This window comes from Bos grunniens, chromosome 18 (assembly GCF_055505025.1).
Source record: "Bos grunniens cultivar Pamir isolate PY7600 chromosome 18, Bosgru_T2T1.0, whole genome shotgun sequence".
Lineage (NCBI taxonomy): Eukaryota > Metazoa > Chordata > Mammalia > Artiodactyla > Bovidae > Bos > Bos grunniens.
In genome coordinates this window covers 53,918,927-53,988,850 of record NC_141182.1, presented here as the reverse complement: position 1 = coordinate 53,988,850, position 69,924 = coordinate 53,918,927, and the positions used below count along the sequence as shown (strand labels likewise).

Below are 69,924 nucleotides of genomic sequence, written 5' to 3'. Positions count from 1 at the left end.
AGGAGACCAGGTTTGATTCCTGGGTCAGGAAGATTCCCTGGAAAAGGGAATGGCAACCCACTTGCCTGGAGAATCCCATGGACAGAGGAGCCTGGCAGGCTACAGTCCGTGGGGTTTCAAAGAGTTGGATGCAACTGAGCCATTAACACACATATATACACAAACCACCCTGAACTCAGTGACATAAAACACAGAATGTTTAATTATGTTCATGGAGTCTGTAGGTCAGCATAATGAAAAAGCACAGTGGGGGTGGATTTTTTTTCAATTTCGCAATGTCTGGTGCCTTAGCTGGGGTGACTCTAATGACTAAGGTCTGGAATCAGCTGGAAGCTTCTTCAGTCATGTTTGGTGCCCCATCTTGGGTGATCTGAAGACTGCACTTAGCTGGAGGTGTTGACTTGAACACATACACTGGTCTCTATGTGGGCTGGGCTTCCTCACAGCATGGCAATTATGTTTCAAGCGGGAATGTCTTGGGAAGGAGGTCTCGAGGGCAAATACTCTAAGAGAACTGGGCAAAAGCCTTATAACTGATCTTGGAAGACACAGCATCACTTCTGCCATACCTGTTGAGGCGGTCACAAGCTTGTCCAGGGTCAGATTCAAGAAAAGGGAATGTGGACAGACCCCACTCCTAGATGAGGATCAAAGAACTTGTCGTCTTGCTTTAAAACTGTCATCAGTGTCTTTTCTTGGAGGAGTGAACAGGAAAAAGGTAAAATGTGATGAATGACCATCTTGCAACCCTGCTCAGCGGGTAGAATTACAGACAAGATATACAACTGGTATTGCTCTAAGACACTTTACCACCAGTTCTAAGAAAGTGGGTAACATTAGGGAGTTTGGGATTGACCTGTAGACACTCTATATTTAAAATGGATAACTGGGACTTCCCTGGCAGCCCAATGGTTAAGACCCAGAGTTTCCATTGCAGGGGGCACAGGTTCAAGTCCTGGTCTGGGAACTAAGATTCCACTTGCCATGCAGCATGGCAAAAATAAAATAAAATAGATAAGCACTACTGCATAACACAGGGAGCTCTGCTCAATATTATGTAACAACCTAAATGGGGAAAGAATTTGAAAAAGAATATATATGAATCACTTTGCTGTATACCTGAAACTGTCACATTGTTAATCAACTATACTCCAAAATAAAATTAAAAGTTTAAAGAAGTGAGAAACGAATGGAGATAGATACCATACAAGGAATTGTGCAAACATAGATAAATGCCCCCAAACAGCAATGCACATTTTGCAAGAACACATGAAAAGAAAAAGACAGACATGAAAACGTGCAAAACGAAAAGAGTTGTCCAGGTTGATGGAGGAATGGGAGAAGGGGGTGAGGATCAGATATCATTTTAAAGACACGGAAGCAGGTGGAGTTGACAGTTCCTTGGATCTACATGTCCTGAAAGGCATGCCACTGGCCACTGAGATCCAGACACAAGGCAGTGAAATGAATTTTGCTTTGAGGATCTGCTGTTGCGGTTTCCCTGGTAACCACTGGAGGGAGAGATTGAAGAAAGAGGAGCAGAAAGACTATGGAGTGGGGACAAAGAAGCAGTGAACTTCATTCCTGTGATTCAATTATAACCTGCAGGAGAAACACCCACAGTCACCTTTTTCTTACCTCAGGGCCCTAGGGCACCTTGTGTTGTACCAACTCAGCGGTGTGTGTTTCCAACTCGGTGGTTCTGGAATTGCTTGGTCTCAAGATGTCTTACATTATTAAAAAACTCATCAAGGACCCCAAAGAGCTTTTGTTTCTGTGGGTTCAATCTGTCTATGTGTACCCTGGAAGAATGTCAACCGAGCAATTAGAAGTATTTACTTATGAACTTGTTTAAAAATAGCACTAGCAAACATATGTGACGTGTTCACCCAAATAACATATGTATAGCTATATTTTCCAAAACAAAAACAAATTGAGAAGAGCGGCATTGTCTTTATCTTTTAGGAAATCTCTTTCCTGTCTGACTCAACAGAAACTGGTTTTTCATACCTGCTTCTGCATTTGTTCAGCTGCAATATCTCATGTCATGTTGCCTCTGAAAAATTCCACTGAACACTCGTGAGAGAATGAGAGTGAAAAAGACAGATAATGTTTGAGCAGTATTATGAAAATGGTGTCAATCTCATGGACCCCCTGAAAGGTCCTTGCAGATTCCCTAGGGGTCCCACGACCACACTTTGAGACCCTCCGCTCCAATAGTGCTGTTGTCGTTCAGTCGCTGACTTGCATCCGACTCTTTGAGACCCCCAGGACTTCAGCACGCCGGCCTTCCCTGTCCTCCCCTGTCTCCCGGAGTTTGCTCAGACTCATGGCCATTGAGTTGATGATGCTGTCTCACAATCTCATCCTCTGCATCCACCAGTTCAGTTCAGTCGCTCAGTCGTGTCCGACTTTTTGAGACCCCATGAATTGCAGCACGCCAGGCCTCCCTGTCCCTCACCAACTCCCGGAGTTCACTCAGACTCACTTCCATCGAGTCAGTGATGCCATCCAGCCATCTCATCCTCTGTCGTCCCCTTCTCCTCCTGCCCCCAATCCCTCCCAGCATCAGAGTCTTTTCCAATGAGTCAACTCTTCGCATGAGGTGGCCAAAGTACTGGAGTTTCAGCTTTAGCGTCATTCCTTCCAAAGAAATCCCAGGGCTGATCTCCTTCAGAATGGACTCGTTGGATCTCCTTGCAGTCCAGGGGACTCTCAAGAGTCTTCTACAACACCACAGTTCAAAAGCATCAATTCTTTGGTGCTCAGCCTTCTTCACAGTCCAACTCTCACATCCATACGTGACCACAGGAAAAACCATAGCCTTGACTAGATGGACCTTTGTTGGCAAAGTAATGTCTCTGCTTTTGAATATGCTATCTAGGTTGGTCATAACTTTCCTTCCAAGGTGTAAGCGTCTTTTAATTTTGTGGCTGCAGTCACCATCTGCAGTCAGTTTGGAGCCCCCCAAAATAAAGTCTGACACTGTTTCCACTGTTTCCCCATCTATTTCCCATGAAGTGATGAGACCAAATGCCATGATCTTCGTTTTCTGAATGTTGAGCTTTAAGACAACTTTTTCACTCTCCACTTCCACTTTCATCAAGAGGCTTTTGAGTTCCTCTTCACTTTCTGCCATAAGGGTGGTGTCATCTGCATATTTGAGGTTATTGATATTTCTCCCGGCAATCTTGATTCCAGCTTGTGCTTCTTCCAGTCCAGCGTTTCTCATGATGTACTCTGCATATACGTTAAATAAGCAGGGTGACAATATACAGCCTTGACGGACTCCTTTTCTTATTTGGAACCAGTCTGTTGTTCCATGTCCAGTTCTAACTGTTGCTTCCTGACCTGCATACAAATTTCTCAAGACGCAGATCAGGTGGTCTGGTATTCCCATCTCTTTCAGAATTTTCCACAGTTTATTGTGATCCACACAGTCAAAGGCTTTGGCATAGTCCATAAAGCAGAAATAGATGTTTTTTTGGAACACTCTTGCTTTTTCCATGATCCAGCGGATGTTGGCAATTTGATCTCTGTTCCTCTGCCTTTTCTAAAACCAGCTTGAACATCAGGAAATTCATGGTTCACATAGTGCTGAAGCCTGGCTTGGAGAATTTTGAGCATTCCTTCTTAACAAGCAGGCACAGCGTTTGTCCTCAAACACAGGGAGTGGGAAGAATTTTGCAGAACATTTAATAAGCTCTCTCTCTCTCTCTCTCTTTTTTTTTCCCCAGCTTGGAGGCAGTGGCTAGGCCAGTCATGGATCCCATCTCTGTCCAACAGAGCATCCTAATTCCAGGACAGATATCCAGAGAGGGGCTAGGCGGGACAGATTGGAGTTCCCAGCGCCCTGCCTAGCTGATCCTTGCTCTCTAATTTTCTACTCGACTTCTGGGACCATGTTCCTGCTCAGCTCTGGCTCACTCTGATCAGGAGAGAAATGAGGGAGAATTCCATCTGCGGCCAGAAAATGGAACAAAGATCCATTGCACCTGTCTTTCGGGAATAAATGTGGGCTTGAGTATGAACAGAAACTGGAATTATGCAAGAAGGATGGCAGGGGCCCTAGAATAGAAACTGCCATAGTCAGCGGTGATGAAAACCAGTTTTAAAACTATGCTGTGTGTTTGTATGTTACATGGAGTTAGGTTTTGAGCTGAGATCACTGTGAACTGATTTTTTTGTGTAGATGTGAATGCCTGGAGGGATCCCCAAAAGTAGGGGAAGATGTGGATCAGTTCAAAGTTCATGACCGTTCCTGGCAGCCTACACACAGGCTTCCCAAATGGGGCGCTAAACGCTTCAGGTGCCCAGATCACGTTTGCAAACTGCCCTCTGGAGGTCAAACTGCTGTTAATAGAAACTCCTGAAGTATACTTCCGGGACTTGCCTCTGAATCTTAATCTCTTTCTATTTCTTCACCCCTACCACCACCACCTGACAACCACTGGTTTCTCTTCTGTATCTGTAACTATGTTTCTGTTTTGTTATGTTTGTTCATTTGTTTGTTTGTTTTTAGATTCCACATATAAGTAGAATAATATAGTATTTGTTTGTCTCTGACTTATTTTGCTCAGCACAATACCATCTAGTACCATCAGTGTTATCCCAAATGGCAAGATTTTTTACTTTTTAAAATGGGTCTTTAAATAATAAATTCCATTGTATTTAGTGGAATATTACTCAATCATATATATATATATAGAAAATTTTCTTTATTTATAAACACACGTGTAAATCCTCTATATATTATAATATACAATAAAGATGAAGGAATCTTGTTTATCCATTTTATCCATTCATCTGTTAACGGGCACTTAAGTTGCTCCATATCTTGGCTATTGTAAATAATGAATAATGTAAATAAATGAAAATCTATTCCTAAAATTCATTTCCCCTGTTTTTTATATATTGAAGGTAGCCGTTAGCAAACTTACATATTACACATGTGGCTTGCCTTGGGGGCTTGCATTATATTTCTTTTAGACCACACTGCTCTAGAGAGAAAAGTGACACCCATTTGGTGGAAAGGAAAGGAAAAGGGAGAAGCAGGGAAAATGAAAGCTGAGGGGCAGGTAGGAGAGTGAGCAAGCAGTTTGGTTGTCCTAGGACCAGTTGCCATGGTAACCTTGCAATAAACTCTCTTCCTACATTAAAAACAAAACAAAAATGAAGTGTTTTGGTTTCTTTTTTTTAAAATCTCCTTCTTTATTTATATATTTATTTGACAATTAAATATATATATTTATATTAAATTATTGTAAAAAGGGTCAAGAAAGAATGAATTCTCATCGCCATCTTTCAGGGAGCACCAGCTCTGGGCCAACCTCTGTTCCAAAGGCTTTCGTGGATCATCCTGTTTAATCCCCTTAAGGATCCTATGAAAGTGAAAAGTGAAAGTGTTAGTCACTCAATCATGTCTGACTCTTTGCCACCCCATGGAGTGTAGCCTGCCAGGTTCCTCTGTCCATGGGATTTCCCAGGCAAGAATACTGGAGTGGATTGCCATTCCCTTCTCCAGGGGGTCTTTCCAACCCAGGGATCAAACCTGGCTCTCCCAAGTTGCAGGCAGATTCTTTAACATCTGGGCCACCAGGGAAGCCCAAGGATCCTATGAGTAGGGTTAATGGTTATGTGCATTACACAGAGAAACCCAGGAAACTTCCCAGAGTCATAGCGGGGGCAGCAGCAGAAACCCAATGGCTGGGCCACAGTGCCTGATTTATGTAGAGCTGGGGTGAGGGTTAGCAAGGATGATGAAGGGGAAGTGTGTTCGTGGTAGCTATGACATTCACCCATCCCAGCCTGTAGACCCAGTCAGGATCAAGGTCTTCTTCCGGAAGTGATGTCTATTCTCACTGCTGATCACACCCACACAGGAACCATATGCAAAAACACAGTTAATAGTAGGTGTCTGGTTATGGCTACAGAAACATCTGTAAGAGCGAGGCCGGACCCTATCAATGAGGGCTGTGGACCCTAAAGGATGCCAGCACTTCGCAGCCGAGGCCTGTGTATCCTTACTGAAGCCGATTCCCACTGAGTGAGGCCCGAAAACTCTGAGCGTGGCTTGCACCCCAAGAGTGAGTCCTGGTTCCACCGTGGGCGGCCAGAGGCTCTTGATCTACGTCTCTGCAGCCTGAACCCCACCTGTACACGGTGGAGGGCTGGAAGCGTCTACCCCTGAAGGAGATCGCGGATGTCCCTAACTGCTGTCTTGCCCCCTGTGAATATGGCCTTTGTGGGGGCTCATCACAGATGGTGATCCCAACCCCCAGAGTCTTCCTTTGCTTGAGCTCGTCTAGAGCTGGATCCCTTCAGACCCCAGCAACTGAGACCCAGGCAGCAGCCCCGGCGTTGCCATGGTGACGCGGCCCAGCTGGGAGCCGGGGCGAGCCTGTGTGCGCAGGCGCAGGGCCGAGCAGCCGCCTCCGCGCAGAACTGCAGAGACTGAGAGAAGGGCGCATGGCCAGACGTGGCCCCGGAGCCGCGAGGGGGACGCGCCTCTCCCCGCTGCTCTAGGTGCCGACCGCGCCCCCCTCCCCACCAACTGGCCCGGGCGCCGCCGTGTCATTCCGCCTCGGTCAGGCACAAAGGGCGGAGCGGAGGGGCCGGTGGCATCCCTGGATTTGCCACGCAAACTCCCTGTGGGTGCTAGGACCCCCATGAGGAGGGGGTCTCGGGAATGGCCGCTGGGTCAGTCGCCCGGGAGCAGCAGGAGCCGGAACCTGGTCACGTTCATCTGAACCTGAACTCCAGGCCCTGCGGCGCTGTTCCAGGGTGGCATTTGCCCAGGGCCCCGCAGCCCACATGCACCTCGGGCTCCCTCCTGCTCCGCGATCAGCGCCAGAGGCGGCACCATGGCCACGGGCCCTCTGGGGGGACTGGTGCAGGGGGCTGGCCCTGGACTTGCACCGGGCCTCCCAGAGGACGTGGAGCCGGCGGCCATCCAAGTGGTCCTGCAGCCGGTCTTCCTGCCCCAGGGCACGTTCGGGCTGAGGAACGCCAGGGCCATGAGGGTCGAGAACGCCAAAGCCACCGTGATGGAGTTTGTGGAGAACATTAATCACAGCGCCATCCCCGGTGAGATCCGGGCAGGGACGGCGTCTAGAGGGTTCTGTGCAAGGAAAGCGCGGAGGACACGACGGTCCTGAGGCAGATGAGACGGTCGCTGCTGGGTGAACTTCCTTCCCCCCGAGGCGGCAGTGGCCAGGGTCTCTGGGGACAGATCCACCCCTCCTGATTCGGAGACTCAGGCTCGGGGATCGGGGCCGACGGTCAGGGAGGCTGACCTCGCTCCTGATGCAGCCCAAAATGCTAGAACATCAGGTCATCGAGATCGCGGAAACAGAACCAGAGGCAGCAGGTGGACCCAGACGGGCAAGAAGAGGGACTATGGAGGGCGGCCATCCACATCGGGGAAGCGAGAGTCGGAGGACTCTTCTGAGGAGAGCCTGGGGCTCGTGATCCAGGAAATGGACCGGGAGGACCTAAGCGGGGATGAGGGTCATAGCATGCTGCAGGCCACCGCGGAGGAGTTCCTTGGGTAGTGGGGCCTCCAGAGCCAAGGAGATGACGGGCAAGGTCCTCAGTGAGTTCTTGGCCCTGGCAACGGTGACGGACAAAGCCAAAAAAAGAAGGAGAAAGATTCCCCCTTCGGGCGGGGGTCGACTTATCAGCCATACTGGCAGTGGGAGACGCGTCTGGTGAGGAGACCGCGGACAGCGACGCCTCCCAAAGCGAGTCCCAGGAAAACGGAGATCAAGAAAAAGAGAGGGTGGACAATCCTGAGTTTGTGGCCCTTGTGGCTCATACAGACCCCTCTGCCCAGGACGAGGTGTTGAAAATGGCTTCTGTGATGGAGTCGCTGGGCTGAAGGACAAGGAAGACAAGAGGTCTTGTCTGTCATGGCCGAGGACACCTCCGGAACCGCGTGAAGGTGCAAGAGGCAGGCTTCCAGGTGGCCGCCGTCGTCCTAAGGAAGGCCAACGACAACACCTGCCGGAATGAATGCGTCTCCCCACCAAGACTGAGCCCCAGACCCCCTTCAAGGGCAAGAAGGCTCCCCGGGGCGCGCTGGGGAGCTGTGGGGGATGAGGAGGAAGATGGGCCGGGGTGGGGGGGGGTGGGGAGCTCCTGGAGCTCGCGGCGCTCCGGGCGACCTAGGACGTGGCTGAGGTGATGGAGGAAGAAAAGGAAAAGGCCTGGGAGGGCGGGAGGTTGAAATTGTCCAAAGGCCACCTGGGGGAGGTCTTGGCACTGCAGGCGGCCCGCGGGAACTGGTAGTCGGAGGAGGCGTCGGAGGATGCGGAGAGCGGAGTCCGAGTCCGAGGACCGGGCATCCAGGAAGCCCCTGGACCAAACGAGCCCGCACGGCCTGCAGGGCCCTGGGTCGAGCAGGCAGCGTCAGCTCCCGCCCCTTCTGGATGTATCGTCACTCAGTCGTTTCCGACTCTTTGTGACCCCATGGACTGTAGCCTACGAGGCTCCTCCATCCATGGGATTTTCCAGGCAAGAATACTGGAGTGGGTTGCCATTTCCTTCTCCAGGGGATCTTCCCGACCCAGGGATTGAACACGGGTCTCCTGAATTGCAGGCGGACGCTTTACCCTCTAAGCCATCGGGGAAGCCCGCCCCTTCTGGGAACCCGCAAAACTCGAGAGGAGGCGAGCGGCGGCCGAGGCTGGAGGGGCGCCCTCCCGAGACGAAAACCCAGGAGGAGACCGCAGGAAGCAAGAGCAGGAAGGGGTGCGCGGGAGCCGGGACGCAGGCCGAGGCCGGCCCAGGGCTCAGCTGCCCGCCGGCTCCAAGTCGGCGCGTGGGAAGAAGACTGGTTGGGACAGGAGGCTGCACCCCATGTGCCGCTAGGGACGCTCCGAGGGGGCGAGGCTGCAGTTGCCCGTGGGGTCCCAGCTCGGCGCTCCCTCCGCCCTCCCCGCCGCGGTGGCGGCTCTGGCCGAACCATGCATTCCCGGCTCAGTTGTGAGCGCCGCCCACCGCTCGCTCTCTGGTCCTTTCAGTCCATCCTTTGCAGGTGGCGCGGGCGATCCTGATGCAAGAAGAATGTAATGTGTAATGAGCGCCCGCGGAGGCAGCAGCCCCAGGTGACGCGACGGTCTCAGGGCCCACCCAGAGGGCTTGGCTTTGCGTCTCCCGGCTTAGCACAGGGGCGAGTGTGTCCGCGGACACCGGGCACCGAGAGAGGCCAGCAGTGCCGGGGCTTGCTTTCTTGTTGTCCGTGGAAACCCCGATCCCTTCCAGACTCATGTTTCTGGCCAGCATCTGTGAGCCTCTGTTCCTCATTCCAATCTGATGGGGGCTGGCCTGTGTGATGGAGGTTCCAGCCGGGCAAGGGGAGTGTCAGGGTGCAGCTGAGCCAGAAGGCTGAACCTCCTGCTGGGGGAGGAGAGGATTCCAGGCAGAGAAGCCTGAGAGGCAGAGGGGTGTGCTCCTGGGGGAGGGGAGAAAAGGTCGGGGAGGGGAAGAGAGGGGTGGGGACCAGGGCACCAGGAGCAGGGGAGGAGGGGAAGGGGGAGAGGGAAAGACACTGCCCATCTGAAGTGCAGCTGGAACAAACGCACCAGCTTCTCAGCGCCAAGGCCTCCTGCTGGTGTCCACAGGCTGAATCTGACACTCGACCTGCAGTGTTTTCAAACAATGGGACTTCTTAGCAACACTTTCAATTTGGGACAATTCACATACGGTGTGTTGGCTTTTCTCTGCAGTACCAAGCAGTGCACCTCCCACAGGTCTGTGGTTCCCCTTAGATGTCCCACCAGCTCTCCCCTACCCACCTCCCGTGGGGTGGCAGTCCCCTGGGCGCTGGAGGGAAGGGGTGAGGCGGGCGGATGCCCGGTGGAAGCGCCCTCAGGAGGCAGAACATCCCGTGCAAAAGCCCCAAGGCACTGTGGAGATTGGGGTTTATTCATGTGTAACCCTTGAGGGCTCGGGTGCCAGGATTTCCTGCTGGGCATAGAGGAGACCATGTCTCCAAACAGGCCACCTCCCTTCACAGGGTTGGCCGTTTAATTACATTCCACGTGACTGGAGTTGTGAACTCTGCTGAGGTCCCTGGGGTCGGAGCGTGCAGACATACCGGGAGCGTGTCCCCTTCCCAGTCCTGGGACCCCTAGGAGGAAGCTGTCCCGCCCCTCGGTCGGCTCAAAAGGAGAGAGGGGCGTCCTGAGATTCTCGGGAATGTCATCTGGTCCTGGAAAGGCCCGGAGGGAGAAGCCAGAAACCGATAAGTCTTTCCCACTGTTAAGTTCTCTAGGGCCTGGAGCCCACGAAGCCCCGCCTTCCTCATTGCAGGCTCCGCCCCGCTGAGAACTAGGCCTGCGGAGAAAACGTCAACCCAGGCGAGCGCTGTCGTGGCTTGTTTATCCACTAGGAGGCGCCCTAAGACCAATAGCTTAAATCACGAGCACAATGACCCTTCTTGGGGTCCACCGCCTTGAAGTTCCGCCTGTTTTCTCAACGTCAGGCAGCCCAAAACCGACTTTCCAGTAAAGCTGCAAAGTAAGGTCCTGAGACCAACTGCATCCACATCTCCTGGGAACGTCTTAGCAATGCATATTCTCAGGCCCACCCCAGACCTACAGAATGATGTCTAAGAAGTCCAGGCCAGGACTGCAGCCTGTCGGGAGGACCCAGCTGGACTTTAGCCCTACCTCCAAGAATTTCCCTTTATCCGGCTTCTATGGAGGCCGGGGCATGGTTATTTGCTGTCTGTTTTACCCCTGGGTTAGGGGGACACAGACAATACAGAGAGAAGTCCCCCAGCTCCCAGGGTGTGTAGCAACCCGATTATAAGCTCACTAATGGGCTGCCGTCTATGGGGTCGCACAGTTGGACACCCCTGAAGCGACTTAGCAGCAGCAGCAGCAACTTGATACACTGCTCACTACCACACCACAATCCAGTTCTTTGGCCTGTTCCTATTGCAATGATTTTTCCCCAATGTATCCAGTGACCAAGCTGCCCCAGATTCTTGGGCCACACTGCCTGCTCTAGCAATTCACAGCTCTGATGTGAAGGGCCCCTGAACCCGCACTTTGGACATTTCCCAAATTATTCTTCTGTACGTGGAAACCAAGAAGGGATGAAGCATGTAAACTGCAGGACCTGGACCCACCAAGCCTGCAGAACCCAGGTGTGGGGGAATGGCAGGAAAAGTGACTTAAACACGGGTAGGCATCACGGACAGTGGGAGTAAAGGGGACACAAGGCTGTGACAAAATCACCCCGGGGCATTTTTCAGTTGCCAAGCCAGAGCCAAGAAGTAAGTTGGTAAATATTTTTATTTGCATGTTGACCTGCGCCCTCTTTTCCAGTTCCAGGAGGCAGTGAGTGAAAGTGTACGGGCAAAAGGGGGAAGAAAAAGGGGAAGAGGAAGGGATTTCTCCTTTGCCTCGCTCCCTTTTCCAGGCTGAGCACCTCGAGTTGCATTTGAGGAGGTTAAAATCATAGGGGATGCAACTCCATTGTATGGGTTTCTTTCATTACATTCCTTGGGTTACTATAAAGAGTCTGTATATATATATATATATATTTTAATCAATGCATAGGGAATTCCCCAGCAGTCCAGTGGTTAGGACTCAGCGCTTTCACCACTGGGGAGACCTGGGTTCAATCCCTGGTCAGGAAACTAAGATCCCACAAGCCATGTGGGAAAAAAGAAAAAGAAAGAAAAAAAAAAATCAATGCATAGAAAATACAATTTTAATAAGAAAGGGGCATTCGGTAGAGATGTGAGAGGCACTGCCAGGCCCTCACTCTACCTCCGTTTTCAAGTGTGGTGAGTTAGAGACATGCCGTGAGTGACCCACACTGTGGAAGGTGCTGAGGTCCTCCGCGGCCCCCCTGCCCTCACCTCACAGCTGGTCCTCTTGCTCTCCATGCTCTGCCTCTGCTCTGGCCTCAGCCCGCAGGACCCTGAGGCTCCTGGCCTCGCCTGCCCTGGGGACTCTCTTGGGTAGTGTGGGCAACCGGGGAGTGTGCCAAAAGGCTCTCCGGCGCTTCCGAAACCATGAAAAGCGTCCGGGGGTCTGGAACCTCACTGTTTTGACCGGTTTCCGGGTCCGAGCTCCTGCAGTGGCCCCTGTGGCCCTTCCGGCAGCTGAGGATTCAGCCTCCTGGACAGCCGGGGTCTCTGCCCTCTGATTACAGACAGCTTCTGCCCTCTGGACCGATCCAGCTTCTTCTCCATCAGGTACGGCCTCTGCTGCCTGGACAACCGGGGCCTCTGGCCTCAGATCCTCTGCAGCTTCTGCCCTCGGGTCAGCCGGGGCCTCTGCCCTCTGATTGTCTGGGGCCTCTGCCCCTTGGACAGGTATGGCCTCTGCTCCCTGGACAGCCAGGGCATCTGCTCTCTGATTATCCACAGCCTCTGCCTCCTGGACAGCTATGGGCCCTGCTCTCTGATTATCTACAGCCTCCCCAATCTGGTTACCTACAGCCTCCACCCTCTGATTATCTATGGCCTCCCCCCTCTGATTATCTATGGCCTCCCTCCTCTGATTATCTATGGCCTCCCTCCTCTGCTCATCTGCAGCCTCTCCCCCCTGAGCTCTTGATGCTGTTTCCTCCCTCCTGCGACGTCTGAAGGAAGCCCAGTTGATCTGGGGCTTCCATCGCCTTGGGGGGGTCTCAGGTACCCGCCCATCTCGTGCATTTCCCACGTTACACCCCAGGCTGGCGCTGCCTGGCACCGATGCACTGTCCCTCTCCACCCTGGTAGAGGCCTGCCTGGCCTCACCCACCCCGGGGCTGGACTTCGGTGCCCAGCCCTTCACCCTCCGCTTCAGCTTCCCCCAGGACACCTGGCTGACACACTCCCGCCACCTGTCTGCTTTGGACTGCTGGGGCCCCGGGCTGTCGTCAAACATGGGCACGGGCAGGTTCACCCGGCGGCGGGGAGGCGGCGCGCTGGGTTTCTTCTCCCCTCGCCGAAGGAAGGCCTCCACCAGTTCCTCATCATCCTCGCTCTCCAGGTCGCTCCCGAGGAACTTGCTACCCAGGTAACTGACGGGCATTTTGCGCACCTTTCTGCCACGGCCGGCGCCTTTGCGGCCCTTGTCAGCCTTGTTCCTGGAGGTCTCGAAATCGCTGAACTCGCTGTCACTGGCGTTACTGCTGTCATAAGTGCCCACGACCAGCCGGGGGGGTGGGGTCACCATCTGCTGGACTCTCCTCCTCACTCGGGGCTCCTTAGACTTTCTGGGGGGCTGGGGTGGATGCGGGGTGCTCTTCTCGATAATGCGGGCCACGTCCTCCAGGGTGCGGCCCTCTTCTTCCAGAAACTGGATCAGCCGTTCCCGAAATTCCGCCTCCTTGGTGGCCGGCTTGGAGATGACCCTCCAGACGCCTCCGGCCAGCCGGACCTCGCGGGGGATGAGCAGATAGTCCACGTCTTCCCCAATCTGTAGCATCCCCACTGTGGAGTCCTCCTCCCGGCGGAACACCTTGCCGATTTTCTTAAAGGTCCCCACGGGCTTCAAAGCTTCGACGAGGACGTCCAGATCCACGTCTTTGCAGACGTCCGGGACGCTCCAAAGGATGAGGCAGTCGGGGGACGGGAGGAAGCCCCAGGGGAACCAGCCCCCCACATGGCTTTTCTCGAGCGTCTTTAAGATCTCCAGGGTGAAATCTGGGCTGGGGGCAATGAGCCCAAACTACTCGTAGCCTCGAGTCTTGGACGGGGAGAGGGGAGTAGGTTGCTCTCCCCGCAGCGCTGCCCAGAGAGTGCCCTCCCACTTTTCTCTGCAACAGTCCGGTCTCGATCCGCTCCCCGCGAAGGATTAGTGGGAATCAATTTCCAGGATGCTTACGTGAGCCGGCGTGAGGTCAGTTCTGAGGCTCCCAGCCCACTGCAAGCTGCAGACGTGGTGTCCCGGCTCCAACTGCGGGCGCACGGGCCGTCCGGTGGTTCTTCCTGTTCCACAGATGCGCCTGGAACTTGAGAGGACTTCGCAGACAAAGGCGGCTGAGCCTTGGCTATTCAATATGGCCGAGGCGCTCGGAGGCCGCGGCGCAGCTCCCCAGGAGGGTCTCCCACTCCTAGGCAGGCTGCCACCTCAGGCCAGGCTGACCTTGCCGCTCCTCCCGCCTCCCAGCCGAGGAACGCGCGCGCGGGCAGGAAGTTCCTCCTCGCCGGTCCCCAGGATGGGGCCCACCTTCCCCCTTCTCATCTTACACTCCGGGACTCGGGAAGACTGACAGGGGGGCTGTCCACTCCCTTCGGGACGCCCTCATTCCCCTCCCCCACAGGGGTGTGGCCGCGCCCCGGGCCTCTCTGAGGCCCCGTCTTCCTAGCCGATCGCCCCGCGCCGAAGCGAAGCCCACGTCAGCAGCTTTCCCCGGGAAAGGCGGCCGTTCCCAAACCTGCCATCCCAAACGTGCGGGTTCCAGCCAAGCCCGGAAGGTGGGCGTGCAAATGGGGCAGTCCCTCTGAAACCCGTTGGTACTGTGTATTACTATTTTAAAATCACGTGCCTTTTGGTATCAGCACTTCCTACCTATAGACCCAGACAGATGGGTAGAGAACTTGGTACCAGCTCCAGGATGGAGCTTGGCACACAGTAGGTGCTCTAGAATACTTCTGAGTGAATAAATGAATGGTTGGATGGGATCACAGGCTTCACTGGACAAGAGACTGAGGAAACTCCCGGAGATAGTGAAGGACAGGGAAGCCTGGCTGTGCTGCAGTCCATGGGGTCGCAAAGAGTTGGACACGACTTAGCCACCAAACAGCAACCTGATCATCAGTAGAAACTCTGTTCTTTCAGTAAAATATTAGGCAGCTATGAAAAAAAAAAAGTAACTGAGGATGCTGCTGCTGCTGCTAAGTTGCTTCAGTCGTGTCCAACCCTGTGCGGCCCATAGACGGCAGCCCACCAGGCTCCCCTGTCCCTGGGATTCTCCAGGCAAGAATACTGGAGTGGGTTGCCATTTCCTTCTCCAATGCATGAAAGTGAAAAGTGAAAGTGAAGTCGCTCAGTCGTGTCCGACTCTTAGCGACCCCAGGGAATGCAGCCTACCAGGCTCCTCCATCCATGGGATTTTCCAGGCAAGAGTACTGGAGTGGGATGCCATTGCCTTATAGTCACCTTTTATTGAGCACTGCTGCTGCTGCTGCTGCAGCTAAGTCGCTTCAGTCGTGTCCAACTCTGTGCAACCCCATAGACGGCAGCCCACTAGGCTCCTCTGTCCCTGGGATTCTCCAGGCAAGAACACTGGAGTGGGTTGCCATTTCCTTCTCCAATGCATGAAAGGGAAAAGTGAAAGTGAAGTCGCTCAGTCGTGTCCGATTCCTAGCGACCCCATGGACTGCAGCCCACCAGGCCCCTGCGTCCATGGGATTTTCCAGGCAAGAGTACTGGAGTGGTAGCTATGTATTAATACTAGACATCACTCTATTAATACAAATTAACTCATGAAATCTTCACCAAAGCATTATGAGACAGTTACTAGGATGCTCATTCCCATTTTATAGCTGAGGAAATAAAATCACTTGCTCAAGGTCACATGAGCAAGAAAGATGGGAACCTGGATTTGAATCTCAAATAGTCTGACGTGTGAGAGAGGGTGTGTGTTTGTGGGCATGTTCACATGCATAGGCCAAATGGCATAGACGGGAGCACGTTCTCTTTGGATGTATGACTGAGTGAGTGAAAGTCACTCGGTTGTGTCCGACTCTACAGTCCCTGGAATTCTCCAGGCCAGAATACTGGAGTGGGTAGCCATTCCCTTCTGCAGGGGATCTTCCAAACCCAGGGACTGAACCCAGGTCTCCCATATTGCAGGTGGATTCTTTACCAGCTTAGCCACGAGGGAAGCCCAAGAATATTGGAGTGGGTAGCCTATCCCTTCTCCTGCGGATCTTCCCGACCCAGGAATTGAATCTGAGTCTCCTGCATTGCAGGCGGATTCCTTACCAATTGAGCTATCAGGGAAGCTTTGGATGTATAAATGTTGCCAACAGTGGCCGTGTATGGGGAGGGGGACGGGGGACCCCCAGAAGTGGCAGACACGTGTACTTTTCACTCTATATTCTGTTAGATGGCGTAGGCTTTGTTTTAGCAATTGAAAATGTTCATTAAAATAAGCTACAAAATCCGACGCCTAATCTGCGAGGTCATTCTCACGTGGAAGGCTTGACTTCTCAGAGTTGGATTCTTAAACCTCAACCAGAGGTGTCCTAGAGATTTTTAGTTTCCAGCTTCCACAAAACAGCTTCTCTGGGAAGCTGATGTGGGGAATAAAGTCTAGGGAAGTAGTAAGCTGAGAAGTAATAAGCTGTGGCTCAGTGGTTAAAACTCTGTTTCCAATGCCGGGGGCACAAGTTCGATCCTTGGCTGGGGAAGTTCCACCTGCCCTGCAGGTCAGCCAAAATAAATAAATAGTTACACTTTTGAGGATTTCAAGTTTTTTTTTTTTTTTTTTTAAGTTAAATTAAATAGAAGGTCCTCAGATGTGGCCACAGACCTATGGGGTCAGAATCCCTGGGACTTGGGGCCAGGATTTGCAAAGCTTTCCAGGTAACTTTGAGGCCCACAAAGCCCTATCACACGTGCCTCCTCACTGTTCGTTCAACAAACAGGCTCACTGCCACCTCAGGGCTTTGCACAAGCTGTTCCCCAAGTCCAGAGAGTTGTGTTTTCCCCTCCTCTTGGCAATCTCCCTCTGCTCAAAGGTCATCATTTTACAGAAGTCATACTGCACTGCCCTCCCCGTCAAACTGTTGAGTGACCTCTACCTGCTTCTAGCCCAAGAATCCTTAACCTGTTCTGTGCCATGGACCCTTTTCAGGATACTGTTTCAGTGCGTAGGATTGCGACCATGAGATTACAAAAGAGAATGATTATAACGAAATAGAAGTGTTAAAGAAAAATCCCACCACCAACAAAATCTGTAAACTAACCACGTTAACATAAGATAAAAATGAACACGTGTAATTTTGTTTAAGTCACCACGTGTGATTTTATTTCACTCTTGAAGGAAGCACGCAGATGTTTAGGGAAAGTGGGAAGGGAGCGAAAAGAAAGGGAAGGGAGAGAGGGAAAGAAGGAAGAAAAATGCTTGGGGCGGGCGGCGGGGACGGTTAAGGTCTCAGCGAGGCTTTTGCACAGGTATTGGCTCCTTCCGGTTGTTTTTGTTTTTAGAGCCGAGTTGTTAGGCTTCGCTGGATTTTCTCCTCCTCCTGCTCACAAACTCCATCCCAGTCGCCGCGGGGCTCAGCCCCCGCCGGGCCTCCCTTTTGCACAATTTCTCGCCTCGCCTCCCAGCGGTCTCCATGGCAACGAGGTGCGCTCCTCCACTCCGGTCGGCTTTAGAGCCGACCTTAGGGAGGTGGGCGGAGGGTGGCGCGGGGCAGTCCCCCTTCTCAGCTTATTACTTCCCTAGACTTTATTCCCCACATCGGCTTCCCAGAGAAGCTGTTTTGTGGAAGCTGGAAACTAAAAATCTCTAGGACACCTCTGGTTGAGGTTTAAGAATCCAACTCTGAGAAGTCAAGCCTTCCACGTGAGAATGACCTCGCAGATCAGGCGTCGGATTTTGTAACCGGTAAAAATCGTGTGTGTGGTGGGGGAAGGGGTGGAGGATTATCCTAGAAATAAAACCCTCAAATGTTAAACATTCTTACAAAAATTGCCAACCCCTGAGCCTCCCGCTGTTGGGCCTTCATCTCTGGCAGGCGGGATTCTTCAGCCGCCCCAGAAAAAAAATGATAATTATAGCTCCCACTTGTATTCTTGTTTAAAAGAAATGAAAAAAATCCAAAGAGGATGGAGGAAGAAAACAAAACATGGCTCAGATTTCTCTACCCAGCTATACTTGGTTGCCACTTAAAAACAACGATAATAAAAGCGACACATTCAAGAAAACGCTGAAGTTATAGAAAGGTGTAAAATGAAAAATGCCTCCCTCTCCCAGCCCCAAGCCTCCAGTCTGTCTCCACAAAGGAACCAGAGTTAAATGCCTCTGTACTTTTCCAGAAAAAAAAAAAAAAAAACTTCTTGCATGGGTAGAATTTATTTACCCCATGAGGATTTTCAATATCATGAATTATTTTCATCACATCACTTACTTCCTCCTGGTATCTTCTTATTCATTTATTTATTTATTTTTATTTTTATTTTTTTCTTATTCATTTATTTATTGTCTCACCCTATGAAAATACTGGGGATTCCCTGGTAACTCAGCTGGTAAAGAATCCACCTGCAATGCAGGAGACCCCAGTTTGATTCCTCAGTCGGGAAGATCCGATGGAGAAGGGATAGGCTACCGACTCCAATATTCTTGGCCCTCCCTGGTGACTCACATGGTAAAGAATCCACCTGCAAAGCAGGAGACCCAGTTTTGTTCCCTGGGTTGGGAAGACCCCTGGAGAAGGGAACGGCTACCCACTCCAGTATTCTGAGAGAACTGTCAGTATTGTGGAGAGTTCCATGGACTGTATGGATCGTGGGGTCACAAAGAGTCGGACACGACTGAGTGACTTTCACTTTCACATGAGAATACTAGCCCCATGAGAGCAGGGATACTTGTCTGCTTTGTTCAGTGCTGAATTCACAGAATCCAGAACAGTCCTGATGGGAGCTCGAAATATTTGTTGAATGAGTGAGTGAGGGGATTGGGCTGGACCTAGTGCTATAAAACTTGCTTTTTTCACTTAATAGCATGTCTTGAACTCTTTACATATCAAGCAGATCAATCTCAATTTTTCTCAACGGCTTTCCCCTTTGTGTAAGCCTTCAAGCCTGGAATGTAACAATACTGATAATAATTCATTTTTTTCGAGCACCTATTTTGCCCCTGACCCTGTGTATTTTCTCTTTGAATCCTGCAACCGCTCCGGAACAGGTATTATTCCCATTTTCTAGATGAGGAAAACTGAGGCTAAAGGCAGTCACACAGCCAGAAAGTGGCAGAGCTTTGAATTACTCAGGTTTCTGAGGTTCTAGCTCCGTACTATTTTATTATTATTATTATTAGCCACACTGGGTCTTCATTGCAGTGTGCAGGCTTTCCTCTCTTGTTGTGGCCCACAGGCTTCTTGGTGCATGGGCTCTCTAGTTGTGGAGGGCAGGCTTAGTTGCCCCGCAGCATGTGGGATCTTAGTTCCCTGACCAGGGATCCAACCAGCGTCACCCTCATTGCAAGGTGGATTCTTAACCACTACACCACCAGGAAGTTCCCTGCCCTACAGTCTTAAGCTCCTTTATTTGTCCTGTTGCCTGTGGAGGGTTGGGGGTGGGAGCAAGGTTGACAGGCAATCTCTGAAGACTTCTCTCCCAGATGACATATGTAACCTTGGCACAGTCACTCAGTTCAGTTCAGTCGCTCAGTCGTGTCTGACTCTTTGCAACCCCATGGACTGCAGCCCTGTCCATCACCACCTCCCAGAGCTTGCTCAAACTCATGTCCATTGAGTCAGTGATGCCATCCAACCATCTCATCCTCTGTCATCCCCTTCTCCTCCCACCTTCAATCTTTCCCAGCATCAGGGTCTTTTCCAATGAGTCAGTTCTTTGCATCAGGTGGCCAAAGTATTGTAGTCTCAGCTTCAGCATCAGTCCTTCCAACGAATATTCAGGACTGATTTCCTTTAGGATGGACTGGTTTGATCTCCTTGCTGTCCAAGGGACTCTTGCCACAGTTCCCATGGGAACACAGTCCAAGGGACTCTTGGCACAGTCACTAGATTTGTCCTAAATGCATGTACATAAGATCCCTGTCTAGAGTGAATAGGATATAAATTATCCACACTTTTGAACCAGATACCACTGGGTTAACTGACAGCACATAGTAGGTCCTCCACAAACACAGCAGGAAGTAGCCTTGTGGTCCACACTCTGCCCACATAATCGGGTCACTCCCACCTCCCACCCTCCCTAATCCCAAATCTAAAGGCTTTTGGTGAGTACAGAAGCAAAGTTGGCTGTTACAGCAACCATATATTTAAAGAAAGATTCATTCATTCATGTATTTCTCTAAAGTAGTGATTCTCAAATCGCTGGGGAGAGTTTTAGAAATCTCAGTTTCCTGAGTCTAACCTATTGGATCAGAAGGTCTTGAGGTGGGGGGTCGGGTACTGCATTAAAAAATCTCTCCAGGGATTTCCCTGGTGGTCCAGTGGCTGGCTTTGCATTCCCAATGCAGGGGACCTGTGTTTGATCCCTGGTTAGGGAACTAGATCCCACATGCTGCAACTAAGACCCGTCACAGTCAAATAAATAATATATATATATATATTTAAAATGTCTATTTTTAAAAGTCTTCCCAAATGACTCTGATAGAGGTGATGGCTGGTGGGGCTGGGCAGAGGTAGGAGAAACTGAATGTCCCCATAGGAACTTGACTGACTGGAAGTACCAGCAAAAAGCCAGACTGGAAATTAGGGTTTGTCCAATGTTAGCAATGGAGACAAGCCCTTTAGAGTGGTGGAGGTGGGGAGGCCTCTCAGGTTGAAAAATATCTACCCAAAGATTTTACACTCTAATCCCTGGAATTTGAAAATGTTGCTTTATTTGGAAAAAGGGTCTTTGCAGATGTCAGTAAAGATTTGAGATGAGATTGCCATGGATTATCTGGGTGGACTCTAACTGCCATCTGGAATGTCCTTATAAGACAGAAGCAGGACTTCCTTAGAGGTTCAGTGGTTAAGAATCTGCCTGCCAGTGCAGGGGACATGGGTTCGATCCCAGGAAGATTCCACATGCCACAGGGCAACTAAGCCCATGCATCAGGACTCCTGAGCCCGTGTACTACATACGGCTACTGAAGCCTGCACGCGTACAGGCCATGCTCGGAAACGAGAAGCCATCGAAACGAGAAGCCTGAGCACCGCAACTGGAGAGTAGCCCCTATTCGCTGCAGCTAGAGAAAGCCTGCGCACAGCAATGAATACCTAGCACAGCCAAAAAAAAAAAAAAAAAGAAGCAAAGGAAGATGATGCAGACATAGAAAAGAGGTACAGAATCAGAGGAGGCAATGTGAAGATGGAGGCAGAGACCAGAGTGATGGGGCCCCAGCCCAGGAACACCTAGAATCACCAGAAGCTGGAAGAAGTAAGGAAGCCTCCTTCGTAGAGTGTCTGGAGAGTGCACAGCTTTGCAGATACCTTGATTTTGGACTTCTGGCTAGCAGGACTGTGAGAGAATAAATCACAGTTGTTCTGAGCCAGCTGGTCTGTGGTCATTTTTTATAGCAGCCACAGGATAGGAACCCAGACCCCCTAGTGTAGCTACTAATTCCTCAGACTCCAATGGAGAAAACTTAACTTAAAACCTTCAACTTTTATTCCTTGACCTTGTCTCTGCAGAATAATTATTGCTGAAGTGAAAGAATTCTTGTGCTGTGTCCTGACCCCCAGCAGGCTGTTTTCAGTGATGGGAACCTTGGAAATGTTTTAAAATGCCTTCTGTCCCGGCATGCAGAATTTCTGTCTGCTGCCTGCCCCTGGTTGCCAGCCTCATATCAGGGCAATCCAGTGGTTAGACCTCCCTTCTCTCAGGAGTCAATTAAACCTTTGGTGTTTGTATATCTTTCATTGAACTTTCTTGCAAAGTTGTCTCCCCCTTACTGACCACTTGATCTTACAGACAACATCTTTTTGAGTCTTCATGACCACCCTCAGCAACAGGTACTATTATCATCAACCCATTTCACAGATGGGAAAAATTGAGGCATGGAAATGAAGTACTTTATTCATGCAGCCCACCTCCAGACCACCCCACTGTTTATTTCATTGTCAGCTTTACTGAAAGTATACTTTACATCTTACACAACATATTCTTTTAAAAATGTCCCCTGTGTAAGTTTTAGTCATGATCACCACCATCAAGATACAGAACCAAAAAAAACCAACCCCCCCAAAATATATAGAACCCCCAAAACTTCCCTTGCACTTTTTATGGCAGTCCCCTTTTGCCTACCCCCCGACCACTGATCTGATTTGTGTCCTTCAAGTGCTGCTTTTGCTAGAATTTTATATCAAAAGATTCATATAACACGTGCCCTTTTTGTCTGGCTTCTTTCACTTAACATCGTGATTTTGAGATTCATTTGTGTTGCTCTGTGTGTCTGTAGTTCATTTCTTTTTGTTAGTGTGTGTGATTACTCCACAATTTATCTGTTCATTGGCAATGGAGATCTGGGTCCTAGCAGTTTTATGATTAAAGTGTGTTAGTCTCTCAGTTGTGTCTGACTCTTTGTGACCCCCTGGAAGACTGTAGCCCACCAGGCTCCTCTGTCCATGAGATTCTCCAGGCAGGCATACTGGAGTGGGTGGCCATTTCCTACTCCAGGGTTTATGATTAAAGCTGCTATGACTATTTCAGAGCCTCTGTTTTTCACTGCAGGTTGTATAATCTCTGGTTGCAAAGAATCTATAGCATGGGTACCAATAGCCCCACTTTACAGATGAAGAAACAGGCCCAGAGCAGTGAAGTCAGCTCCCTGGAGGCACATAGCTAAACAGGGGGCAGAGTCAAGAGTTGAACCCAGGCCTGTGTAGCTCCAAATCCTTTGCCTCTCCCTCTGTTGTGTGCTCTGTTGATGCCAGCCACAGATGGGTACTATCTCTTGAAGGTCAGAACCTTGGTGGATTCACCAACCTGCCCCTTGGCATCCCACATTCCAAAGCAGCCTTTTGTCAGCACACAGAGAACATATTGTCTCCTGAAGGAGCTTGGTACATATTTGTCAAGTTCCGGAACCGGAGATCTAACACCAGCTTGACGTGTTCTTTGTCAACGCAAAACGCCAGTTGACACTGGGCCCAGGATCCCAGTGGCCCACACTGAACAGCTTCCCCCTGTGGGTCACTGCTAAATCATTTACACATCTGAACAAATTTACTCCTCCCATAAACCTGGTGAAATTGGTTACTATTATCCCCATTTTACAGATAAGCAAGCCGAGTCACCGGGGGTTAAGTGGCTTGCCCAGGCTCACGCTCTGCGAAGTGGAGGAGCCAGGACTTGAACTGAGGCCATCTGTTCAACACTCCTCCTCACCTCCAAACCTCCACACACCAGACATGCTCCTTTAACTGGCAGGCTGCCTAGTGAGGAAACCAGTTAGAGGAATTTCAGAGTTAGCTCCACTATGCACTTGCAGAGATATTTATCTGTGTTGTGCCAAGGTTTTGGATCAGGAGATATGGACCTGTAAGTCCCATACCTCATGGGATGGGAGGATACAGTGAATTAATGAGGATGAAGGACTGCCCAGTGCCTGCAACACAGGATAGCTGTTACTGTTTTTATTCAAGAGAAATTTTTTCACCTTTCCCATCAGCCACTGGAAGCCTGTGAGACAGGAGAAAGCTGTGTGTTTTGTGTTCTGTTGGCCATGAGATCTGATAACATCCCTTTTCAAAAACAGTGTGGGGGCTTCCTTGGAGGCTCAGTGGTAAAGAATCCACCTGCCAATGCAGGAGACACAGGTTCGATCCCTGGTCCGGCAAGATTCCACATCCCAGGAGCAGCTAAGCGCCCGCACCACAACTGTAGAGCCTGTGCTGTAGGTCCCAGGAGCTGAAACTGCTGAGCCCACGTGCCGTACGGCCTGTGCTCCGCAACAAGAGAAGCTCCACAATGAGAAGCCAACACACCGCAACTAGAGAGCAGCCCCTGCTAGGGAAAAGCCCGCACAGCAACGAGGACTCAGCACAGCCAGAAATAAATAAACAACATCATTTTTAAGATAAAAACAATGCAGCCCTGGAAAACTTCGGGCACCCCACAGAAGCGGTTTTCAAAGCATTTTTTTTTTAGCAGTCAGATTGCTTCTCCAAACTAAATCTACCTTGGATCCCCCCAACACATCGAAGAATGGGCTATGATTGCACTTGATGTTCGTTCTCAATCTCTAAGTCATGCCTGACTGTAACCCCATGGACTGTAGCCCACTAGGCTCCTCTGTCCATGGGATTTCCCCCAGGCAAGAATACTGGAGTGGGTTGCCATTTTCTTCTCCAGGGGATTTTCCCGACCCAGGGACCCGCGTCTCTTTTGTCTCCTGCACAGGCAGGCAGATTCTTTACCACTGAGCCACCTGGGAAGCCATTTATTTTATAAGTTCATATTTGTATGATATAGCATCAACCACAAAGAACAGTGATTTTTAATTGAACCCACGTTTTCAAAACAGGGGTTTACAAAGGCCAGTTGCAACCTTCCATCAGCTAGCACATCCAGTTTACTTAGGGTCTGCAGTGTGTCAGCCGTGTCTGGACCCACACTGATAAGTAGCTTCAAATGGCAACTGTTTTATGCAACAGTTTGCATTACAATCTCAGGATACTCTTCAATTGGTCTAGAGAAACTCGAAAGAGAAGTGGTAGGAGTTTGGGGTTTTATGAGCAGCCTTGAACAATCATTCATGTTGTGTCTACAAACATGAATATTGTCTGGGAAACACCGCAAGCCCACAAGAAGCACAAATGCAGTCTTAATACAGCAATATGATGAGAAGAAATGTCACACTGGCCTTTGTTGCTATACAATGAATGTGTCTTGATGGGAGAATAACATACGCCACAAATGAACGTGCCTGAGGGTTGTGCAGCCTTTATTCTGTAAACTCTGAGGGAACAAGAGACAAAATAGTACAATATGCTGTGAGTGAGTATGCACAGGTTGGCAATTTACAAGGAATACAAAGATCAATTGTTGTTGTTCAATCAAGTCTTGTCTGACTCTTTGCAACCCTATGGGCTGCAGCATGTCAGGCTTTCCTGGCCTTCACCGTCTCCAGGAGTTTGCTCAAACTCATGTCCATTGACTAGGTGATTCCTTGGTGGCTCAGATAGTAAAGAATCTGCCTGCAATGCAGGAGACTTGGGTTCAGTTCCTGAGTCAGGAAGATCGCCTAGAGAAGGCAATGGCAACCTACTCCAGTATTCTGGCCTGGAGAATCCCATGGACAGAGGAATGGGTTACAGTCCATGGGGTGGCAAAGAGTCTGACACGACTGAGCAACAAAGATCAGTAGAGAGCTACAAACTTTTAGACCATGGACGCTCTTGCAAGTTGTTCAAATATACCTGTGAGGATGGCAGGAATGGCTTTATCCCAACCATTGCCCAAAACAAATGCTTCCGAGGCTGATGGTAGACAGCCAGCTTGCGGAACGGACAGAAATCAGAGTCTTGCAGGCTTTAGATCATATCAAAGGATGAACTCTGAAACTTCCTCTGTCTTGACAGCTGCTGCAAATGCAAGGTCTTAACAGGAGTTTCTGACTGCCTGAGGGTGGGTGGCTTGCCTGCATCCTGGCTGCCAAGGTTGGGGCATGGGGAAAGGACTTCCATCTCCTGGCTCTGGGAGGGGGTCAAAATGGAGGTAGCCTTGCAGAAATAAGAAAGGGGATTGGATGCTGGAATTCACAGACATGACTGACACCCACCATCATAATACATTGAGTGGCAGGGGAGGCGGGCTGTCTCCACTATTACAATTTGGCAGATAAGGATCTGAGTCTGTAAATTGCATTTAAAAAATTATTTGTGGCTGTGCGGGGCCTTCGTTGCTGTGTGGGCTTTCCTCTAGTTGTAGAGAGGGGGGCTACTCTCTAGCTGCAGTGTGCGGGCTTCTCATTATGGTGGCTTCTCTTGCTGTGGAGCGTGGGCTCTAGGGCACTCAGACTTCAGTAGTTGTGGCACACAGGCTCAGCAGTTGCAGGTCCTGGGCTCTAGAGCGCAGGCTCGCTCAGTACTCTGGCCCAGAGCACACAGGCCCACCCAGCTGCTCTGCATGGCACGCGGGATCTTCCCGGACCAGGGATGGAACCTGTGTCTCCTGCACTGGCAGGCGGATTCTAACCCAGGTCTCCCGCATTGCAGGTGGACTCTTCACCAACTGAGCTATCAGAGAAGCTCAGTCCTTATAAAAGACAAAACAAAACAAAAAAATGGCTGTAGACTTTGCAATGGGCAGATTTCCAGAAGAGCCCAAAGCTGAAGGGGTCTGGGCCTCCTCTCCGCAATACCCACCCAGCAAGAGGGTTAGTCTCTTGCCGCTATGAATGGCAAAGGGGATTGTGGCCTTGCTCCCGAGCACGAATCTCTCTAAAACATTCTTCCTGCTTGGCTATTCCTCAACTCTGGTAAAAGTTGTGCAAAACCCTGGAATTCCGGACCCTATTTCCTCTTCCACTTCTTGAAAACACCTGTTTACGCAGGCGCCAGAAGCAGCCCACAGTCTCCATAGCAACCCTCTGATCAGCAGCTAGGCTCCAACTGCGACTGCGCAGCTGGTACCCGGGCATCTCCGGGTTGTTACACTCTTTGGGACTCATCCTCACTCAGAAGTTACCCTCACCCCACTCAAATAATACCCACATGCGTATTCAGGTATCACTCCCACAGCTATTCCCTTTTCCAGATCTTTCAGACCCAGGGAATGAACTCAGGTCTCCTACATTTGCAGGCAGATTCTTTACCTTCTGAGCCACCAGGGAAGCCCCAAATGTTGGGTACAACTACTCAAATATTACCTATTCGAGTTTATGTACTCACTCATACTCGAGATGCTACCCACACACTCAAAGGATCCATGCTCACTCATATGTATTCAACTATTCAAACAACTCAGACGTTACCCACATGTACTCAAATATTTAATATGCATGCTGTGAGGGCAAGGTTTGGGTCTCTTTTGTTCCCTGATGTATCCACAATGCCTGGAATAGTGCCTGGTGATGCTTTCAAACTGCAGTGCTGGAGAAGACTTGAGAGCCCATTGGACAGCAAGAATTTCAAACCAGTCAATCCTAAAGGAAATCAACCCTGCATATCCATTGGAAGGACTGATGCTGAAGCTGAAGCTCCAATACTTTGGCCACCTGATGCGAAGAGTCAACTCACTGGAAAAGACCCTGATGCTGGGAAGGATTGAGGGCAGGAGGAGAAGGGGACGACAGAGGATGAGATGGTTGGATGGCATCACCGACTCAATGGACATGAGTTTAAGCAAACTCTGGGAGATAGCAAAGGACAGGGAAGCCTGGTGTACTGCCGTCCAGGGGGTTGCAAAGAGTCTGACATGACTTAGAGACTGAACAATAACAACACCGTAGGTGTTGGAAACATTTGTTGAGTTAATGAATGATTCATACTCAACCAGATACTATCCACATCTGTTCGCATGGTACCCACACCCACTCAGATGTTCCCAAGTAACTCAAACATTAACCACTCACTAGGAGGGGTGTGAAGGTAGAACCTTGTGTTGGGTACGCTCAGTTCTGTATCCCCAGCTCCTGGAACAGTTCCTGGGGCATGGTAGGTGTGCCATACACACCTGTAGAGTGAATGAATGAATGGACCAGTGATCCCCACTCAGCTAGATGTTAACCGCACCCACTCAGATGTCACCCACTAGTTCACTCAGATAAAAATGCCCATCTTCACTCACACTAGTCAGATGCTACCCATTCTTACTCAAAAGTTACCCACTCTCTTGAATGTTACCCATCCTCACCGCATCATCCACACTACTCACATTCCCCAAATTTACTTAGAGGGTACCCACCTTCCCAAGTCGCTCGGAGAAGGCGATGGCACCCCACTCCAGTGCTCTTGCCTGGAAAGTCCCATGGACGGAGGGGCCTGGTAGGTTGCAGTCCATGGGGTCGCTGAGGGTCGGACACGACTGAGCGACTTCACTTTCATTTCTCACTTTCATGCATTGGAGAAGGAAATGGCAACCCACTCCAGTGTTCTTGCCTGGAGAATCCAGGGGACGGGGGAGCCTGGTGGGCTGCTGTCTCTGGCGTCGCACAGAGTCGGACACGACTGAAGTGACTTAGCAGCAACCTTCCCAAGTCGCTACCTGCACCCACTCAGCTGACACCCAACCTCACTCAGCCGCCCCCAACGCCCACCCGAGGTCACCTCACCACTCCTTGTCAGATGCGTGGTGCTGTCGATTTTTCTTGTGCTTCCCCTTGCCTTTCTTGCCATCTCCAGCCTTGCTCTCCTTCTCTGGGGAGTCCAGAGGTGGCACTTCGACCACTCAGTTGGTGGTCCCGGCCCCCGGCTTCTTCCCTGGCCCCTACACATAGCACTTCCTGGCAGGAAGCTCTTTGGGGCCCATCACTGTTGGACGCAGTTCCTGTCTCAGGATCCCGGACACATCCTCTACCGTCCCCGCCTCGCTCTGCAGGAAGAGGGTCGGCTTGGTCAGGAACTGCTTCCGAGGCATGTAGACCAAGCTCCACGTTCTGCCGTTGCTCTTGATTTCCCCGGGGATCATGGCGTAATTGATGCCCTCAGCCAGCCTAAAGGTGGCTGCCACAAAGGCCTTTCCAGCCACTTCAAAGTTTTAGGGTGGGGGCGGGGGGCTTATGATCTCTTCAAACTTCTCATGATTGCAGTCTTCCGGGATACCTCGGATCATCAGGAACTTGTAACTGTTCACCTCAAGGGCCTGGCACCCATGCTGCAACAGTGCAATGTCCTTGCCCCCAAACAGCATCTTGCCCAGCTCTCCAAGTCTGCTGGTGCACACCTGAGCTGCCTTGGGGATCAAAAAATTATCCATGATGCCATGCTCAAAGGTGAAGGGAGAGGCCTCAGAGGGCCCAGTTTGTCCACTTTGGTCAGAGATGCCCTTGGCCCGGCCCACAGGGCTGCAGGTGTCCAGCCTTCTATAATCTTCCTCCGAGGAGGTGCTTGGGAATTCCTTAGGGACTTAAACAGTGTGAAGCAGGGGGTGGGTGTCTGCCAGCGGTCTGGGGCATCCTGAGTCCTAGGCCAGGCTGCACCATGGAGGGTCTGAAGATGCTGCTCCCTCGTTCTTGGCGGTGGTCTTCAAAGGTCTTGTAGGCTCTGGCACTCCTAGCAGATCTGGAACTGCTGAACGTTCCGGGGCTGCTGCCACTGGGGTATCGTGGGTGGGTGTCCAGCAGGCAGGAAGGCTCATGCTTTGCCACTGGCCCAAAGGCTGCCCTCACCTCCCTGTGGCCTGGCCGAGACATGAATGCAGCTGCTCGCTGCACTAGCTCCCGCAGTGACGTCACCGCCTCCTGCTCCGAGGCCTTAGCAGTCTCCATGGCAACCATCAGAGCATTGCCTCTGCCGTTCATTCTGCCCAGTCACTTAGAAATCAGAGTCCGAGGGGCTCATTCAGGGATGAGGGGGTCAGCCACCTGCCTTCAGAAGTACACTCTTTTCTCCCTTGAGAAAATGACTGATTCAAGGAGTCGTGGGACAGGGAATATACAAGATGATCTTGTAACATTTGGGGGTCAGAAAGTAAGGAAATACTAAAAAAATGATGAAAACAGGTGGAAGGGCACAGAGCCAGCTTGAAGCGCTCCCACAGGGCTCCTACGGGTCAAATCTGCATGTTTTGAGCATCAAGGTTATAAACGAGGGCAACAGATCATAGCCCCTTGAATAAAATAGGGATCCATGAATCTATGTGGCTATAAATAAATGGATAAATGGAAAATTTGGTGGAAGAATGTGGGCTCTTATTTTTTCTTGTACAAAACATGAATCAAGAAGAACAAAAATATCTGCTCCCCCCCCCCCGCCCCTCCTGGACCACAGTGGCATGTGCGATCTTCCCAGACTGGGGATTGAACTTATGCTGGGTGCCACCGGAACACAGAGTCTTAACCACTGGGCCACCAGGAAGTCCAGGAACAAGTGTGTTCAACTAAAAAGATCCTGCATGTCACAGTGAAGATCTCTCATTTGCAACGACGATCCTGCCGGCCCCAACTAAGACTCAATGCAGCCAAATAATTAAATACTTTTTTTTTTAAAAAGAAGTATTCTAAGTGTTCTCAACACAAGGAGAGAATTTTTTTTTTCTTTTTCTTTTCCTTCTTTTCTTTTTATTGAGACAAAGTGGATAGTGGCTGAAATTACTGTGGTAATCATTTCACAATACAGGTAAGTCAAACCCATATGCTGTACACCTTAAACTTATTCAGTGTGTGTCAGTCACTCAGTCGTATCTGACTCTTTGTGACCCTGTAGACTGTAGCCTACCAGGCTCCTCTGTCTACGGGATTCTCCAGGCAAGAATACTGGAGTGGGTTGCCATGCCATCCTCCAGGGAGTCTTCCCAACCCGGGGATCAAACCCAGGTCTCCCAATTGCAGGCAGATTCTTTGCCATATGAGGGAAAGAATCTCAGGGAAAGAACCCCTTGCCACAAGGGAAGTCCAAAATTTATACAGTGATGTATGTCAATTATTTTTCAATAAAACTGAGGGAAAAAGAGACTTGTAATAAAGATATTTCTAACAAACTCCTGGCAAAAAACTTGTTTTTGCATGAATTTATGAATCCTTGGGGCACCATTGCATACCCTGGGTTTACGCACATTCCAAGTTGAGAGGGAGGGGACCAAATGGTTCGGTTATTGGGTCCACCAATATTGCCTGAGAAGTCTCCCTGTTCCTGGCTCCAGACGACGTGTTGGGCATATTTGAGTGAATGAAACAAGCTCTGCTTTTAGGCTTAATCCAGTGGTTATGACTGGCCAGGCCAGCCTGTTTACAGCCAGAGAGAGAAACACTATAATTATCACGACTATAATATTCTGATCCTTGGTGTGGGGTGTAGAATACAGAGTATAATAATTGGGACATGTTTTGCTGAGGTTTAAAGAAAAAACTAAATAAAATATTCTGGGGAAATTTGAGCAACGGATCCTATCTGGACTCACCTGGAAGGCTTCCTGGAGGAGGTGACACTGGAAGGGATCTTGAAGGACACATATAATAACCACAACAACAGTATTGTTTTTACAATGTGTCATCACTGCAACTTACATAGGGTATGCTGCATGCCAGACAACATTCTAAGCCCTGCATCTGTCATTTAATTTTTTTAACCACTTTTTAAAAAATTCAAATACAGTTTATTTACAATGTTGTGTATGGTATAGCCATAAAATGGAATATTATTCAGCCAAAGGAAGGAAAGGAATTCTGATACATGCTTTAACATTGATAAGCCTTGAAGACAGTATGCTAAGGCAAAGAAGCCAGACACAAAACACCACATGTATATGATTCCATTTATATAAAGTCCAGGACTTCCCTGGTGGTCCAGTGGTTAAGACTCTGTGCTCCCAATGTGGGGTCATGGGTTCAGTCCTTGGTCAGAGAAGATCCTGCATGCCATGCAGTAAAAAAAAAAAAAAAAAAATCTCCAAAATAAGTAAAGCTGTAGAGATATAAAATTGATTAGCAGGTGCCAGGAATTGAGGGAGGGGGGAATGAGGAGTGACTGCTTAATCACTATCAGATTTCCTTTGGGGGTGATGACAATTCTTGGACTAGATAGAGGTGATGTTTGCACAACATTGTGACGGTACCAAATGCCACTCATGTGCACTTTAAAATGGTTACTTTTAAGACTTCCCTAGTAGCTCAGTGGTGGAGAGTCCTCCTGCCAGTGCAGGAGAAGCAGGTTTGATCCCTGGTCCAGGAGGATCCCACATGCTGCAAAGCAACTAAGCCCATGCACCGCAACCACTAGGCCTGTGCTCTGGAGCCCAGAACCGCAACTACGGGCCCATGCACCACAGCTGCTGAAGCCCTAGAGCCCCTGCTCTGCAACGAGAGAAGCAACTGCAATAAGAAACCCACACACCACATGAAGAACAGTCCCTGCTCGCTGTGACTAGAGAGAAGTCCTTGCAGCAACGAAGACTCAGCACAGCCAAAAATAAATAAAGTATTTTAAAAATAAATAGAAGTCATACATGCTTAACAATGAAAGTGAAAGGGCTTCTCTGGTGGCTCAGATGATAAAGTATTCGCCTGCAATGCAGGAGACCCAGGTTCGATCCCTGGGTTGGGAAGATCCCCTGGAGAAGGGAATGGCAACCCACTCCACTATTCTTGCCTGGAGAATCCCATGAACAGAGGAGCCTGGTGGACTACAGTCCATGGGGTTGCAAAGAGTCGGCCATGACTGAGCAACTAACACTTCTACACTTTATTCCTGCTTAAAATGGTTAATTTTATATTACATGAATTGTACCTCAATTAAAAAAAATTTAAATGACTCTATCTTTGGCTCAAATGTTTAGAATGTTGGTGGGTCTATTCACTATGATGGGGAAACTCTAGGGAGAAATGAGCTATGAGGTCAGGAATTCTGTTTAGGCGGGGGTTCTTAAATTTGATATCCTAGCAGACATTCAAACAGAGTTAGACATACAAGCCTGGAGTACAGGGAAGAGATGGGGCGGGGATATAAATTTAGAAATCATTGGCACATGGGAGGAATTTTAAGCTGAGGAGCAGGGTGAGATCATCTAGAGAGAGAGTGTGGAGAAAGGAGAGAAAATGGTGGATCAGTGTCAGGCAGAAGAGGAGAAAATGAGAGAAAGGATTAAGGATTCTGCCAGAAGGGAGGGGGCAGGAGAACCCCAAGAGTATGTATTTGAAGAACAAAGGAGTAGCAAAAGACTGGAATTGGCCCAAATATCCATTTATAGGGGCTTCCCTGGTGGCTTAGTCGGTAAAAAGTTTCTGTTTGCAATGCAGAAGACCCAGGTTCAATCCCTGGGTCGGGAAGATCCCCTGGAGAAGGGCATGGGAACCCACTTCCGTATTCTTGCCTGGAGAATTCCATGGACAGAGAAGCCTGGTGGGCTACAGTTCTTGGAGTCTCAAGAGTTGACTTAAGACTAAACCACCACCAGCACCATTCATCTATAGACTGTTTAGCAAATCATGGTACTTCCATATAAAGGGAGACACACACATGTAAAAGAAAAGCAGGAGAGAGTTCTCTTCGCTGGTATGGCAAGATTCCTTTTCTAGGAAACAATGTACTGAAATCCTCAAGATGTACTGCTTACATAACAAAGCAAGGTGTATGTGTTTAAAGCTAACGGAGGGATTACAAAGAGAAAAGTAATGATTCGTGCCAGAGCAACCTAGCAGATGCCACTTTAATCCAGTAATCAAAGCAAACATCCCCAGGGGTAGAATATACTGAAATCAGGTGCCCTTGCAATGACAGACCAAGGAGGACATGTCCAGGGAATCACTTCCGGGGAATTCCTGCCAAAAATGCATCTGATCGCCAGGAGACACCAGACAAATCCACATGCAGGGTCATTACACAAAAGAGGCCTGCCCTTTTCAAAGTGTCAGGGTCACAAACATCCAGGAAAGATGGGAAGGGCTCCAGAGTGAAGGAGGTGAGAAAGAGACGATTGAGTTCAACGTCCGGTCTCACATGACATCCCAAGCTGGAAAAATACAGTTGCTGGAGAGGATATGACTAGGACGATTGACGAGACTGAATATGGACTTTGGATTGAATAAGCGTGTGGTGCTAATGTTGAACTTTCTGAATTTTTAAAAAGTATTTTTTTTCTTTACCATTATTTATTAAGCATCAGCTTAATACTGCAGACATTTCAAATCACCAGTCAACAACTCATTGTTCCCCACCCATCTCACCCCAAATTTCTTGATAAAGAGCTCTTCAAATAAAGACACACACTCTTCTCTCCTCTGTATAAAACTTTAGGAAATAAAGGCAAAGGACTGCATACATCTTGCTGTAAATGCTGCCCACAGCTGTGAGGACAGTGTCTGCCCAAGGCTGCCTTTATTGTCCAGGTCCTGAAAGACTCTTGTTCATGAATTGTCCCTTCACAAAGCAAGTCCACCACTTGCTGGCTTTATCACTCTGAGAGTCAAAAACTTTCTCACAAAGTCTCAGTCCGGTCTCTTGCCTCAGCCGTTGTACATAGGCCCTCATCACTTTATCGTCCTGTTTATTTGCAGGTTTGGTGTAAACGGCATTAAGTGGAAAACCAGGCTCTCCGGGAATGGGAAAATTAGTGATTCCCAGTGTATACATTTCTTTCTCGCCTTGGCTTTTAGAAATGCACTTTTGGAGTTTCTTTAGACACTCGGAAACGTGGAGTTATGTATATCAAGGTCCTATCAGCTTCATTCTTAATTTCATAGTTTTTGAAGAAGACATTGGCCTTAAAGTAACAGATAGCTTCATCCACAGTATCTGTCTCTTGTCTCTCTAGGGCAGATCCTTTGAACTGATTTCTGATGGGCAACAGTGCCACGTCTCCAATGAGTGTGGTGTCAGGGTCCATGAAGGAAGAGTAGTAAGCTGGCATCTTGGAAGCGCCCGGGTCTCAACCCCGACGAAGAGAATCTGGTTAGAGCTCAGTGGTTCTGGTCTGGTCAAAAGAATAGTTTTTAATTTAGGTCTTACTCTCTTTTATTTCATTTATTTTTATTTTTAGTCTTTGCCGGGTGGCATGTGAGGTCTTAGCTCCCGGACCAAGGATCAAATTTTAGCCCCTGTACTGGGAGTGTGAAATATTAACCACCGGACCACCAGGGAAGTCCTGAATTTCTTGATTTTTGATAACTCCCATGGTTCTGTGAGAAAAAGCCCCTCTTATTTTTAGGGAAGGAACACTGACAGACTGAAAGGTAAAGAAGCATGACTTATTCCCAAAAAGTTCTGAAAAAAAATACTATATAGAGAGAAAAGGATGGGGTATGGAGTGTGTCAGTTTCCTAGGGCTGCCATATCAAAATGCTACAATCAGGATAGCTTAAAACAATAGAAATATATTCATTCACTTTTCTGAGGCCAAAAGTCTGAAATCAATAGGGCCATGCTTCTGCAGCTTCTAGAGGAAGTCATTCTTGCCTCCTTGCCTCTTCCTAGCTTTTGGTGATTTTTTAATTTATATATTTTTATTTTATTATTTATTTAGGCTGCACTGGGCACCCCACTCCAGTACTCTTGCCTGGAAAATCCCATGGGCAGAGGAGCCTGGTAGGCTGCAGTCCATGGGGTCGCTGAGGGTCGGACATGACTGAGCGACTTCACTTTCACTTTTCCCTTTCATGCATTGGAGAAGGAAATGGCAACCCACTCCAGTGTTCTTGCCTGGAGAATCCCAGGGACAGGGGAGCCTGGTGGGCTGCCGTCTCTGGGGTGGCACAGAGTCAGACACGACTGAAGCGACTAGCAGCAGCAGTAGCAGCAGGGTCTTCATCAAGGCGCATCGGATTTCTCGAGCTGGGACACTCCAGGGCTTCTCTAGTTGCTGTGACGTTAGTTCAAATTCTGGATCGGGAAGATCCCCTGGAGGACAGCATGGCCACCCCCTCCAGGATTCTTGCCTGGAGAATTCCATGGACAGAGGAGCTTGGCGGGCCCCAGTCCAAAGAGTCATACATGACTAAAGTGACTTAACACGCATGCTGCTGGCAAGTGGATCTTAGTTCCCCAACCAAGGGCTGAACCTGCAGCCCTTGCATTGGAAGGCAGACTCTTAACCACTGGACCACCAGGGAAGTCTGTTTCCAGTGGTTTGCTGACAAGCCCAGGCTTTCTTTGGCTTACAACCGCACAGCTCCCATTTCTCCCTCTGTCACGTGTGCCTTGGTCTTGATTCATGTGACTGTCTTCTTACAGGACACCAGTCACATGGGATTTGGAGTCCGTTCTACTCCAGTAAAACTTCAACTCAACTGATTCTGTCTGCAACCACTCTTTCCAAATAAGTTCACATTCTGAGCGACTGGGGATTATGACTTCAAGGCTTCAATATATCATTTTGAGGGGAGGGACACATTTCCTAACAGGAAGAAAAAGGGAGGGCTGGGGAGAAAGCGGAGGGGGATGATGATTTATACACGGCAGAAAATTACAGGGATGCAATTCTTAGTCCTGGTTTGCACCTCAACTGTCAGCTTGAAATTATTTCAAAGTAAGAATTTAACCAGCACAGAGCAGAGAGGATTTCAGGGAAGGGGAGGATGGCCAGATAAGGGCAGAGAAGCAGCTGTTTTGTTGACTTTACACGACGGAAGCCTCTGCACTTTGGTAAAAGTCACCCTGTTTGAGAAGTGGGGACAAGAATCAGATACTGAGGATTGGAAGAGTGAGTGAAAGGTATATTTGTCCAAACCCAAGGATGGTGGTTCTTTGAAGGTGTTTAAAACAGGGGAGGGACTTCCCTGGTGATCCAGTGGTTAAGACACTGCACTTACGCTTCGAGGGGAGCAGGTTTGACTCTTGGTCAGGCAGCTAAGATCTCACATGTCTCCGAGCATGCCAAAAATTTTTTTAAAAAAAGGAAAGGAGAGGTGGTAGCTGGAGGTGGGGGTCAGGAAGGGAGTCTAAAAAAACAAGAAATGATTGATGCAAGAGAGACTGTTAAACAGGTTAGTGTGAGATGGAACCTTCCCCGAGTAGGGGAGATGGGACTCCACTGCAGAGAAGGGACTGGCTTCTGGTGGAAGTGTGGCCATTTCCTCCAAGAACAGAAGAGAAAGACAAGTAAATGTTGGCAAAGGCGAATTTCAGGCTGAGATTCTAAAGAAGCAAATTTTAATTTAATTTTATTTTTAAACAAAAATTTATATAGTGCTAACACACCCAGACCCTGTCCTAAGCAATTTGCAAATATGACTCATTTTATTTGCAGAAAAAATCCTCAGAGAAAGATATGGTTATAATTTCACCCCCATCTTGCAGATGAGAGCCCTGAGGCCCAGAGAGGGGAAGTGTCTTCCTCAGGGTCACATAGCTGGTAAGAGGCAAGTCTTCCTGGAGTTGGGCAGTTGGGCTGCAGAATCCGGACTCAAACCCTACCCCATAATACCTCTGCCTGTCTCATCTCTGTTCTTAACAAAGGAAGATGTGTACTCAGCAGTTGGGGATTCGGGCTCGGTGGGGGCACTTGGAGGTTCGAGGACAGTGGAGAATCACCAGCCACAGTCTTGGAGAGGAAAATTTTCTAGAAAAACAGGAGGGTTAGGCATCTGAGGTTTGAGGTTTGTTTTCTGTGAAATCGAGGAGGCTGGCTGTGGGAGTTCTCCCTGCCTCGTGGCAGGCCATGGCATTTGGACGAGCAGCAGGGTGGGGAGGGGGCCCTTCCCCAGGCCCCAGCCCATCTACAAATCCTCCATGCACTCTGGAATCTGGTGCCGTCTGGCCCATTGGTCCTTCCAACCCGCCCACCTGGTGCCGTTGGAGCTGAACGTCCCCAGGCTGAGGGCGAGGGAAGGGCCTGGAAGGGTGTTCACAGGCTGAGGTCCAAAGGAAACAAGCTCCACTCCAGGAGCGGGAGCCCACTGGCCGGGGGTGGGGAGCTGTGGGGACGGGGGGAACAGAGGGAATGAGGGAACGCACGACCCAGAATTTGGAAGCTTTGCTTTGAACCCCCGGGACTGAGTAGGGGTGGGAGTGGGGGGACAGCGGGGACAGGAGCGGGGGTGGGGCTGTGGCAGGTCCCCGCCCACGGTTCTGGCGACTAAGACAGGCCCGGGACTCTGGAGTCAGCCAGATGGGAGTTTGAATGTCAGTGCTGCGAGTTACATCCAAGTTTCTGGATGTAACTTGAGGCTCTGTGGAGGGCTGAATAACGTCCCCCAAAGCCAATTGCTATGCTGATCCTGCAAGCGCGTCACTTCCCGTGGCAAAGGACTTCACAGATGTGACCAAGTTAAGGATCTTGAGATGGAGAGAGGAACCTAGATTATCCAGGTGGATACCCAACAGAATTGAGAAGATTCCTTGTAAAGAAAAGAGCGAGACAGGAGGGTCAGAGTCAGAGAAGGAGGGAAGCCAAGTTCCAAGTGATGCAAGAAAGGGCTCTGGGCCAAGGAGTGCAGGCGGCCCCTATACACTAGAAAAGGCAGGAAAGTGGTGCCCGGAGCTCCGTAAGGATCATGGCCCTGCTGACCTGCACAGACTGCTCAGCTCCAGGACTTAAGACAATGAATGTGTGCTGTTTTAAGCTGCTGAGTTTGTGGTGATTTATTGTTGTGTTGTTGTTGTTATTCAGTCGCTGCTTGGTGTCTGACTCTTGGCTACCCCATGGACTATAGGATCAGGCTCCTCTGTTGTCTACTGACTTCTGGAGTTTGCTCAAATTCATGTCCATTGAATCGGTGATGCTGCCTAACCATCTCATTCTCTGCCACCTCCTTCCTTCTCCTCTTGCCTTCAATCTTTCCCAGCATCAGGGTCTTTTCCAATGACCCGGCTCTTTGCATCAGGTGGCCAAAGTATTGGAGATTTAGCTTCAGCATCAGTCCTTTGAATGAATTTACAGTAATTTACTGCCATAGCAGAAACTTGGTAGAGCAAGTTTCTTTATCTCCTAGGACCTCAATTTCTTAGTCTGTAAATTGGGGATAACTGAGTCATCACAGCATTGTAATGAAGGGTATTTTTTAAAATAAACATTTAAATATATATATATGTGTGTGTGTGTATGTATGTATATGTGTGTATGCTATGTGCTAAGGTGCTTCTGCTGCTGCTGCTAAGTCGCTTCAGTCGTGTCCAACTCTGTGTGACCCCATAGACGGCAGCCCACCAGGCTCCGCCGTCCCTGGAATTCTCCAGGCAAGAGTACTGGAGTGGGGTGCCATCTCCTTCTCCGTGCTTCAGTTGTGTCCAACTCTTGGCGACCATATGGACTGTAGCCCACCAGGCTCCTCTGTCCATGGGATTCTCCAGGCAAGAATACGGGAGTGGGTAGCCATTCCCTTTTCCAGAGGATCTTCCTGACCCAGGGATCAAACCCAGGTCTCCTGCATTGCAGGTGGGTTCTTTACCATCTGAGCCACCAGGGAAGCCTTTGTATATTTATTCAGCTACATCAGGTCTTAGTTGCAACACACAGGATCTTTGTTGCAGGGTTTTTAGTTGTGACCCCTGGTCCCCCTGCATTGGGAGCGTGGAATCTTAGCCACTGGACCATCAGGGACCATCTCCATTCTAGAGAAGGAGAAAAAAAAAAAGAAATGAATAAACTCTGTGGGCGATAAGATGGTGGTAAGTGCCGGTTAGCTAACAAATCAAGAAGGGGGCCTGACAGAGCTGGGGGACTGGGTCAGGGAAACCCTGTAGAGAAAGGGACATTTCAGCAGAGACTTGAAAGATGTGAGAGAGCAAGTCTTGTGGAAATCAGGAAAAAATCTTGGCAGAAGGTTTTAGCAAGTGCAAAGGCCCTGGGGCAGGAGCATGCCTGGAGTTTTCAAGAGAAAAAAGCAAGAAGGCTAGTGTGGCTGGCAGTGAGAAGTAGGGAGAAATAGGGCCAGAGAGATGGCAGGTGGAGGAAAAACAGACTGTCTGAGGCTTTGGGTCCAAGGCAAGGTCTCTGGCTTTTAAAAAATCTTTTGGCCGTGGCATGTGGGATCTTAGTTCCCCAACCAGGGATCAAAGCTGCGTCCCCTGCATTGGAAGTGCAGAGTCTTAACCACTGAACCACCAGGGAAGTCCCAAGGATTCTGGCTTTTATTGGGAGTGAGATAGAGAGAGACACAATCTGACTTCAGTTTTAAAGATTCCCTCTGGCTGCTGAGTGGGGAACACACTGCGAGGAATAAGAGTAAATTCGTGATCCCAGTCAAGCTACAATCATAGGAATAATAGTTGGGTTTGTTGGAGCAATAAACGAGGCTGTGTTTGTAGAGCAGGTGCCTGGCACATATGTTAGACTCTAATTATTACTGTTGCATTATTATTGTTGTTGCTGTTGTTTCTCCCTTGTCACAGAAGATTTCAGAGTCACAGCTTACCATGGATTGTCCCCCAGGCTGTAAATCCTAGTCCCCAGAGAGAGGAATCATCCTTACCCCTCACAGGACCTTCTGTTTCCTTCTCTCACACTCCCTTATTCATCACAGTCATGACACTGGACTCCAGTGGTTACTATGGTAACCCAACAATTGTTCCCTGCCCCTTTCTTCACTACCCACTTCTGGTTTTGAGGCTGAAATTAGGGACTCATTTTTCCAGCATTCTTGACTTCTACTCACAGTCATGTGACACCATTGTGGCCAAAAAGATGAAAGCAGAAGTCAGCTGAGAAGCTTCTGGTAAACCTTTGTGTCCGTCCCTGATAACAAGAATCTTCCTACCTTGATTGTAGATGTGATGGTCAGAGTTGTGGCAGCCATCCTGTGGTCATGAGGCAACAGTCATGACCATGAAAGTCAACACTCTAAGGGATTATGAGGCAGAAAGACCAAGAACCTGGGACATCAGATGTCATTGGAACAATACCTGAAACTATCTTCTTCCAGATTTTGTGTTATGTGAGAAAAATAAGTACCTATTTATTGATATCATCATTTCCTAGTATTTGCCATCAAACACATTCTTTACTGAAGAGAAACTGGCCCAGAGAGCCATGGGCTGAAACTCAGCATTACCCAGACAGTTGTTGGAGGTGCCAGGACAGACATACAGGAAGGGGTGGGCTCTCAGACCTTAAGACCAGAGAGAACAGCCTCAATTCTTCTTTGGAAAAAAGAATTTGGGGAATGTGAGCTTATAATGTGCCAGGAGCTTCTCCTGAAAAACAAAAATTGGTCTCAGATTCAAAAGATAAAGCCAACAGGCAGAGACACACAGAAAGGACAGAGTCAGAGACAGAACCATTTACATTCCCAGTTGTCCTAAAAGTGCCAACAAACAAACAATGAAACCACCCTGCTCTGCCCACAGTGTATTTCCAAGAGCCAATTCAGCTTTTTAAAAACAGAAGCCTGGGGTGGGAGGGAGATTTAAGAAAGAGGGAAAATATGCATGCTTACGGCTGATTCACTTCGTTTATGGCAAAAACCAACACAACACTGTAAAGCAATTACCATCCAATTAAAAATTAAAAAACAGAATCCTAAGCTACTAGACTAAAAGTAAAATAGCCTAATAAATACAGCCTCTTAACTCCGTGCAGTCAATACATAGGGGAAGATGTTTGCTATCAGTCTTCCCTGGAAAGAGACTCTATGAAGTTTACACCAGAATCTACCTGTGACTTGTAGGTCCGGAGCTGGGAAAGGAATATGTATCTTTCTACGAGGTAGACTTCACCTGTGGAAACCATAAACTTCATTTCTCCTGTTGTATCAGTCAGTCAGGGTAACATCAGCTGCTGTAACAAACAAACCCCAAAATGTCTAATGACTCAGTGTTAGGAATTTATTCTTGCTCACGTAAAGTCACAGTTGTTCTTCATTGCAGGTGATTTTCCTCAAGGTGTTCTCAAGGAACTCCAAGAACCCAAGTTCCTTCCACCTTCTGACTCCCCCATGTTCAACATTTGGCTTCTGAGGTTCTGGGGGTCATCTCTGTTCCAGCTGGCTTGAAAGAGGAACAGATTTAGAAAATCATGGGCAGGAGGTTTAAATTCCCTTCCATTCATGTCCTGTGGCTTAGAACTCAGTCATGTGGTCACACTCAAATGCAAAGGAGGCTAGGAAAGTGTCTTCCAGAGGTGTGCACAGCAAAAGAAGGAATTGGTTTTGCAGAACTACTAGGAATCTGCGTCACGCTGCACAATCCTAAAACAATAATATAAAACACAATTACAGGTAATATAATGATGATGATGTGGTGAAATGCATATTGGTCTAGCTAGCATCCCCTTTAGAACCACTACCTTCATGTTCCTCAGGAAATCATGCCTCTCTCCATCTCCTCCCTTTTATTCCCATGGCATGAACTCTATATCTGGTCCCAGGGTCAGCACACGACCCACTCAGTCACGAACAGCTCGACCTGGGGCTTTTCCTAGAGTGACTCAGAGAGGGGTCTCTCTTTCCTCTTTCCCCTGGATGAATCTGGGAGAACAGAAGCCCAGAGTTGCTGGAACTGTGCTGTGAATACAGCCAATGCCCCCAAAACTCTAGAGACAGAGGGAGACCATTGCTCAGCACCTGGATTCTGCCATGCCTGAAGTCAGACTATCCTTGAATTCTGTTAGCCAAAAAAATCCCTTTGTAGTGAAAGTCACTCAGTTGTGTCCAACTCTTTGCAACCCCATGGACTATACAGTCCATGGAATTCTCTAGGCCAGAATACTGGAGTGGGTAGTCTTTCCCTTCTCCAGGGGATCTTCCCAATCCAGGTCTCCCAAATTGCAGGTGGATTCTTTACCAGCTGAGCCACAAGAGAAGCCCAAGAATACTGGAGTGGGTAACCTATCCCTTCTCCAGTAGATCTTTCCAACCCAGGAATTGAACCAGGGTCGCCTGCATTTCAGGTAAATTCTTTACCAACTGAGCTATCAGGGAAAACGAAAAGTCCCTTTGTAAGAAAATTTTATTTAATGTGAGCCAGTTTGAACTGTGGTTCTGTTATTTGCAATGGAGATGGCTGTATGGCATCACTGACTCGATGGACGTGAGTCTGAGTGAACTCCGGGAGTTGGTGATGGACAGGGAGGCCTGGCGTGCTGCGATTCATGGGGTCGCAAAGAGTCAGACACAACTGAGCGACTGAATTGAACTGAACTGAACTGAATGTCCATTTACTTCCCAGATGGCTCAGCAGTAAAGAATCTGCCTGACAATTCGGGAGACTTGGGTTCCACCCCTGGGTTGGGAAGATCCCCTAGGGAGAAAGAAATGGCAACCCACTCCAGTATTCTTGCCTGGGAAATCTCATGGACAGAAGAGCCTGGTGGGCTACAGTCCATGAGGTCACAAAAAAAGTAGGACACGACTGAGCAGGCATGCATGCAGTAAAACTACTGGCATTCTCAGTATTTCTCTAATTATAATAATGAAAAGTTAAAGGGATTTCCCTGATGGTCCAGTGGTTAAGAATTCACCTTCCAGTGCAGGGGACTTGAGTTCATTTCCTGGTCAGGGGACTAAGATTCTACATCTGCATGTGTGCTGAATCGTTTCAGTCTTGTCCAGCTCCGTGTGACCCCATGGACTGTAGCCCGCCAGGCTCCTCTGTCCATGGCATTCTCCAGGCAAGAATACTGGAGTGGGTTGCCATGCCCACCTCCAGGGGATCTTCTCGATGCAAAGATGGAACCTGTGTCTGTTACTGTCTCTTACCCGGGCAGGCGGGTTCTTTACCACTAGCGCCACCTGGGAAGCCCCAAGATCCCACATACGGAGGGACACCTAAGCCAGTGTGCCACAGCTAGAGTCCATGTGCTGCAACTGCTCAGCCTGTGTGCTCTAGAGCCTTGGAATCACAAAGACTCAACACAGCCTAAATAAACAAACAAATAAGTAAATGTAAAAAAAAAAAAAGTAGATGGATTCTGGGTCCATCTGGAAAGTGGAACTGCTAATATTTCTTAACAGATCCTGTGTGATATATAAGCATACACGAAGACATTTGTCTGGCTACTTCTGCTGTTACCACACACACACACACACATACACAAACACACACATGTACCACACCAACATAAATGCATACAGATAGGCACATATATACACGTGTACACAACCAACCATGTACATACGAATACTCATAAATACATATGCATCTATATACACATACACACAAAAATATACACACACTTACACACATGTACATACGACATATGGACATAGACGCGTGTACACACACACCAGTACACAAGGCACACACATAGAGAGATGTGCTGGGATATTCATTAACATTTCTTCTCTTTTGGAAGGAAAAATGAGGACATGCTATGGTCTTAGGCTTCGGCAGAGGCAGAGGAGAAGGGTGATGGGGTGGGTGCTTTCTATTTTCAATTTTGCTCTGCTTGAATGTCTAACACTGTGCTTACCTTATTTTTAAAGTCCACAGGGGCTATTTCAGCAGTGGGTTAATGGGTCGTTTCTCATTTTCTTCTTTATATGGTTCCTTATTAAATAAAAACCAAACCACCACAACCTAAAAATAAAATGTGTTGGAAGCCAAGACCATATTATTGGCAGCAGCCACAGTGATTCTCTTTTCTTTCCACCCCCCCTTCCTTTTTCTGCATCTCTGATTGCTCTTGTAAATCTGTCACTGAATAAAACACTTTCAGCCATGTCGGAACAGCCCCATACTGGCACACCCGCGCCTGTGAGATTGTTTAATCCAGCAGCTGCCACCTCTCACATTCCTCAGGCTCCAAAAACCGACAAGAGCATCTGCTAAGGATTTATTCAGCCTTGTGACCTAAGAACTTGGTAACAAATGCCTGGGTAACAAGTTTGAGCACAATGGTTTTCTATTCTAGATGGCTTCAGGTTGGCAAGTTCAGAGTATTTCGCTTGTGAGTTTCTCATTTGTGGTAAGAAATGACAAGTTGCACAATTCTGCTCAGAAACTAAAAAAAAAAAAACACCTCACCCCACTGCACCATTTTGACTCCTCCTGGATCTGCATTACCAATATTAGAAATGAGAAGAGTTTCACAATTTGATCAGAAATTAAAAAAGAAAAAATTCCCCCACCACACCACTTTGAATCCTTCTGGATCTGTATAACAGAGATTAGAACTGACAGCTGTTTAAAAATTGTTAACAACAATAGCAAAGAAAATTGTTACCAGAGCTGGGACATTGTTGAAAAGCAAGTTGAGACCAGCTCATTTAACAACCATGAAAATGTTAAAAAAAAAAAAAATACAGGAATGAATAAGTTTTGGAAATGGAGGAAGGAAGAAAAAACACATCAATGGAATGATTTCCAATCTATGCATTCAGTCTGTCAGTCAGCATTTTAGACTTCTTGATTCTTTGATTGCATCCAAGCTTTAAAATTCAAATGTATCAAGTTTGCCCCTCATAGTTTCTGAGTTCTGTTTTTCTGCTTAGAAAAAGATTCCACCAACTTCTAAGTACGTGTTTTGTTTGGTTTTGTTTTCTTTTAAGTGCATGCTTTGATTCACCATTTTTTTTTTTCGTGGAGTGCTTCATGTCTTCGTGGTTTGCCTTTCAATTTTGGATCCATCTGGATTTCAGTGAAAGGAACACAGAAATCTAGCTTTTATCCCTTCAGTCTCCAAAGAAAGGTTTGGACATGTGATCCTTATCTTGCCTGCTGAATCGCAACACTGCCTTCTTCAAAACTGAAAATCTGGTACTTGTGGGCCCCAAGTGGTTAGGATGATTACCCATTGATGGTGCATTTTCTTATCTGATAGGGCTTAATCTTGCCTCCGCCATAGATTTTGCCTCTTCAAAACTTATCTGTTACTCTCGTACGGTAACAATTTTCGACAGTTTATCTAGCAAGCATATGTCAATTTTCAGGTGGTGAACAATGGGGAACTTTCATTTCAGAGTCAGTAGGAATCTCAGCTGCTCACATTGCTTAGCCTGAATGTCAAAGTCACAGGGAGGCACCCAGCTTATGTCCCCCACAGCATGCCATCACGAGACAGCGGTTACACATTCACTGGCTCTTATAGAATTATTACTCAGGGATTGGAACCTCCTCCAGGACGGCCGTGCCTGAGGTTTACTTGTCCTGGAGTTGAGCGTGACAAGGCATGCACTTTGTGGAAATAGTTGGTGGAGTTTTGCAGGCACGGACCTGCCCAGACCAAAAGTGTTTAAAAACTAACCAGCATCCACAGGGATACACCTTCCAAGACAAAGAGGCTTTATAAGAAGTGCAAATATTTGTCCATAAAATGGTAGGAAATGCTGCCAATAACAGCTGAAAAATCTGGTTAACTTAGCAATATCTGTAAATGTGGTTTGGGGGTAATTTCACCTTTTTATTTATTTTTTTTTAAGTACAGTGTTGCCTTTCTCTGAGGAATCACCATGACAGCCAGGACCCTGGACACATACAGAAAGTCCCCTACATATGAACAAGTTCCATTCTGAGATCGAGTTCATAAGTCCAACAAAGACAGTCCAGGTACCCAACGAACACAATCTAGTCTATAGTACTATACTATAATAGGTTTATAATACTTTGGCACAAATGCGGCATTAAAAAAGCACAAAAATAAAGAAAACATTTTTAATCTTACAGCACAGTACCTTGAAAAGTACAATAGTACAGTTCAGCAGCTGGCATACAGGTGCTAGCGTTGAATGAACAAGCAAGAAGAGTTACTGACGGGAGGAGGGAGGAGGGGTGGGAGATGGTAGAGCCGAAGGGTCGTCAGCAATAGGAGACGGAGGGCGAGAAGCAATTTCACACACACCCGGCGTTGACGGGACACACGTTGGGACACGCATCTTTGAAAGTTTGCAACTTGAAGGCTTGTATATAGAGAACTTACTTTATTCTAAAAAACCGATTGCTCAGTACAGTGGGGCTCAGTTTTGTGTGCTCTCCGCACCACCCCACTCCCATTTTGGTCCAACCAACCACATCCCCGAATTTCTCCATAAACTTCCTGCCCACAAGGTTCCACCCTTTGAGGGTGTGATGGATTATGTGTGTTCGAGGTCAGTGCCATTGTCAACTACGTGAAGACGAGGACTTTTCCAGTGGGCAAATGTGTGACGCTGGCGGAACTCACAGTTGTCTACACCCCGTTGTGGCTTTATACACAGGTTTAAGGTTCTGGAACCTTCTTTCCACCAGGTCTTCCTTAATACCAACTGCACTTTCCTCACCTGCACGAACCAGCCTCAGTTCTGGGCTGTTTCGTCTGTTAGAAAATGACCCAATGTGATGCTAAAAAGTTTGTAGGAAGTGAAAATGTTAGTTGCTCAGTTGAGTCTGACTCTTTGTGACCCCTTGGACTGTAGTCCGCCAGGCTCCTCTGTCCGTGGGATTCCCCAGGCAAGAATTCTGGAGTGGGTTTCCATGCCCTCCTCCCGGGGATGTTCCTGACCCAGGGAATGAAAAAAGGTCTCCTGCATTATAGGTGGATTCTTTACTGTCTGAGCCACCAGGGAAGCCCCCTTGAAGGAGTTACCACGGGATTCATTTAAGACTACGTTGCAGGAGAAAACTGCTAGCAACAGGTTCCCTGGGAGTCCAAACAAAAGTCATTTTGAACATTTGACAGCTATTGCCAAATGGCCTTTAAACCAGTTCACACTCCCACTAACAGTGACTCTGTTTCATCACACCCTGGCCAGCACTGGCCATTACACAATTTTGAACGTTTCTCAGTCAGATTCATGGACAAAGGAAGGTCCTGGTTGTTTTCTAGACTCTTGGCTCTATTCCATTGATCTCTCAGGTCATCCTTATCTCAGTCCATTCTTATCTCATGACTGTTTCTTTAGCTGGGCTTCCCATGTGGCGCAGTGGTAAATAATCCACCTGCTACCACAGGAGACTCAAGAGACGCAGATTCCATCCCTGGGTCGGGAAGATCCCCTAGAGGAAGGAATGGCAACCCACTTCAGTATTCTTGCCTGAGAAATCCCATGGACGGAGGAGCCTGGCGGGCTACAGTCCATGGGGTCGCCAAGAGTCCGACACGACTGATCAAGCATGCACTCTTTCTGTAAGTGTGATGTCAAGCCTCTTTTTATGCGTTTACTGTGGAAACTTGTTTTTCAATAAACTTCCAATTCGAGGTTCTTGCCTATTTTTCTCATCTGTTCTTTCTCTTGATCATTTAATGAGCACGAAAAGGGAGGCACAAAATCCCTATTTGTCCCCAATTTGTCACTACCTTTTGACTTAATGTTATTTTTTTTCCCCTCAGGTAAAAACTTTAACTTTTCTGTTAGTCACAGTGGTGAAGAAGCAGGCTTTCTTTGATGGTTTTGGGTTACAGCAGACTGGAGCCCCTTACTGGGTCTCAGGGTTGCCTACATTTAAATAAGATCTTTGCACTTTGCAAGTCCACTCAGCTTTGACAATCTTCCTCCCCTCCAGATAATGTGGATAAAAGGGAACCCTCCTACATGGTTCGTGGGAATGTAAACTGGTGCAGCCATTGTGGAGAGCAGTATGGAGGTTCCTCAGAAAACTAAAAATACAATTACCATATGACCCAGCAATCCCACTACTGGGCATATATCTGGAGAAAACTCTAATTCTAAAAGATATATGCCCCCAGTGTTCACAGCAGCGCTACTTCCAATAGCCAAGACACAGAAGCCACCTAAATGTCCATTGACAGATGACTGGATCAAGAAGATACACATAATGGAATACGACTCAGCCATAAAACAGGATGAAATAATGCCATCTGCAGCAACATGGATGGAACTAGAGATGCTCTGCTGCTGCTGCTGCTAAGTCACTTCAGTTGTGTCCGACTCTGTGCGACCCCATAGACGGCAGCCCACCAGGCTCCCCCGTCCCTGGGATTCTCCAGGCAACAACACTGGAGTGGGGCGCCATTTCCTTCTCCAATGCATGAAAGTGAAAAGTGCTCATACTAAGTGAAATAAGTTGGGAAGAGAAAGACAAATACCATATGATATCACTTATATGTGGAATCTAAAATATGACAAATTAACCTATCAATGAAACAGACTCAGGCTTGTTATTGCCAAGGAAGAGGGGCCTAGGGGAGGAATGGAGTGGGAGGTGGGATTCGAAAATGTAAGCTGTTGTTTATGGACTGGATAAACAACAAGGTCCTACTGTATGGCACAGAGAACTATATTCAGTATCCTATGATAAACCATGATGGAAAAGAACACTAAAAAAGAATATATACGTCTGAATGGCTTTACTGTACAGCAGAAATTAACACAACATTGTAAAATAATTTTATAAAAGGAAAGCTTCCTCCCTTCCAGATGATCAGTGATCCACCCAACTTTCCCTCTGCAACTTTTGCAATTTTATTTTCTACGTTTGATCCATCTGGAATTTATTTTGATATCAGGAGTGAGCTGTTTTTTCCCCAGTTACCTATTGTCCCAAGACCACTTTCTGCATAATTCCTCTTTCCCATGCCAGTTTGAAACTCCACCTGTACTTCACTCTTTGTAGATTTTGGTCGCTCTGTTTCTTCAGTCTGTACCGAACTATTGTTATTATCGCAGGCTCATCATACAGTTTAATATTTATCAGATAAATAGTCCTGCAGCCAGGCCTCTTGCACGACTGACCTATCTCTCTGTTTTCTGCATGTTTATTTTGGATGTTTCCCTCCCTATTCCTACATGTTGACAGTTTTAAAAACAGCCAGCCTGCCCTCATAGGAAATGCTTCAGTTAAGGGCGTACAGAATCATGGAAAAACAGTGGGAGGGAAAGTTTTGCTTCAGAGATTTGCCCTTGAACGTTCTGTAAGTACTCACATTTCTTATCAAGTGTGAAAGTCACAGGGGAAACACCCAGAACAAGCCTGGAGCCTGAGAGCAGGCCTTAATCTCTGACATTAGCTACACATTGACCAATGTTCCACACCATTCCCACTGAGGTGAGGGCCCCAGGGCTTTACTTTACTTGAGCTGACCAGACTTGTACTCTCTGCAAACCCTCTTGCTTTTCCAGTTTTGCAAGAGTAGAAGAGCCCAGGCTGGAATTTTAAAAACTGACCCTTGGGAAGCTTAAAAACTTTCCAACTGAAAACACGTTGATGAAAAAGAAAAAAAAACCAACAACTCAAATATACATCAAAAGAGGACAGCAAAAGCTTTCTTCCAAGATCTGCAGCACGGCTCGTTTACTCGGCAGCCAGAGATGATGTGGTGTCTGCAGCCAACGACGGCATTTGGCTTTGTGGCTTTTTTTAGGGGGTGAGGGGCTTCACCCCGAGGCATGTGGGATCTTATTTCCCTGACCAGGGAGGGAACCCGTGCCCTCTGCACTGGAAGGGCGGAGTCTTAACCACTGGATTGCCAAAGAAGTCCCTTGTGGCTTTTTTAATATAGGGAAAAGTATAAACGAGAATGTCTATAGTATCACCTCCCCCTGAAAAGGTCCATGATCTAGAGTTTTTTTACTACAATTTTTTAAAATAGCATTGAAATTCACAAGACATAAAATTAACCATTTTAAAGTGTCCAGTTCATTGGCATTTAGCAATCACAGTTTGGGGCAACCACCACCTCTATCTAGATCCAGAATATTTTCATCACCCCAAAAGGAAACCCTGAACTCATTAAGCAGTAGAAATGTGACAGTCTTAGAGGAACCCGTTCACCCTCCCTGCAGCCCTGACGACCACTATCTACTTTCTGTCTCTACAGATTTCCCAGTTCTGGACATTTCATATAAATAGAATCACACAATATGTGGCCTTTTGTGCCTGGCTTCTCTTACTTTCCCTTCTCCAGGGGATCTTCCCAACCCAGGGATCGAACCCAGGTCTCCTGTATGGCAGGTGGATTCTTTACCAGCTGAGCCACAAGGGAAGGCCAAGAATACTGGAGTGGGTAGCCTATCCCTTCTCCAGGGGATCTTCCTGACCCAGGAATTGAACCGAGGTCTCCTGCATTGAGGTTCAGCCACATGTAGTGTATATCAGCACTTCACATCATTTTATGACTGAATATTGACTACTTAAAAAAACACCCATTATGGGACTTCCCTGGTAGCCTAGTGGTTAGGACTCCCGAGCTTATACTGCAGGTGGCATGGGTTTGATCCCTGATTGGGGATCTAAGATCCCTCAAGCTGCAGGTCCAGCCAAACAAACAAAACATCCAATATGAGTGCATGGTTAGAAACTGACAAAGTACAAGCAGTCAAAATAAAGTATGGACAGCTGAAAAGCCCCCTATACCCCCTTCACCTGGCCTCCAGTGCCCTCCACCCAGTCCCAAGCTCTAAGGGTGAGCGTGCAAGCTTAGTCACTCAGTCACGTCTGACTCTTTCGATCCTATGGACTATAATCCGCCAGGCTCCTCTGTCCATGGAATTTTCCAGGAAAGAATAGTGGAGTGGGTTGCCATTTCCTCTTCCAGGGGATCTTCTCGACCCAGAAGTTGAACCCACGTCTCCTGTGTCTCTTGCATTGCAGGTGGCTTCATTACCAGCTGAGGCATTGGGGAAGCCCCATTCCCATTCTAAGGGTCATCACTATCAAATAAATATATGTACCTGTAACTTCCTAAAACAAGTATATTTGTATGCATTTATTAACATAAAAATGTATGTTTATTTCTTCTTATAAAATATTCAACAAAAGAGATCATAATGCATCTTTTTTTTTTTTTTTAGGCAGCACGGTTTATTCCCTGAATAATATGGCTTGGATGAAACTTCTGCAAGGCGGATGGGGAAGGGGATGGGCAGGGGATGGGCAGGGTGCAGAATAGAGTTTGGTTGGGGGGAGCCTTAGGCGTTTAGGAGGCTGCACAGGTGGATTCCATTTGTGAAAATGGATCCAGCTGAACACGTATGATACACCTACCTTTCAAGAAAAAGGTTTTAATAATATGGCCTGACAATCAGCGCTCAGAGATCCATTTTATCTTGACAACCGCACAGTGCTCTTTTCTATGGTGTCACATAAATCTTTGGAAGACTATTTCCAGTTTCCACCTCCCTTTTACAAAAGCACTATAATCAGCAGTCCTGGCATCCCTCAGGACAGTTTGATGAGTGTATTTTAAACTGATGGCCAGAACCATGTCACTCTCAGGAGGATGTACTGATTTCCATGCCTATTAAGGACATTTGGGTAGAGTCTGCTAAGTTGCAGGTTTTTCCCTTTCAGCACTTTGAATGCATCATGCTATTCTTATTAAAAAAACAAACAAACAAGGAACAGCCGGTAGCCTGCTCCCCCAAACCCTCTCCAGCACTGGGCATCCCTAAACTTTTGCATTATTGCCCAGTTGTTATGTGAATGATGGGATCGCATGACTGTTTGGCTTTGCACTTATTTTAATCATGCATGGAAGAGGTAGGGGAGCAGGGTGGTATCTTGGGTAACAGCCTATCTTGGAAGCCAGGGCTCCAAACCTGGGCTGTGTCACTTGCCAGTGGAGTGAACTTAGCCTGGTTATTGACCTCTAGATGATGTTTCCTCGTCTATAAAAATGGGGAGGAACATAATAGCACCTCCCTCCTCATTATTATTATTATTTTTAGGCTTAAATAAGATATTGTGCAGAGTACAATATGCAGAGTACTTATATGCAGAGTACCTCATGAGAAACGCTGGGCTGGAAGAAGCACAAGCTGGAATCAAGATTGCCGGGAGAAATATCAATAATCTCAGATATGCAGATGACACCACCCTTATGGCAGAAAGTGAAGAGGAACTCAAAAGCCTCTTGATGAAAGTGAAAGAGGAGAGTGAAAAAGTTGAATTAAAGCTCAACATTCAGAAAACGAAGATCACGGCATCCGGTCCCATCACTTCATGGGAAATAGATGGGGAAACAGTGGAAACAGTGTCAGACTTTATTTTTCTGGGCTCCAAAATCATTGCAGATGGTGACTGCAGCCATGAAATTAAAAGACGCTTACTCCTTGGAAGGAAAGTTATGACCAACTTAGATAGCATATTGAAAAGCAGAGACATTACTTTGCCAACAAAGGTATATCTACTCAAGGCTATGGTTTTTCCAGTGGTCATATATGGATGTGAGAGTTAGACTGTGAAGAAAGCTGAGCACCAGAGAATTGATGCTTTTGAACTGTGGTGTTGGAGAAGATTCTTGAGAGTCCCTTGGACTGCAAGGAGATCCAACCAGTCCATTCTAAAGGAGATCAGTCCTGGGTGTTCTTTGGAAGGAATGATGCTAAAGCTGAGGCTCCAGCTCATGTGAAGAGTTGACTCATTGGAAAAGACTCTGATGCTGGGAGGGATTGGGGGCAGGATAACAGAGGATGAGATGGCTAGATGGACATGAGTTTGAATCAACTCCCGGAGTTGGTGATGGACAGGGAGGCCTGGCATGCTGCGATTCATGGGGTCGCAAAGCGTCGGACATGACTGAGCGACTGAACCGAACTGAAGATATTGTGGCTTCCCTGGTGGCTCAACGGTAAAGAATCCCCTTACAATGCAGGAGATGTAGGTTTGATCCCTGGGTCGGGAAGATCCCCTGGAGAAGGAAATGGCAACCCACTCCAGTATTTTTGCCTGGGAAATCGCACGGACAGAGGAGCCTGGCAGGCTATGGTTCAAGGGGTTGTGCAAAAGAGTCAGACACAACTGAGCGACTAAAGAACAATTACTTCTCTTTTTATCTAAACACTTATTAATTTGTTTTTAAATGTACAACTGTGATCCTTTTGAAAGGTAATGGCATACAAAGCAGGAAGTAGAGAACTCTGCTTTAGTAAAGAACTTTAGTCCTTTATTCCAAATGGCCGTCCAGTTTTCCTAACACTAGCTATGCTTAGAAAATCCTCTTTCTCCCCTGCTAACTCAAAATAAATTTCTACTTCTGGACTCATTATTCTGTCCCACTGTTTTGTTGGTCTATTTCTTTCTTTTTTTTTTAAATTAAAGAGCATAATTGATTTACAATATTGTGTTACTTTCAGTTTTCCAGTAGTCATGTACGGATTTGAGAGTTGGACCATAAAGAAGGCTGAGTGCTGAAGAACTGATGGTTTTGAACTGTGGTGGAGGAGGAGACTCTTGAGAGTCCCTTGGACACCAAAGAGATCGAACCAGTCCATCCTAAAGGAAATCAGTCCTGAATATTTATTGGAAGGACTGATGCTGAAGCTGAAGCTCCAATACTTTGGTCACCTCATGTGAAGAGTCGGTCATTGGAAAAGACCCTGATGCTGGGAAAGACTGAAGGCAGGAGAAGAAGGGGGCAACAGAGGATGAGATGGTTGGATGGCATCACTGATTCAACGGACATGAGTTTAAGCAAATTCTGGGAGATAGCGAAGGACAGGAAAGCCTGGCGTGCTGCAGTCCGTGGGGTCTGTCTTGTTCCTGGCTGTCTCAAGGTAGATGAGCAATAAATTTTGGCTAAACAGAGTCATGGATGGATGACCGAACTATACCTTCTGTCCCTCCTGGCTGTACACAAGCCGTTCCTCCCAGCATCGCCCCACCCCCACCCCCTTGCCCAGGAGGCACCTCTGGCCGGGCCTTGCTCCAAGGTACACCACAAACAGAACACTGCCCCATCCCAGAGACAGTCTGAGAGGCTTCCTTGGAGACTTCCCCTGAGCCCCATGGAACCCCACCCCTGGGTCTTCCCCCACCTCGGGTCACGTTCCCCCCACTACCAGTCTTTCCTGGTGGATTGGGTCTAACCGGAGGGAGTGACTGCTCCTGGGAGGTACTTAAAGATCTTGGCCAAATCCGGCTTTCCCCCTGGAGGGGCAGAGGCGAGGACCCAATAAATTAACCTCTGACTGGGGTCTTTTTGTGCTCACACCCCAGGGTGTAATTAGCTCCCCTGTCCTCAGAGTCCAGCTTCCCTTTGGTCTCCAGGGCATCACGTGACTCTGGCACAGTGGTCACCATGGTTCAGGGGTCCCTAACAGGGGAGGGGCTTTGGCGGAAGGAAATTTAACTTGATTTTTCGCTGGAGAAAACCTCAATTTCTGTCTGAGGGGAAGACAGGGTTTTCATCTTCTGCTGCTGCTGCTAAGTTGCTTCAGTCGTGTCCGACTCTGTGCAACCCCCTAGATGGGTAGCTGCTTTTAAAAGTAAACTCGCCCTTTCAGGTAATCCACACCTCCAGTTACCTGTCCTAGAAACTTCTAGAAACCCCAGGATCTGGGGTGGGGGGGTAGTTTTCACATTGGTGGCAGGTCATATAGCAATGGGGACAGATATCTTGATGACTTTCTCTCATGGAAAATCGATGATTCTTCCAGCTTGAACCCAGGTTTGACAAGAGCTCACGCTGGGGCTTCCCAGGTGGCACGAGTGGTAAAGAACTGGCCTGCAACGCAAGAGCTGTAAGAGATGAGGGTTCAGTCCCTGGGTGGGAAGATCCCCTGGAGGAGGGCATGGCAACCCACTCTAGTATTCTTAGCTGGAGAATCCCATGGACAGAGGAGTCTGGAGGATTACAGTCCATAGGGTTGCAAAGACTCAAATACAACTGGAGCTACTTAGCATGCACATGCCCCAGGCTGGGAGTCTAGGACAGTGTGTGTCGTTCAGTGTGGGGGGAACTCTTTCCTCAAATGAAACAGTTCATGCCACTGGCATCTATAAGAGACTCAACAATCACTTAGTTTGCTAAACTTTTATTTGATGACATGTACATCTACATGTACTAATCATGGTGTCAGTTTGTTCACACAATGAAGCCCTAATGGACCTGATTTTGAAATCAGGAGCTGGAGAGCCACAAGCTTGAAAGGCCAGTTCACTCCCATGTTTTGTTTTGCTTCGACCCAAGGATAACTGTGATACACACAGATGAAGAGCTGCAAACGGAAACCGTTTCCTTTTTTCCTGCACCCTCAGATTCATCCAGAATTTTGAAATGAACTGCCACGAGAAATCTGCTGAATCACTAACAACATCTAGCAACTGTTCACATCCTTTAGTTAAGTCACAAGATAGTCCACAAAACTCTAACAGAATATGAATTACTGTGCGCCGTGTTGATACGTTTTGCCGTCAAACAACGCAGCATCACAGTAGGACAATAACATGTGGATTACCAAGGGAAACTTCTTTCAGAGTGTTTGTTTGATGATAGGGCATTTGCAGGACCAACTCCTCCCACTTGGAACCTTTCCTATCAGCTGCATTTACAAGAAAATTAGATTATATGCAAATAGTGAAATCAACAAAATGGATACCTGTACCAAAACACTGATGCACAAAAGGTAATATTTTGATAGTCTCTGGTGTGACTTGTTTGGCTTATGATACATTCAAATAGTCACTTTTTTAAAAATAAATACGTGAAAAAGTAGATTCGGATTACTTCTTTGAGCATACCTTGAGCTTCTCCAGGATACTGTCTGGAAATCATTGAGCTCGGATAACCTGGCCCTCCCCCTCCTCCTGCACACAAGGAGACAAGGCATTCTGGTCTATTCAGAGGGTACAAACGATCAGCCAATTTTTAAAGAATATTTTCCCGTCTCTTCCTATAATGGGAGATTTGGTCTTCAGCCTCAAAGAGAGTCTGGGGGGGCATGGGATGGAAGTAGAGCCAGGGGACCCAGGAATGGCAGAGTCCTACCCTCTCCATCACTCTTTTCTGGCTGCAGGTTTCCTGCAAGGGTTTCACCCACATGGGAATCCAAGTACCAGTTTTAGTAACAGAACCTTAAAGCAAACACTTCAAGGCGTAAGTGGGTAGGGACCTTACCACCTTCCGGTTAGAGAACTGGAGGATGGACACTGAGAAGTAGTGGGAGGAAGCGAGGTCTGCAGGGACGCTCCTGACTTAACCTACCCGGTGGTCAAAGCAGAGAGGATATAAGGGAGCAAAGGGCTGCCGACCTCTTTACCTCGCCAGGCCCTGAAGAGAGAGGTTGGCTCACCATCCAGAAAAGGAAGCAGGGAATGGGGGAGAAAGGCCAAACATAAGCGACCATAACAGTGAACCAGCCTGTGAGTCACAGTGAATGTTCTAGAACTTTTCCAATGTACTTCGTGACTCTCCATCCTCTGAGGCTGTGTCTAGGAGGAGGTGAAAAAGCAGGCCCAGCGGAGGAAAAAAAAGCACGGGGCTATGTCTCCCTCCCTAACTCCTTCCACCTAAGACCTTACACAGCATTTACCTCTGAGAGTCGAATCTCTACAAAGTGAGCTCCTAAAACATTCAAAGGTCAACAAGAGCAACTTTGTTCCCGACTTGGAGCCTCTTTCTTCTTCAACTGCTCAAGTGCAGATGGTCCCCCCTGTGTTCTGTGGATAAGTCAGAAAAGCTCAAGAGGAGAAGCAGGGTGTGTTGGGAAAGATTTTTCACTTCCTGAGACTTTCTAAGTCTTTGAACATGTTGATCTCCCAACCAGGCCTCCAGAAAACTCCAGCCTCAAGGCCTCCTACTCTGACAAACATGACCTCAAACAGTGCCACCCTTATTGAGGGAGATGGGTCAGACGAAGGGAGAGATGACTGGAGAATGCCACGGAGACACACTCATCTACAAGGGATGGCTGAGTGGGTTTGCGCCGACCTCCTGTCTCCACAGGTGTCCCCAGGTGTGGGCCTTCAGGGGCTCCTAGGAGGGGGGTCAGGGCTCTCGGCCTCTGAGGCCTCAATTCGTGGCTCACCTGCTTCCTAAACTGCACTGGGCTCCTCACCCACCATCTGACTCTCTGCCCACTTGGGTTCCTGTGCCCCCGCCTTCCCCTGCTGCTCCTCCTCCTCCATCCACTTGTTGACACAACCCAAATGACTTCTGCCATCGTTCTCACCACTGGAGGCATGCAGAGGGCTCTGTGGCTTGGCCTCTGGACCCTGTGAGGCTGAGGTTGGTGACTCATGGGCCTGGGGGACCCCAGGGGCCTTCTGGTCCGGTGCATCCTGGCCGGAGCCTGGCCCTTTCTTTGAAACCTCTGGCTTCTTCCTGGGGTCTTCCGAATTGACAAGGACATACGAGACAGGGCCCAAGCTCACCTTTTTCTTCCTCATGTAGGCAGGGCTCTTTGCCGAGACCCAGCCCATGGCCTTCTTCTTCGGGGGTCCCTCCAGACCACCATCTTGGTCTGACTCAGAGGCAACTCCCGGGCTTGCAGCTACATGAGGCAGGTTGCTGGGAAACTTCCAGGCACATTTTACAGGGGCCTTCTTCAAAGCCGACCCCTCCTGCTTCACACATGGCTTTTTGTTGTTCCTGACATGTTCTAACCTCTCCCTATTTTTACCATCATCAGCTTCAGGATGCTTCAAGGAGGCTGAGCTGTGGGAATGGCTGCCTTGGGATTTCTTCCAGGGCACTGGTTCCTGCTTGGGAGTTTTTTTCTGCTTCTTCCTCCTGGAGTGAGTAAGAGCTCCAGCCTTTCGAACCAAAGGTTTAGGACCATCACCCCCATCTGCCACGTCATTCCAGCCATCCGGGTTCTCCATCTTCAAGGCAGAGCCCCTCTCTGCAGCCCTCCCTGGCTCCTTCTTGACCTTCCTCCCTGCTGCTGAAGCCAAGGATGCTACCGCTTGGGCCTTGGCAAGATCTTGTGCCCTAGCTTCCTCCTGGCTAAGCATTTCGGCATCCATATAGTAGATGATTTGCACCACAGCCCCCAGAAGCACGCCCAAAGCTTCTGCCCAGTTCTCGGTGGACCGATTCTGGGTCTTGGGTGGTGAGGCCCTGCTGAGTTCAAGCAGGCGCACCACATCCTCCAAGGTGCGCTCCTCCGCGTCCAAGAATTCATTCAGGTTTTTTAAGAACTCAGCATCCTGGGTGGGGTCCCTACAGACTACTCTCCAGATGCTCCCCCTTCCTGGGAACTCTCGGGGTATGGCCCTCAGATACACACCCTCCCCGACCTCAACGAGGGCAGCTTTGGCATTTTCTTGCCTCAAAAAAAATCTTGTTGAGCACGGAGTACGGGCCCAGCGGGGAGAGGACCCCATTCAAGGTCTCCTCGATTTCCGGTTGGCCACAGTCCTCTGGAATGCCAGTGACCAACAGGGACCTGTGGATGTCCACTTCCATCCCCCGGCACCAGTCCTCCAAAAGGTTCGCTGCCATGGTCATGGACACCGCGGGGCTCGATTCCCAGGTGTGCTGAAGCGTCTACGAGGCGGACCGAGCCTGCAGCGGTCCCTCAGCAGCAATCCTGAAAGATGACAGGAGAGGGCGGTCAGAGAGCCGATAAACACGGCCAGGCTCAGAGATCTCAGCTGCCCCCTCCAAGGTGGGCCTGCAAGAGGCCTCGCGCTTTCCCAGGGCCTTCCTCCCCAAACCGGGCTCCGGGTGCTCACACGTGTCCTGAAATCTGCCGAAAACCGCGCTCAGCCCCTCCCACCGGGCCTGGGGACTGGGATACGGCAGCCCCGCCTCTGAACGCCCAGACGAGCCACAGAGAAGCCGCCGGGCTAGCCAGGTGCCAGCTCGGGCCGCTCCAGCACGGATGCTCTGGACGAATGGGCCGGGACGCCAGCGTCCGCCCCTCCTAGGACTCCCGGCACCTCGGCTAGGTCCCAGCAACCGCGCGGAGCCGAGGCAGGCATCTCAGTGCGCGCTTGCGCACTTGCTCCCGCCATCTGCCCGCGGTCTCCATGGCAACCGGTGGTTGCTTCCGAGCGCGTGGGCTACGCAACTGGGCCTGAAGAGCGGCTGGGAACGCGACTGTTAACCTATTGACCGAGCCAGGGATTTGCATGTTCTCCGATAGCCCCTCCTGACCCAGTCTTTCAACCCTTCTCTACTCAAAATGTGGGCCTCCAGGATGGGGGTTGGGGGCGCTGACTTCCGTGGCTGTGCCAACTACCCCTCTTATTCTCCTCCTTCCTGTTGGGTTCAGCCAACAGGACCCTTAGGAGACATCAGAAAGCGTAAGGCCAGAGGAGAGAGCGCCTTCAAGCCCTCTGAGTTTCCCCAACAAAAGCCACAGTTTTTGTTGAGAGCCGTCTCAGCTACATTTTCTTTTCTTTTTTTTTCTGGCCGACTCAGCTACATTTTCTTGTTCCTGCAATATCCAGAAGTTTCTAGAAATGTCTTGACTTCCCCCGCTTCCCCTCCAAGCCTGGGGATAGGGCTTCACATTTCCTTGCCGGTTTCTTCAACCTCCTGCCTTCAGGCAACCCCTTTTGTTTTGTTTTGAACACCTTTATTAATAATTAATGAAATGCTCCTCAGTGACTCAGTTTGGGTTTTCCTGTCAGGCCCTCAGTGATACAGCTAGCAATGAGGCTTCCTAACTGCTCGGTATTAGACTAATAATTTGAGCTCTCTGAGTTCCTTGCTCTTCTTCACACTAGGAATATCATTGATTCCAGGTTCAATGATTTGCTGAGAGTTTTCCTGGGACTCAGAAACATCATAGTGTTCACAGTTACGGTGGTGTTGTTTAGTCGCCAAGTCGTGTCTGACGCTGTTGAGACCCGACGAACTGTAGCCTGCCAGGCTCCTCTGTCCATGGCATTTTCCAGGCAAGAATACTGGAGTGGGTTGCCATGCCCTCCTCCAGGGGATCTTCCAGACTCAGGGATCGAACCTGAGTGTCCTACTTGGCAATCGGATTCTTTATTCGAAATTATAGTTTATTACAGGAAAAGGATACTGCTTAAGGTCAGCAAAGGGAAAAGAAAAGGGCAGTCTGGGAGAGAGTTGTATGGACGGGCTTACTTTTCCCAGCAACGTGTGACAACACGTACAGAGTATTAACCAGGGAAGCTCACCTGCGCCTTAGTGTCCAGGATTTTTTTTTTTTTTTTCCTGAGTCCATTTGCATGGAGCATACTTGTGGTTGACCTTAGTTACTCAGCCTTCGGTACCTTCAGAAATCGAAGAGATACCGCAAGGCCCAAGGCCACGACCGTCACTCACATTTTAGTACAGGATCCTGTAAGGCTTAGCAGTTACCCAGGAGTCACAGAAGGACTAAGTTGGTTCTTTAAAATAGACAGGGTTTGGGGACTACCCTAGTGGTCCAGTCCTTAGGACTCCAGGCTGCCACTGCAGGGGGTATGGGTTCAATCCCTGGTAGGGGAACTAAGATCCCACATGCCATGCAGTGTGGGCAAGAACAAAAAATAAAAAAATAAAAGATACAGAGTTTGAGCAACCCAGATCTGTTAAGTCTTCACTGCATGGATGCCTATAAGTGTTTCAATCAGGGTTCAGTCAGAAAAGAAGATTCTGAGTTAAGCATTCCAAAATATTTGAGAGACAATTTTAAATTTGTTTTATATATATGTATGAACATACAAATATTTATTTGTGATTACATATATAATATATAATTCATATAATTATAAATGTGTATTTGTATGTATGTATATAGGCATGTATGTGTGTGTGTGTGTGTGTGTGTGTGTAAGAGAAGTCAGCCGCCTGCCCCTTCTCCCATCAGTGAACCACCCACAATTATCAGTGGATCTAAAAATAGTTCTGAAGCACCCTTGGTAGGAGTCCTGGCTGTGGTTTCCATGACAACACTTCCAACTGCAGTTTCCACAACGATGGGTCCCTGCAGCCCCGACCCTTTCACCCATCTCTGCACTTTAGAGTTACCTTGGCATCCTCTTCTCCTTTTCACCTTAAGGTTTTTATTTTGTTTTCCTGTGTATTTTGGATGAGAACCCACAGAATTTCCATAAATACTAAGGTCCTGGGGGATCTGGGCTTCCACCCAGATTTCCCCTCCTGAGTAAGTTGTAGTAACCCACCCTGGTGGTTCTGTGACTCATCTGACTGGTTCTAGCCAGTTTGTGCTGTGAGAGCTCCTTCTTGCTCCAGAGTTTCTTCAGTTTGTACTTTCTAAATGTCCCAGGACATGGCTTTCCCCCTCATGGCTAACCTCCAGACTGCCAGCCTCAGCATCTGATGTGAGTCTCTACACATATTTCTCCAGCTCATGTAATCATTAAAAATACACAGATCCTAGGGAAGTCCCTGGCGGTCCAGTGGCTAGGACACTGTGCTTTCACTGCAGAGGGCTGGGTGGGCACTAAGATCCCACCAGCCTCACAGCATGGCCCAAACAAACAAAACCCACAGACCGTTTTCAAATACCAATAATTTATTTATTTTTTTTAAAGTATTGTTAAAATACTCCAGGAAAAAAAACAGGAGGGGAGGGGGATAGATGGAACAAACTGGCTGAGAATTGACCTTGAAACCCTTTGTTATAGATGGAGGTCATTACACTATTCTTTCTGCTGTTGTTTTCATTTTAAAGTTTCCAAAATGAAAAAAAAAAAAAAGTTAATGAAAGCAAACGCCTTCTGTCTTTGGTATTTTCTTTTTTTGTGGTTGTTTTTTGCTAAAATGGTTTACAGAAAGAATAAAAGTCGTTCCCATAGGATTTTATTGTTTTGATCCTGACTCATAAAATAGAAAATAAAATATCAAAAAATATCTTGTACTGTTTATCAGAGAGACAGTAGTCTTGAAGCAGGAGCTTATTTCCAGAGATTGAACCTAGCCGGCCAGTCCACCAGGGGCTAGAGGCTAGAAGCAAAGTTCCCCAATTCTTACCCTGTTTGAAAGCAAAAATGTTTCAAGGAGGCAAAAATTGCAAACAGGTACAAAGTTTATTATTACAGACACGGTGACACAGCACAACATATAGGAGAGCACATAGAGAAGCAGTTTATTTATTTAAGTCAGAAGCAGGGCAGAAATACACACCCAGAGAGGTGTGCGGGCTTCCTGAATGAGGAGGTGCGCAGTGAAGGGGTGATTTAAATCCCTCATCGGAGAAGGCAATGGCACCCCACTCCAATACTCTTGCCTGGAAAATCCCATGGATGGAGGAGCCTGGTGGGCTACAGTCCATGGGGTCGCTGAGAGTCAGACATGACTGAGCGACTTCACTTTCACTTTTCACTTTCATGCATTGAAGAAGGCAATGGCAACCCACTCCAGTGTTCTTGCCTGGAGAACCCCAGGGACAGGGGAGCCTGTTAGGCTGCCGTCCATGAGGTCGTACAGAGTTGGACACAACTGAAGTGACTTAGCAATAGCAGCAGCATACAGGACAATCCTTCCTGGTCTTTGTTTACATTTGACCAATTATCTTGTTTCTCTCGTCACACCTGCGTGGTCTCAGGACTCTCCCCAAGATGCGTAAGCAACTTTTCTCCAAGATGGATCCCACCACAGATCCAAAGGGTTGGACATGACTGAAAGTCACGCACATGCTGTGGGTGCACGTCCACACTTGATTTAGGTTGGAGCCCCCCTGCCTTTTTGACCCCCAAGGAGACTTCCTGCGTAGACAGGGAAGTCTTCCTTGACCTCAGGAGTGGTCATCTTGTCTCCTTACTTCAGCAGAGCTCGGCTTCTGTCTCCTGCTTTGTCCTTGGAGTGTCTGGGTGACAAAGCTTCGATTTTACTCCACTTGATAAGCACGGTGTCCAGCCCGGGGGCCCATCTGTTTCCTACTTCAGTGCTACAACTTTCTTGCCTTTTTTTTTTTTTTTAAAGACTTATTTGTTTATTTAGTTTTGGCTGCAGTGGGTATTCAGTGCTGCACTTGGGCTTTCTCTAGTTGCGTCAAGCGAGGGCTGCTCTCTAGTTGCGGTGCGTGGGCTTCTCGTTGCGGTGGCTTCTCTTGTTTCCGAGCACAGGTTCTAGGTGCGAGGGCTCAGTGGTCGTGGCGCACGGCTTAGTTGTCCTGAGACATGTGGGATCTTTCCAGACTAGACATAAACTGGTGTCCCTTGCATTGCAAGGCAGATTCTTAGCCGTTGGACCACCAGGGAAGCTCCAGTATGACAACTTTTAAAAGTGAAATTCATATTGTTAACTGGTTAGAAAGACACACCCCACCTCTCCTTGTTTTGTTGAAATATTTAACCAAATAAATATATGCCATCTTCTTTATTTAAATAATTATTCTCATAATTCTAGAGAACTGTCATTATCAAGTACTTGTGTGTGAAGTCGCTCAGTCGTGTCCGACTCTTTGCGACCCCATGGACTGCAGCCTACCAGGCTCCTCTGTCCATGGGATTTTCCAGGCAAGAGTACTGGAGTGGGGTGCCATTTCCTTCTCCAGAGGATCTTCCCCACCCAGGGATGGAACCCGGGTCTCCCACGTATAGGCAGGCGCTTTACCATCTGAGCCACCAGGGAAGTCAGATAAATGAAAAAGTATACATAAAAATGGAATGAATGGTGATTTATCCACCACCCCACCCCTAGCTTAAGGACTGGCACATTTCTGTGTTCATTTTGGTCTTTTTCAGCCATATGCTGTGCTGAGCTAAGTCGATTCAGTCATGTCCAACTCTTTTTTGACCCTGTGGACTATAGCCCACCAGGCTCCTCTGTCCATGTGATTTCCCAGGCAAGAATACTGGTTACCATTTCCTCCTCCAGGGGACCTTCCCAACCAGGGATCAAACCCGTGTCTCTTGCATCTCCTGCATTGGCAGGCAGGTTCTTTACCACTAGGACCCCCGGGAAGCCCTTTCCAGCCGTGCTTCCACAGTTCCCACCTTAAGATGTTTGTACTTGCTGTTCCTTGTGTGATTTCCTGCTTGTCATTCAAACTTTGGTCCAAATGTCACTTCTGAGAAGCCTTACCAGACTTCACCTAATTTACGGAAGTTTTCCCTCACGTGTGTGTGTGTGTGCGTGCTCAGTTGCTCAGTTGTGTCCAACTCTTTGCAATCCCATGGACTGTAGCCCTCCAGGATCCCCTGTCCATGGGATTTTCCCGGTAAGAATACTGGAGCCGGTTGCCATTTCCTCCTTCAGAGGATCTTCCCAACCTGGGGATCGAACCTGAGTCTCCTGCATTGGCAAGAAGATTCTTTACCACTGAATCACCTGAGAAGCCCTCGCCTCCTCACATACCTTCACAAAAATCACTATCACACCACATTGACTTATTAGCATGTGAGTTAGCATCACTGTGTAACAAACAATTCCCAAAGTGGTTTAAAGGTAGTACATACACCATCTAAAGTTGTAATCCCCATTACAGTGGAAGCCCCCTAAGGGTAGACACCTTGCCTGTCTTCTTCACCGTCAGACTCTCAGAATCTAAAAACTGTGTTTGCCACAGAGGGACATTTAATCATTCTCTGTTGAATGAATAAATGATTATGTCCGTTGACTGTCTTGGGTTGGAAATCAAGTCAGCCACTTGGACAACCGCTGGAACTCTGAAGCCAGAGAATGAGACACTCACTTTAAAAATAAATAAACAAGAAGTAAGAGAGAGGGTTGCCTCTGTCTGCAGTGCTGAGAAGGAAGCCAGAACAAAGGAGTGCTTATTCTTCAGTGTAGACAGGTAAATAGTAAACTCCACATGAGAGACGCCCGCCCTCCCCTGCCCTAGAGGGAGATTTTTTTCCCCCTGATGACAGTCAATGAGGCCAGTCACTCCAGATAGCCATAAATACTGTGGGTGGCCACTCCCGGGAAACTTTCCGATCTGCAATTTCTCTGCCTCCTCTCTCTAAATTCAGGTCCCCGTAGCCAAATCAAGGTTGGAATGAATATTCACAGCTCACGTCCTCTCCTCACCCCCTTCCCCATCACCCCACATATATATGTTTTCAAAAATCTCCACTGCTTGTAACAGATCTTACCACAAAAATTTACTTTTTATCCTGGCAAGCTTTCCCAAGGATTTCTTAAATTCCCTCTCCCTATTGGTCCAGCTAAAACAATTGCCAGATGATCAGAGTCAATGAGAGCCATCTTCTAGGACAACCCCTGTTGGTCTGGCTGCAGTGCATGCTGGGATCCAGAGATAGGGAGGGCCAGAGGTAGGGAAGCTGTAATTGGGAAGAACAAATCTGACTCCATATTGGATCTTTTACTTTAACCTTCTTGTTTTATTGCTTCTAAAGGAATGTTGCCTGTGGTTTAAAGTATGCATAATGGCCAATCTCCAGGAACCTTGTTTCCTATGCCTGAACATTAAGCTAAAAATACCTTTGTTTAGGGAATTCCCTGGTGGTTCAGTGTTTAAAACTCTGTGTTTCCAATGCAAGGGGCGAGGGTTTGATCCCTGGTCGAGGAACTAAGATCCCACGTGCCATGATGTGTGGCCAAAAATAAATAAATAAAATAAAATACCTTTGTTTAGCTCACAGGAAACTTCCTGATCAGGCTCACCTGTGAATGGCTGCAGGAAGAAATGAACATATCTCCTCTGGAGTCTGGCTGGAACCAGGAAATAGTTAAAATAACTTATCACCTTTTGGGGAGGCTTTCCTGGCTCAGTGGAAAAGAATCTGCCTGCAATGCAGGAGACCTGGGTTCAATCCCTGGGTCAGGATGATTGAGGAGGAAATGGCAACCTACTCCAGTATTCTTGCCTGGGAAATCCCATGGAGCAGGAATCCTGGCTGGCTACAGTCCATTGGCTCTCAGAAGAGTCAGTCATGACTGACTAAACGACATCATCTTTTTCACTTTACATCCTTACCTCTCCCTCTTTGTTCTATAGAATAAACTAGCATCCCCCCCAGGGAAGATGGTTCTTTGGGACACTAGTCTACCATCTTCTAAGCCTGCTGGCTTTCCAAATAAAGTTGCCATTCCTTGCCCCAATGATTCTTCTCTCAGTTTATTAGCCTGTCATGTGGTAAGAAGTACAAGCTTAGACTTGTAACAGGGTGACTTGAGGGATGGATCTGAGCCCCTGAATATGCCTACAGGCTCTTGTAATCATTATCATCATTACTACTATCATTATTTTATTAATATATAAAATTACTGTTATTATGAAAATACAGTTCTAGTACTGTTTATACAGCAGTGAACGAGGCAGACAAAAATCCAGGAGCCTGGCAGGTAAGTGGAATAAAGTCTTTCCAGATGAGGAAGACAGCCAGTGCAAAGGCCCAGGGGCTGGAGAGCATGAGATGTTTGAGGAACACCGAGGAGGCTAGTGGCCTTCCCTGGCGGCTCAGACAGTAGAGAATCTGCCAGCAGTGCGGGAGACCTGGGTTCAAACCCTGGGTCAGGAAGATGCCCTGGAGGAGGGCATGGCAACCCATTCCAGTATTCTTGCCTGGGAAATCCCCTTGGTCAGAGGAGCCTGGCTGGCTACAGTCCATGGGGTCGCAAAGAGTCAGACATGACTGAGTGACTAAGCACAGCACAAGGAGGCGAGCAAGTGTGGCTGGGGCAGAGGGAGGGAGGGGAAAAGCTGTGAGTTGTGATAAGAGTTGTGATCAGAGGCAGGAGTTGTGATCAGAGAGTCCTCTTGGGAGGACTCAGCTTTTTCTCAGAGGAACATGGGAGACACCATGGGGTTCTGAGCAGATGTGTGATCTGATCTGAATTTAACCCTCACGACAGGCATGTGGACTAGAGATTCTCAACCCATTATAAAGAGGAGGACGCTGAGTCTCAGAAACCACACATCCAGTTTGTGGGGGAGCCAGGATTTGAACTTACATCTGTCTGACTGGGTGCCTCTGACTGGGGACTTGGACCTCAAGCAGAGAGGGTAAGGAGGGCAATCTGGTGACCCCGGCCCCGGAACTGAGCAGAGAAGACTGGGGAACACGAAGATCCACAGAGTTCCCTGAACAGCGCTGTGTCTGGCAGAGATGGCCAGCTGCTCTCATCAGAGACCCTCCTCTGTCCCCTTGCGTGCCAACCGGAGAACAAACCTCATGGCCAGTCCTGAGAGATGTGATTATCCAAGACCTCTCTGGAGAGGATCTGGGCTTTACCTTTCTCGTTCAGTTTGTATTCCTCCCATCATTGTAGGGTTTTCTGGACTCTCAGAGCCTCCTGGGCTTCTTTATGCAAGACCTCGGTCACACGTGACCTGGATCACACCTCCTTGTCCTTCAGGACTCAGCTTCTTCCAGGAAGCCCTCCTTGACTGCCCAAACTGGGTCCAGCATCCCTTTAAGGCTCCTTTGGCCCAACTCTGCCCACTCTGGAGATGGGTCTGTCTCCCCGACTGGACTAGGGGCCCTGGGAAGGCCAAGCTGGGGCTGTCACTGGTCACCACTGTCTCCCCAGCACAGGTCAGACACAGAGGAAGGGCTAGGGGAATACTCTTATTGGAAAAATTTGCCATAAATACCCCAAAGACACTAATGCAAGAGGAAGGAGGTTTAAGGTGATGGTTTAAGACAACTTAGGTCAAGCTCAGGCTCAAACCCAGACTCCATGACGTCAGAGCTGGGAAATGTTAAACACATTGCTCCATCTCTCTGAGACTCAGGTTTTCTGCCTGCAAAATGGGGTGCTGAGAAACTCTGGGGGATGATGATACGAGTAATGGGGTCTGGCACACGGAACTCACTCAGCACACGTCAGCCTCCCTTACTATCATCACCCAAGACGGGGAAATTAATGATTTTCCTGACAGTCACTTGTTTTGTCTTTTCCTCATTTGGGGAGGGTGGGGAGCAAGCAATAAGTAGTGGGTTTTTTTTTTGTTGTTGTTGTTCATTTGCTTTTTTGGCAAGCAGCATATGGGATCTTAGCTCCCCTGAAAGTGAAAGTGAAGTCGCTCAGTTGTGTCCGACTCTTTGCGACCCCATGGACTGTAGCCTACCAGGCTCCTCTGTCCATGGGATTCTCCAGGCAAGAATACTGGAGTGGGTTGCCATTTCCTTCTCCAGGGGATCTTCCCAACACAGGGATCAAACCCGGGTCTCCCGCGTTGCAGGCAGACGCTTTAACCTCTGAGCCACCAGGGAAGCCAGGGATCAAACCTGTATCCCCTGCAGTGGAAGCAGAGTCTTAACCTCTGGCCCGCCAGGGAATTCCTAAGCAATAAACTTTTTAATCTGATTATAGAACATTTAAAAAAGAGCAATCTATAGCTATTATAGATTGAAAACACTGAAAAGAGTATTCAGTACTCTTTCCCCACAAATTCATGTTGCGTGGAGAATCTCTTTACCATCTTTTTAGAGGTAAAATCTCGACTCTCCTACAATCATAAAGTGGACACATGCCAAACATCAAGAAAGCTAAAATGAATTTCCTTCATACATAGAAAACTGGCTTCTCCCCACATCAGGAGAGGGAAATTATTTGTCTACCAAGACAAAATTCATTCACGTGTCTGTGGACAGTGCTCGTTTGCATTGTTTTGTTATCAGCAATTTACAGAGAAGTGAAGAATTCAAAGATTCAGAGACCTCATAGAATCAGAAAACCTGAAAAGGGGTGGCAGATAATGTCAAATTTTCCAGCAAAGCCACCTGTCAGCTTTTTAATACACATCAAGGTCTTTCACAATTTTTCCCATCAGAAACAACAGAATACAAAATATCCGCATTCATCTCACCTATTATGTTTTAGGAAGCTTTATTCTCTATGAGGTGTGTTTGTGTTCTGGGTCACAATAAAATATATTTCTTACCATGGACCATGGTCAGTGTTGTGTGAAAGCCACTGTGTGTGTGTGTGTATTGTGTTCGACTTTTTGCAACTCCCTGGACTATAGCCCACCAGGCTCCTCTGTCCACTCAATTTTCCAGGCAAGAATGCTGGAGTCCTATTAAACACAACCTAATTAACTACTCCCCTATGGATGAACTTGGGGGTTGTTTGGATTTTTTTTTTTTTTTGCTATTTCAGATGAAGAGCTGAGCAGTGTGGGGGAGGAGGTTTGGTTTGTACGTTGCTTGGAATCAGATGGGACTTCTTGACTTGTTTGAAACGATTATGCTTTTTCAGAGACACGCTGTCTGGCTTGTACGTTTTCATTGCACGGAACGAGAATCTAAAATATACCCCCATGGTTCAATAACACAGACCTGGCAACTCTATCCCCTCCCAGGGCCGTTCTGAGCTCTCTCTCTCTCTCTCTCCCCTTCTTTGGAAATAACCAACAAAACCTTGGGATTATGTGTTGTGGGGAGAGACGTGTTTTCATCTGAGCTGGGGCTCGGGTTACAGCCGCCAGCTGCAGTCCCTGAACTTTCTCCCGCAGCTCTCTCCACTCTCAAGGCGAAGAAACAAGCTTCCAAGGGAGGAAACGTGGCCAGGAAACTGGGAGGCCCCGTGTTCTCTTTCTTTGCTTGATTTATTTTTTCTAAAAAAAAACAGCCACGCGGCAAAATAATCCATATGGTAAGACTGCTTGAATCTGATGCTCAAAGATAGTCAAATCTATTGTGTTAAGAGATGCATGGTTTTGTAATAAACATACATATCTACAGAAAAGCAAGGAATTGTTTATCACAAAGCAGAGTATGACTTACCCTGGGGGAGGGAGGAGCCTGTGATGAACAGGGCACGTGGGGCTTCTGAGCTGATCATTTCTTTTTTTTTTCTTTTTTTTTATATGTAAGTGACACCCACCACCACCTTTTTTTTTTTTTTGGCTGTTCTGGGTCTTGCTTGCTGCACGGGCTTTTTCTCTAGTTGGCGGTTGGGGGCTACTCTCTAGTCGGGATACACAGGCTTCTCATTGCAGTGGCTTCTCTTGTTGAGGAGGGTGGGCTCAGGGGTGTAGGGGCTTCAGTAGTTGGAGCTCAAGGGTTCTGTAGTTGCAGCTCCCGGGCTCTAGAGCACAGGCTCAGCAGTTGTGCACAGGCTTGGTTGCCCTGAAGCATGTGGGATTTTCCCAGACCAGAGATGGAACTGGGGTCTCCTGTATTGGCAGGCAGATTCTTTACCACTGGGCCACCAGGAAGCCCCGACCATTTCTAGATGAGTCATCATATCATGGAGTTTGTTATGTTTATTTGTTAAACTATGATTGGGGCAGACGTCTGTATGCATGTTACATATTCCATGACTTTTAAAAACATTTTTTTTTTTTTACAAGCAATCACTCATTCAGGGTACAGTAGTAAAG

At 48.1% G+C, this 69,924-nt stretch overlaps 4 protein-coding genes, 4 long non-coding RNA genes and 1 pseudogene across 12 annotated transcripts; 2 read left to right on the top strand and 7 right to left on the bottom strand.

Annotated features, from left to right (window-relative positions):
• Positions 1–5,186: 5,186 nt before the first annotated feature.
• Positions 5,187–6,580, bottom strand: LOC147354098 (uncharacterized). The gene is made up of 2 exons (XR_015146214.1): positions 5,799–6,580; positions 5,187–5,381 (listed from the first exon to the last, which is right to left on the bottom strand). It is a non-coding gene; the product is annotated as an uncharacterized LOC147354098 (long non-coding RNA).
• Positions 6,581–6,722: 142 nt separating this feature from the next.
• Positions 6,723–8,465, top strand: PNMA8B (PNMA family member 8B). Its single transcript, XM_086349398.1, is given in 10 exon segments — positions 6,723–7,089; positions 7,092–7,198; positions 7,200–7,595; positions 7,597–7,664; positions 7,666–7,890; positions 7,892–7,929; positions 7,932–8,023; positions 8,026–8,318; positions 8,320–8,359; positions 8,361–8,465. Coding segments are annotated over 10 exon segments (1,590 nt in total). The 5' UTR covers positions 6,723–6,863.
• Positions 8,466–9,220: 755 nt separating this feature from the next.
• On the bottom strand, positions 9,221–10,274 carry LOC147354096 (uncharacterized). The gene is made up of 3 exons (XR_015146215.1): positions 10,100–10,274; positions 9,585–9,642; positions 9,221–9,396 (listed from the first exon to the last, which is right to left on the bottom strand). It is a non-coding gene; the product is annotated as an uncharacterized LOC147354096 (long non-coding RNA).
• Positions 10,275–11,285: 1,011 nt separating this feature from the next.
• On the bottom strand, positions 11,286–16,110 carry CCDC8 (coiled-coil domain containing 8 subunit of 3M complex). Its single transcript, XM_086353254.1, has one exon. The coding sequence runs from the start codon at positions 13,431–13,433 to the stop codon at positions 11,877–11,879; it is 1,557 nt and encodes a 518-aa protein (XP_086209380.1). The 5' UTR covers positions 13,434–16,110; the 3' UTR covers positions 11,286–11,876.
• Positions 16,111–27,762: 11,652 nt separating this feature from the next.
• On the bottom strand, positions 27,763–28,706 carry PNMA8C (PNMA family member 8C). Its single transcript, XM_086353255.1, is given in 1 exon segment — positions 27,763–28,706. A coding segment is annotated over 1 exon segment (648 nt). The 5' UTR covers positions 28,557–28,706; the 3' UTR covers positions 27,763–27,908.
• Positions 28,707–33,509: 4,803 nt separating this feature from the next.
• LOC147354093 (actin-related protein 2/3 complex subunit 3 pseudogene) lies at positions 33,510–35,531 on the bottom strand (annotated as a pseudogene). Its single transcript, XR_015146213.1, has one exon. The product of XR_015146213.1 is annotated as an actin-related protein 2/3 complex subunit 3 pseudogene (transcript).
• A 3,101-nt stretch (positions 35,532–38,632) lies between these two features.
• On the bottom strand, positions 38,633–46,520 carry LOC147354092 (uncharacterized). Of its 4 annotated transcripts, none has more exons than XR_015146209.1 (4): positions 45,775–46,520; positions 43,575–43,681; positions 39,823–41,352; positions 38,633–38,779 (listed from the first exon to the last, which is right to left on the bottom strand). It is a non-coding gene; the product is annotated as an uncharacterized LOC147354092 (long non-coding RNA). The 4 variants fall into 4 exon arrangements; XR_015146211.1 differs by having other exon boundaries at positions 39,823–40,943; XR_015146208.1 differs by lacking the exon at positions 45,775–46,520 and having other exon boundaries at positions 43,575–45,085.
• Positions 46,521–46,656: 136 nt separating this feature from the next.
• On the top strand, positions 46,657–53,563 carry LOC147354091 (uncharacterized). The gene is made up of 2 exons (XR_015146212.1): positions 46,657–47,204; positions 53,113–53,563. It is a non-coding gene; the product is annotated as an uncharacterized LOC147354091 (long non-coding RNA).
• A 1,213-nt stretch (positions 53,564–54,776) lies between these two features.
• Positions 54,777–60,958, bottom strand: PNMA8A (PNMA family member 8A). Its single transcript, XM_086353253.1, is given in 3 exon segments — positions 54,777–58,036; positions 58,038–58,290; positions 58,436–60,958. Coding segments are annotated over 2 exon segments (1,416 nt in total). The 5' UTR covers positions 58,209–58,290; positions 58,436–60,958; the 3' UTR covers positions 54,777–56,791.
• Positions 60,959–69,924: the final 8,966 nt, after the last annotated feature.

Excerpts from the sequence above, each read along its gene's own strand:
- CCDC8 (XM_086353254.1), bottom strand. The coding sequence starts at position 13,433 with ATGCTACAGATTGGGGAAGACGTGGACTATCTGCTCATCCCCCGCGAG.